The sequence below is a fragment of the Gymnogyps californianus genome, chromosome 1, assembly GCF_018139145.2.
Source record: "Gymnogyps californianus isolate 813 chromosome 1, ASM1813914v2, whole genome shotgun sequence".
In the NCBI taxonomy this organism is placed as follows: Eukaryota; Metazoa; Chordata; class Aves; order Accipitriformes; family Cathartidae; genus Gymnogyps; species Gymnogyps californianus.
This window is the reverse complement of record NC_059471.1, coordinates 129,695,924-129,753,556: the sequence shown is the minus strand read 5'-3', so window position 1 is coordinate 129,753,556 and position 57,633 is coordinate 129,695,924. Positions and strand designations below refer to the sequence as shown.

Genomic DNA, 57,633 nt, shown 5'->3' with positions numbered 1-57,633 from the left:
GTAACCAGGAGTCCGTCACACGACATTCATGAGATGGTGGTACCATCTCCCTGGCTGCATTAGACTTTCAGGTAAGGGCACACCTGTTTCCCAAGTCTCATTGGTGCGCGTTGGTCCTTCTTGCAGAAGAACAAGGCAGGTTTGCTCTTGACTGTGTTCAATGGCAAGAAGGGTAACGAGCGAAGAAGCATTCCCTGTCCAGGCACTATTCTACAGCTGCTTTATTTGAACAACAAAATGAAGAAATTGCTTCAATCTGATCAGACAGAGGACCAAAGACCTTTCCAAAAGCATCAGACATTACTTTCCTTTACAGTTATTGGCAACAGCAGTCATTTCCTTACTCCAGTTTGCTCCAGTCAAAGGCTTTGGGGCTTTCCAAGTCACTCCCGAGAGAAATTTCTCCAGTTCTCACAGGGAAGTTAGGCAGCACCAGCTAGCTGCCTGGCCTGGAGGGCTACTGAAGCCCTGCCCCATCTGCATCCTCCCAGAGACACATATACAGATACATTCTGATCCTGAAATACTTGGCTCCATGATCAAGCTGGCTTATTGTCAGAGAAGTAGGTTGTTAGTGTGTCTTCAAATACGCGATTGAGTTTGTCAATTCAATCAATTTTCCAAGATTGAAAGCTGCAATATGAATAGCCAACTGCTGCCTTCCAGCCCACTCTTCATCTTTCCAGCCCCAGTGCTAGACTCACGTTGATTCACTGATTGTAAGACAAAAGCCCATAGGCTGCAATGGGCCCACTCCTTCTTCATTACATCCACAAATTCCACTGATCTGGATAATCTCTCAATCAAGAAAGAAGGAAATAAACTTGTGAAATCATACCAATAGGCAGTGACATTTCCATACAAGCCTCCAGAGCAACAGCATAATTGTGAAAAGGACAAATTTCTTAGACTAACACAAATTGGAGCACCTAAAGAAAACCAGCAAACACTTCTTTCCATTTTTTATTTAAAATTATGGTAATAAGCTCTACTCTTTGTAGCAGGATGCAACTGTTACTCTTTGCCAAGTTCTATGGAAATTGTGAAATGCCATGTAATATAAGGCAGGCACCAGTATTACAGCCTTAGCATAAACCAAACCTGTGGCCAAGATGTGCAGATCTGATTTAGTTTTGCAGTGCTCTGTGTATTTGCAGAATTGTTAAACAACATCCTGGTATGCTAAAAAAAATACATCTTCATGAAATTGAAAATTCTGTTTCCTGAGCAGTTTTTTTTCCTGTAATCTCAGATTTAGTAATTCCAGGAAATTTTTTATTATATCAGCACACTGTGGTGGTCCCTCATGCAAACAGCGAAAGCCACTCAGTTCCTCTGTGCTTAAAATGCTCTTACCAGTAAAACTATTTTGGTGTGAAGGGTTTTCTTTTTTTTGTTTGTGAACTTAATTACTCAGTAACTACAGTTACATTAGTTCAGAAACTTAAGGTTGGTGCCACTTATTTTACTTCCCAATGGGAGTGATTATAATGGCAATGGGAACACTGTTGCAAAGACTTTCAAACCACATTAGATTTCTTTTAACAGTTCCTTACAGCGTATGATCACGAAGCAGTGTGTGATTCACTCGAGAATGAGTCATGGATAATGAAAGCAAACAAACTTGATTTTATGCACAAATTCTTTTCATTAAAAAAATTGAAAAAAATCACGCTGTCTGCACATTCAAGCAAATGCTGAAAGTGCCCAACTCAGCTGAAAATGTCGTCTCCTCACCCACAAAGCAACAGCTGGCAGAGGCGTACAAGCACTGCAGATGCCCAGTAGTCAAGTGGAAATCTGATCACAGGAAAATTCACTTAGACTGGAAAACTGTTCATTGATACTGAAAACAATGCAGTTGGGGTAGCAGCGCGGGACCTTGGGGAAACCAAGTGTGAGTTAAGCAAATGACGACTATTTAAAACCACTCCCTGTGGTCTTTGCATTCGAGGGAGGGCATGAAATACATGCAGAGCTTAGCTCACTGTACATTAAGGCCTGGCTCCACCCTACTGATGGAATACTTGGTATCACAGCTCCTGTGTTTTCTGTTTGTTGCCTGTGGAGTAGAAACCATGGCTTTATGTTAAGCACCTAGGCTCCTGTATATTGTTCCCAGGATTGACAGAGAAACTGGGTTTAGTTCTCACCCCAACAAAAAGCGATTCAAACTCCTGACTTTCAGAAGAGTGCCCTAACTATGAGATAGTAGGAAGAAAACATTAAAGATTGACTTGGCGACTGAGGAAGGGAAAACATTGGCAAGTCTGATTGGGTACTCAGTCAGGAAAGGAGGAAAACCAATCATTTTCTTGAGTCTTTCATGAGTACTTTATGGACCTTCTACCTGTTATGACTGTGTAAGTATGCACAAGAAGGGAGAATGCATCCTTGCCACATATCCCTGTAGTCTCCCAAAAATAGAGGAGGCTAGGTGAGGGCACCAGCCACCACGCTCAAGTTTCTCTCTCACTTTCTCTGCCCCGTGAAGCCCTAATCATCCTCTACAACGCGGAGCAGCTCGGTAGGAAGAACTTAGCCCTGCTTTGAGTGCGTGTAGGTGACCTCCTGTGGTTCCTTCCACTGTAAAATAATCTTTTTCTAAGTGAAAGTGTCAGTCCCTGCTTTAGACTTCTCTCTGCTAACCCTGAAGATCTCATAACCTACAGGAAAGTTATAGTGTGCAAGGTGGGAGGTGGCATCCTCCCAGCAACAAGGTTCAATCCAAAGTCTCTGACATCTTGGGAGGACATTTTACCTGACAAGAGGAGTAGTCAGCAGCAGAGAACAGCTGCTCCTGCCACCAGGATACGGCAGGAAGATGGCCACATTACATTTCTGGTGTAAACACTGTGACTTTGAGCCTTTACAGGGTAGGGAGCTCCCTTTGACACTTGACAGAGATTGAGAACGGAGGGGAAAAGGGAAGAGAGGGACAGAAAGGCTTGTTGTGGGTTTCTGTCACTGAGCAAAAGGAATTTATGGGATGGGCCTGACTCCATTTGGAAGCCAGTTACATGCCATGTCATTCCAACATAGCTATGGAGAATGGATCAGTATTATTCTGATTTTGTAAGAACTGAATGAGACAACATTGCTCAGCCCAATGTGCGGTGTCATTCTAGTTCATGCTGCAGCCGGCAGTGATGAGGTAAGGGAGCTTACAGCGACTCCTAGAAGGAGGGGAAAAAAAACACTCAGTGTTGGAACATCCTCAGTGTTGATTTTGTAAGGTCCTCTGGTTAGAGATCTCCATGGTTGCCAATTTATTTTTTTTTCTGAACCGCTATGGGCACTGTTGTGTGGGGAGCGGAGCTGAGGTTGCTCCAAGTGGTGGTGAATAGCCTGACACAGCCGCTCAGCAGTGAGCATGTGGGCCGAGCGCACCTGGAGAGAGCCAGCCGAGGGCTGAACCTGCGGTGAGAGCCTTCCCACCCAGCACTAGTGCTGTGCTGGTCTCCCCTGGGACAGGCAGTCAAACTCCTGGGAACTGAGGATGCTTTGAGGCTGTAAGGTCTGCAGCTGGACCTGCCGGCAGCTGGATTCTTCTCAGCTGGGATAACACACTGCAAGAGGGATGCAGGCGGAGGTGGATGAAGTGTCCGCTCGCAGCAACTCACTGCTGTGGGAGGAAAGCTGGCTCACAGCTGCTGCTGGAGTGTTTGGCAGAGCAGCAGTTTTTCAATAGTTGCTGAGTGTTTATGTTTCCCAAACTGTTCTGGTATTTTCCCTTTCTTCCTCAAAAACACTCTGTCAAGAGGCCAGTCACCCACGAAAGGGAATGTAAGTTTGTTTTAGCTTTGTGAATGGGCTTCTGAGCAGTTGGTGTTGAAGGAAATCCCTAGAAGTCAGAGCTGGTTTCTATTTTTCCTTCACTCAGGCAGAAGGGTTATGCCCACAGAGGCCAACCCAGCCTTTGGAGAAACAGGTGAGCATGGCCAGGCTGAGCCTCAAGCCCACCCCTCAAACGGAAATATTGCCAGGTGTCCCCCAAAGAGAACAGTGGGCATTTTGGGGAGCATCGGTGTCAAACACCAGGCTCCAGGGAGTACTAGGTTTAGATGACCATCATTTTCTGATGTGGCGAGCTGCATGTTACCTGCTGGAATTTGTTCTCCCCCTAACCTGTGGGGCTCCCACTCCACAGTAAATTGATTTAATTTCAGCTTTTCAATTAGCAGAGCTGAAAATTCCCTGCTGTAAGAGCAACACAACAATTTCTGCCACCAGCGCTTGCTGGAGTTGCGCCCCATGAACCAGAAACCCCCTTCGCAGCATCACCTCACACCCCAGCTCCTCTCTGGCAGCCGCAACCCACCAAGACACACCGGAGGTGGCCGCGATGTCTGAAATCCCCCTTCCTAACGCAGGCTCGGAGTTTCCAGAGGAACCCCGATTACTCAACAGCCCAAACAGGCCTCCCACCGCCAGGCCCCGCTGGGGCAGGAGGGCGGGGAACGCGGCGGTGGGCGGGCCGGCGGGACGCCTGACGTCGCGGCGAGGCGGGCAGCGGCCGCACTTAGCTTTCGGTTCCTATTTAGGCACGGTTTGGGCGAGCTGTTTGGGAGAGCAGCGATGAAGCTGCCGGCTTGGCTGCAGTGGTTCCTCCTGTTCCTTGTGTCCCTCCTGGGTAAGTCGTGAGGGTAGGCGGCGGGGACCTTTCCAGAGCCCTCCGCTTTTTCCCCTCGCTGCCCGCCCGGCTCCCCTCACCGGTGTCGGGGCGGAGGGAGCGGCGCGCGGGAGCAGGGCGGGCAGCGAGCGTTAACGGCGGCGCTGTGGGGAGCAGGGCACCCCTAACTGTCTCTCCCCAGGCGGCCGGGTGGGCTTGTGCCGCCCTGGGGTGCGGAGCCGGGGAGCGGCGAGGGCGGCGGCTTCGCAGTCGCGGTTCGGGTTTGGCAGCTGCTCCCGTCCGCGGCTCCCTGCCTGGCCGCAGGGAGCCTGGCGTGGCCCCCGCGCCGAGCTCCGCGCCTGTGGCTCTCTGCGCCGTGCTGAAGGGGGCTGTCCCTGGCCGTTTATTTTCTGTCCTTCTGAGTGGTGTAGTAGGCAGAACCAAATAGCTGCCTTCCCCCCGCATTTAACGCTAGAATTTCGTCATATCGTCGATCAGTATGTCTAGGATCCCACCACCACCCCACCACCTCCCCCCCGTTCTTGGTACGGGTAATACTTTTGCCCTGTTTGTCTCCAGCTTGTGTAAACGGGAAGGTTACAGTGGGAAATGGGTGTGATTTTTATGGTACGGTGAGTTAATTTCCTGCCCAAGTGAAGTTATTCTGTGCTGCACAGGAAGCACCTCTGCATGTGAGGAGCCTCGTACTCCCAAAGCACGTTTGCCTCCGGTTCCTGAGGTGTTAAGGAGTTTAGGAAACTAGCTTTTATTGTAAAAATATTCTTGTCATCCCTGTATATGAAAATGCTGTTTATTTTGTATTCTGTGTTACTTCTTGCTCAAGGAAAAATCGTCAAAGTTCTCAATGGTTCTGTTTTGTTGTTTGTTTTTTTTAAATGGGTAGGGCTTTTTTCAGAAGTAAATTATTACTATTAACTTCTGGTGAAATACTAAACAAATGCCTTCTTAATCCAAATTCCACCTGTGTGCCTGAGGAGCATAGCCCTCATGTCCATAGCTGTTGCATAGGGCTATGAACATGAGAAGTATAAACAAAACTCGCTCATTTTTGAAAATGAAGACAGATGTACAAAGTTTCTCATTGTCATCAGAGGTAGCTGCTATTGCTAGATGGGCCAAGCAGCATGGCTTGCCTAATATAGACTTTCTCATCATTCCTCTAATCTACAGGATTTCTAGGTGACTTTTTTTGTTGCTTTGGGAGTTTCCTGGATGTGCCTAAAACAGGACCTATTGCATCCCCTTTTTAAAAAAGAACAGTCTCCTCTTGCTTTTCCTGAAGGCTTTAAGCAGCTGGTTCCTGCTACTCAGTGTTCAGAACAACTCCCTGAGATGTCCTCCTGTACTATTCCAGAAGTCTTCAGCTTGTTTTGTTTAATTAAGATTGTGAGATCCTGTTCTGCAGCCAAGACTGTAAGAGCATTGGGACTAGGTGTGCAAGGAGGACCAGTGGAGAAGCTAGGACTCTACATACTTATGTGAGTCAGTCTGCTGCTGTTCAGCCTTAGATGCAATTTCTTCATCTCACCTGCAGTGCTTTTGCAGATAGTTATAAATGAGTATTAGTAATGCATGATTAATTGAGTTTCCTCTTGTAACTTTTTGTGTGTGTGAAGGCACTTTGTTACGTTACATGAGTTGGCATGATGCTGTTACTCTGAGTATCTGAGTCCAGGTGCTGTAGACTTATCCAGGAAACAAGATTCCAGGTTCTGATCAACATACAGTTGAAAGGGAGAGATGATGGTAATTGGGCAACCGGAGAGGGTAATCGTGGCTGCAAGTATCATAATATTCTCCTTTAATGAAAAAATTAACTAGCTCTGCTTGTCTTTTCCTCTCTATAAGACTTTGATTCTGCCATGGTTGATTAGGGTAGGAGATGAGGAATACAGACTCGTTACTGTTGTTCACTAACTAAATCGGCAAGATTTCACACCATCTTTTTGTTTGTATGCTTGCATTATTGCTATTAAGTGTGTTGTTGCCTATATGTAAATGTTCTTATGTTAATTTTTTCAAGGTAAAATAATCTATCATCTCTGTATGAGAAAATCAAGACCCTGAAAGTCAGACTGATCTGCCCAAGTGCATAAAGTAAATCAGTAGCAGTTTGACTCAGCATGCAAGTTTCTGGCTTTGTGAACACCTGTTGTAAACACCAGGATGCTCTTGGTAGATCTGCATCTTCTGTCAGCCTTCCCCTCCTGAATCCCTGCCTTCCCAGCCTCCCTGCTTCTCCACCCAAATTCAAAGCACTGCATCTATCCCAGTCTCGTGTTGCTGAACATCTGGAAATGGGGGGGAGAGAGAAGCACATAGCATAATCTGTCCTGAAGATGTGCTGCTTCATTCTCCTGTGGAAACCTGTGACACACAGGAGCTGCGGTGTAGCTTTGGCGTCTTCAGAATCCGTACTCGCCACATAGGGATTACTGCTTTTCACAATGACCTGCCAGGTCAGGTTTTTGTCTGATAAAACCTCAGACTTGCAAATACAATGCTTAAAGTGTAAAGGTCACATTGAGGCTGTGAAGGACTTTGATTTTAGACCTATCAAGACTATGCTCCTTCAGTCATTGGAAATTCAAACCAAAACTGCATTCAATTTTGGGATCCTGGAGATTGTATGTGGGTGGAAAAAAAAAGTCAATGTAGTATATGTGGCCCAGTTTGTTGAAGGAACCCACAGGGAGATCTTTGCAGCCTCCCTGTATGAGGTAAATAAATTGTGGGCTACCACACCAGCAGGAGGATTGCCGTACCAGCCACACTGGTGGGGATGTTCTGCCGCACTGCAGACGGCAGCCAAACTTCTAGTGGCTTTAGCAAGGTCAGGTCTTCACCCCAAAAGCAGAGGGGATAAGGGAGGTAAGCCAGGTGAGTGAACTAGAGCACCTAGAAGCATTCTGTATCTGTAGTGAGGCTCATCTGAAAGCCAGGGAACTCTTTCAGTGGTTTGAGCATCAACTCATTTTTAAGCAGTATTGCTGCCTTCTAGTTCTCGCATGTTTTGCTGGGTTTCTTAATGCTTCATTTCCCAATTCCACTTCTTCTATAAAAACTGAGTTAAGGGGAGACAACCTGGTTCACCTAAGAGCAGAAATTACCATATACAATATTGAGCATGGGCTGACAGGAAGATATTTGTTAGCAACTCTCATGTTTTCTTTCTGACTTTTTCTGAAAGTGACCACCACAGAAACCAAACTTACCTTAAATGTGGCTGTTTCCCATTAGGCAGTTTGACAGGTTTGGGCTGGTTTTTGTTTTTGTTTTTAAATTTCCTCTGTTTCTTTCTCTACACAGAGAAATATATGCTCCTTTCTACGTTTTCGTTGATCATAAAAATACCAGGATTGCTCAATGTTTTTTCCTGTGTCTTTCCACTCCATGAGAGGTGTCATGGGAACTACCATCACAAGGCATCGGGATGAATGGGGGAAAATCTGGACTCCTAACAAATTCAGGTTGCTTGTAGAATGTGGTTAGTTCGGTAGGTTACGAATAGAAGTGTTAAACACAGTTTTAAATGTTATGAATGGAAAAATCAGTCAGCTGTGTGAAGCTGACACCCGATTGTGTTGTCCTGTTACCTTACTCTTGAATCTTCCTGAATAAACAGAGGAAGTTCTGAATCTCTCACGGGGGGGAATCCTCTGCCCCCTGCTTAAAAACTCTTGATAAATCTTTGCCTCCAGAGCTGTGGCTGTTATATCATATTAAAAACAAAAAGAAACAAATAAGTTTTTTGCCATTGATATTTAACACTACAGGATGAACACAGAGTGAAAAATGTTACTGATCGTTTCTTGGCTTAATGTGATTGATGGTCTTAGTCCTTAGAAAGCCAGGATCATCTCTGAATTGCATGCACAGACTCCTTTGATCTTGAGAGTTGACAGTGTGGTTAAAGGTTTGTCAAAAAAAAAGATCGTGTATGTGGATTTGTGTTTGGTTTTTTTTAATGGTCCTCCTATCAGTTTACAGCCTCATGAGACCATATTGGCCATGTTCAGGGTGGGGTGGCTGTAGGCTATCTGGGTTTGTAAGAGACATAGGTTGTAGTTCGGAGTACGTTTAAGCTGATGTTGCCACAGGATAAGCACAGTTCCTCTCTATGCCATCTGTTTGTGCTGTTCTTTACAAACAGAACTGCAAAGATGATCTGGCTGAAAATGAACTCGGTTGAAGGAAAAAAGTTATTGAGACAGATTATTTTCTCAGTCCTGTTGATCATATAGCTACATAAAGGCTGTGCTGGTACAGCACAGAAGTGCTGTTTGGATGTTGGGAGTAAGTGGCCAGAGGATTTTAACTGGTTTTTTTCTGGCAATTCAGGGTAGGCTTAAATGCAAGTCAGCTCTGTCCCTAAGCAAAGCCCAGAGATCAAAAAAATCAGTATCCTACTGGACACAGTGATTCTCTCCAATCACCATTGCCAAAATGAGGATTCCCAGTTCTCCCCCTCCCTCACATGCCTCACACTGCCGTGTGGTGGCCTGGGCATTCACTGGATTTAGCTCATTGTGTTAATGGCAATGTAATTTGTCAAAAAACCCTATAAAGTTAATGAATGGTGTTGGCTCAGTCCAGGGAGCATGCCAATGGAGCAGAACCCTGAGACTGCAAAAAGGAGGGCAGAAGCAGGTAGAGGGGAGGGAGAGTGGCATGACCACACCCACCCTCCATGAGTGGGCTCAGGTGTTTTCTTAATTGTCCTGAGCTAATCAATTGTCCGGGGCAGGGGGCACAAGATTTTTAGAATAGGAGTTCTCACATTGTAACCTGCTCCTATGCATGACCTGAAGAAGAGCCTCGTAGGTTATGTTCTTGACAGGAGAACTAGCTGAATCTAGGTTGCCTCAAAGTACAGGCAGTAATAGTCTACTACATAAACCCTTCTGAACCTGGAGTTAAGTGATTAGGTTATCCTAAGTTTGTATATGCAGAGCACGTCATACTACAGCTACAGAACATGCAAGTATGATTTTATGTGCTCTCTTCCCACCAATACCCACCCCATATAGTGCCTCTCCAGCAAAAGAAGATTTGGAAACCATGGTCCTGCAGGAACCCCTCCTCTGTATGGTGAATTCCCTGGAGTACTGCTCTTAGTGGACTTGACTTCCACAGAATAGATGACGTTTCCCCGCTCTAGAACAATATGTAAGAAAGACTCTTGTAAGGCAGGGATCAGTCTTTCTTTGCCTCCTAAAGAATGTCTTGCACTTCCATAGTCTTTTATAGTAAGACAAGTTAAATCAATGATCAGAATAATTGTGACTGAATCATTATTAATAAAGTCATAATGCTGCTCAAAGGTAATTTCTGGGGACTGAAGCTCGAGAGGTAGAAGGACCATACAAAGCTAAAATCCTTGGGTTGTAAGGCTGCATTACTAGCTGAGTGATAGGAATGATGGAGGTGAGTTCAGGTTTGTGCTAGATGGGTAGTAAACAGCAGCATGATAAACTGCATGTGGTTTGCTTAGCAGAAATGAAAACTCTCAACTTAATCCAGGGTGATGATTAGAGCTGCGAGTAGGTGAAGTTTGCTCATAATGTGTGTATCTAGGCTGTTATATCAGAAATTTCCCCTTGCTGTTAATGGAGTGCAACATAACTGAGTATGAGGTGCGAGTGCAGGTTGACCAATGTGTTAGCCAGTGTACCACGGTACTAAAAAGGTAGAGATGTTATGCTAGCTAAAATAACAGTAATTTTGTGAAGTTTTTACTCTTGCTGCTACCTTTAGTGTGGCCCTGGTGACACTGTACACATACCTTTATCTTGGTGTATGAACAGGCAGATTAGAGATGGAATATTTTTGTTGATGTTTGTTTAGTATGAAATGAATAGAATTACCTAGAACTAACCTAAAGCAAGGCTTTGGCAAAAAGAAAACACCCAAATCAAGAAGGTGCCACAAAAATAAGAGCCCACATGTTTACATTCAGAGAAAGGAGTATCCTTTCCAACTTGGAAACACAGCCCAGTGGATACTTCTAACAGGAAGTTTATTTAGAGGCATCTTCTCAGAGTTGCTTTTATATCAAGAGCCAAAGTTTTAAAGGTTAAGAAAATTTGCCAGAGCTGTGCAATCAGTATCCATGTTGAGACATGCACTGCACTTGCCTCAGAGCTTCACTTCCGGATCTTTGAAGAAACAGGCATGAGCTGCAAAATTTTGGATTGGACAGATTCTGTCCTTAATTCAAAGGCTTTCAGGTGCCACCAGGATTTCCAGTGCACTGTTGTGAACTGGATCCTCCTGGCTCACAGGAGAGTCAGAGGTGGCTAGAGATCTGGAAACAAGTTGTGAAGCCCAACCCAGTCACTTGCTCACTCCCCCTCAGCAGGATGGCATAGAGAATCGGGAGGGCAAAAGCAAGAATAACTCATGGGTCGAGATAAAGACAATTTAGTAACTGAAGGGAGGAAGGCAAAGGGGGAGGGGAACCAAGTGATGCAAAGGCAATCACTCACTCCTTCCCACCAGTGAACTTCTTTGAGCAATGGCTACTTTGTAAAAACTCTCCCCCCCTCATTTTTATTGCTGAGCATGACATATGGTAGGGAATATCTCTTCGGTCAGTTGGGGTCAGCTGTCGTGGTTTGTCCCCTCCCAACCTCTTGTCCATCCCCAGCCTACTCCTAGGATTGGGCAGAGTGAGAAAGAGAGAAGGTCTTGATGCTATGCGAGCACTGTTCAGCGCTAGCTAAGACATTGGTGTGTTATCAACACTGTTTTGGTCACAGATCTAAAACACAGCACCATACAGGCTACTGTGAAGAAAATTAACTCCATCCCAAGCAGACCTAGTACACAAGTGCATCGTAGCAGTGACCATGGCAAGTAGTAGGAAGAATAAGACTGGGTGAGTATTCAGAGGACAAGGGGAGTGGAAGAGGCTTGGGCAGGGAGGAGGGAGCTAGAGAGATCTGCAAAGTTCAGCAAATGGAAGAGAGATGTAAGTGAGAACAGGGCAGAGGAACTGAAAATTCTGGCAGATAATTGTAATTATTTTTGTGAAAAAAAAAATCTTTAGAACTAAACTTAGAAAAGTTGTTGGAGATTTATACCTTCCTCTCAATTCTGGTGTCGAAGTCAGCTGGTGTCTGACCCTGGTGGCACCTTTATTCCTGTGGAGCTGATGTTTTGCTCCTTTGTTTTCCCCGTTCCTCAGCTTCTTTCCCTGGAAGTATCTGTGATTGCCTAGTCCTTGTCATAGCCAAGCTTTTCTGCATCTTGCTTGTACCTAAGCTCTGCTGGGATCCACCGGGTCCTGAGAGTGACATACTGAGGCTTTGATAACCCTACCGTAGGCTTCCATGAGCTGTGCAGCGGAGGGTGCTCTTTCTTCCTCCTCTTCAGTCTGTGCCAGTGTGCACGAGGGAATTATAATGCAGCTGGGCCCAAGAGGGTCTGGTCTGCTCAGGACACTAGTGAGAAGTTTTTAGGCTCTTCTTCAGTTGACTGTGCATTTTGTCTTTTTAACACAGGAAAATGTCTTGAACATGTGGTTTGACTAGTGAGTTATTGGAGAAAAGGGAGGCAGAGCGTCTCCATCTCCGACAGCATTTTGGAAGGCTTTACCTCTGTCCTAGGAAGGTTTAGGGCTGTGAACCCAGAGTGGAGAGAGGCAAGCGCCCTCAGTGAAGTGGGTAGAGACGAGGGGTTGGATTTAACATGCAGCTCAATCCTTATAACTTCCTGCTAGCTATTTTAGGAAGTCTGTTCCAGGGCGTGGGTGCGTCCACTGCGCTCCGAGCTAGGCCTGTGCTGCTGGCCAAAGGGACAGTCTTACTCATTTCTTCCCCGGCTCACTTGTTTCTGCTCCATTCTGTGCACAAGCACCAGTGTTCCCACAGTGAGTCACATCTGGGAATTAAAGCCTTGTGTGGGTTTTCTGGTTTGGGTTTGTTTTTTTTTTTTTTGTGAGTGGGGGTGCGTGTCAAGTTAACTTTCAGCAGACTGTACTCTCTGCATGACTATTTCATTGCAGGAACAGGCAGACAAAAACAAAGGAGAGGGAGGAATGGGTAGGTCATCCCCACACTTTTGGTCAGCAGCATGGTTTTAAAATGACTGGGTAACCTTTGCACAGGGATGCCTGTTGTTAGGCCCATGCTGAGGGGTATAACCGAAGGTACAGATTTTGTGGTGGGAAGGGACCCAGGCTTGTTGGTGGGTGCCACCCTGTCCTGGTTTCGGCTGGGATAGAGTTAATTTTCTTCTTAGTAGCTGGTGCAGTGCTGTGTTTTGGATTTAGTAGGAAAATAATGTTGATAACATACTGATGTTTTTAGTTGTTGCTAAGTAGTGTTTATACTAAGTCAAGGATTTTTCAGCTTCTCATGCCCAGCCAGCAAGAAGGCTGGAGGGGCACAAGAAGCTGGGAGGGAACACAGCCAGGACAGCTGATCCAAACTGGCCAAAGGGATATTCCATACCATATGACATCTTGCCCAGTATATAAACTGGGGGGAGTTGGCTGGAAGGGGCGGATAGCTGCTCAGGAGCTAACTGGACATCGGTTGGTGAGTGGTGAGCAATTGTGCATCACTTGTTCTGTATGTTCTAATTCTTTTAGTATTATCATTGTCATTTTATTATCATTATTTTCTTCTTTTCTGTCCTATTAAACTGTCTTTATCTCAGCCCACGAGGTTTGGTGTTTTTTTATTCTGTCCCCCATCCCACTGAGTGGGGGGAGTGAGTGAGCGGCTACATGGTGCTTAGCTGCCGGCTGGGGTTAAACCACCCTTAAGTCCTGCCTTTGCTGGTGTGTAAAGCTCTGTAGATGCAGGCAGCCCCGTATTGTCCAGGAGTAGCAGCGCATACCTCTGTGAACTTGCTGCGGTATGCAAGTGCAAAACTCTGCTTTTGATGTTACGTGTAAGATTTGCAGTCATTCCTGCACAAATCTGATTTTCTCTTGCAACAGCTTGGGACGCTGCTACAGCTTACTGTCATCTGCATTCTCTCTTTCCTGGCCGTAGCTTTTGCCTGTGCTTTTATACTGTGGGTCTAAGTGCTTTCTTACTGGAGTTTGGGAAGCGGGTCGTGTTCGTGGCCTGTGGGGGAATTAGGAGGACTATGAGTGAATAGTCTGATAGTCCTTCTGGACTGAACATCTATTTCAGGGTTCTCTGCAACTGGTGGTTCTGAGGGTTAGGAGGGAATGTAACTCTCTTCTGCTTACAGTTGCTGGGGGAATTCACAATTTAAAAAAAAAAAGCCTGAAAAAGGGGTAGTTGGGAAGTTACAAAAAATAGAACAAAAATCCACTATTTAAAAAGCCCAACTCCTGAGGCAGACAGTTCCTTGCTATAAGCTAATAAGTAAGGACTTTTCCACCCAGCTTCAGCAGGTGGAATTTTAACATCTTAATGGTAATATGGGAGCCTAACTGCTGCTTGTATAGACCTAATACATATATGCATTTCAAATTGGTACTTGAGACCAAAAAATATTATAATGATAGCATTAAAAATAAAAAGGGAATTGGCTTACAGAAGTTGTCCGGAATAACTAAGCCTTACATCAGCTCCAAGAAAAGTAGTGAAGAAAATCAAATCAGGTAGGCAAATATAGTAGTGAAGCATTTATTGCTGATAAATGGAATATTAAGTTCCACTTACTCAGTCTGAACGGAACATGTGGATACCTTTAGCCTGCTTAAATGCTTAAAGAGTCAGAATTATTCAGGTGAATACTAAAACTTGATAGACTGCAATCCAAGCTCTGCGTTCAGAGACACGATTTGGTTAGCATGGAATTCCAGGTTACATGCATTAGCTGAGTCATTGTCAAACATGAGAAAATCTGAAATATTTTCATGTACTGCAAACCAGGCTAAGATTCATGGCTTGCTGTTTGCTGCAGGTCAAATCTGTGCACCCATGCTGTTGTCACCGTTCAGCTGATGCGTGGTAGGCAGAATGCTTGACCGTGGCTCTGAGTTCTGGGTAGGATGAGAAGGCTGCATAGGCAAAGGTATCTGGCTGCTGGAGAAGTGGGAACAGAAGATTGATATAGATGAGATGAGGTGGTGGGTTTGCAAAGAGGCTTTGCTCGCATAATGTTAGCTTCTCTTCATCAGTAACACTTTCGTTATGTGACTTGTTTGAAAGGATGGAACACAGAGACATGGCATAAGAAGGAATTTGGAGTGGGTTGAAGGAGATACAGGAGCAGGTAGTCTGACAGTTTCTGTAGAGGCTACTGGAGGCCCAGCACAGCACTACTTTCTTGTGTGAACTTTATCTTGGAATAATAGGGTAAAATAAGGAGAGAGGGAGAAAGCTGAGAAATATCATTCTTCTAGCCTTTGAAAAAGAGTGTATGAGAAAGTGTTTGACTGTTAGTTCTTCCTCTTTGCTCACAGCAGAGAAGTGAACTGCTGTGGAGTGGGAAATCTGTCTCCGTGTAAAATGAAGTAGAAAAGAGGGGGAAGGGTTCCTTGGAAATTTAGAAAACATACAGTGACACATGCTGTCTTTAGAAGCTCAAAGAAATGTGATGGAGACCTTATGCAACATTTCTGTATGATGCATAATTTCCTTGAAAAAAGGAAGCTGACAGCATTGAGTGGGAGGTTTCTTCACGTTTTCATTACAGTAGTGAAGCAGGGAAGTAAAAGTGTCTGATCCCTGGTTTTAGGCGGGAGGAGATGACGGTTATCCTGAACCTTTTCCCTGTCTTGCTTCTGGGAGCCCTGAGTGTCCTCGGGCAGGAACTCTTCAGCTCCTTGCTGCCAAGCCTTCGTTTCACCAGCCAGCAAGAAGAGAGTGCACCAAAGAGGGCAGTGCTCCCCCAAGCCAAGCAGAAGCTGTGGAGGGGAAACGTGTTTTCTCTTCAGCTCTGCTTTTCTCTAGTCTCATTTCTGGGCTTGAAGAAGAAACAATCTTACCCTCATAACTCCAGCCTAGCTCTTACGACTAACTGAAAGAGGGCAAAGATGTGGAGAGTTTACATGCATCAACACCCAGGCTTAGGAAGTTATTAGTGGTTGGCTGAGGAGTGGTGGCTGTGCTTGCTCACGTTCTTAGTCCCCAGCCAATGTCTGCTTTCTGCCCAGAAGACAGTCATGTTACCTTGCTCTTGTCAATAGCCACTGTGGCTTGGCTTATGCATGCTGACGTTAAGCCACCACAGCTTGGTTCTGTCTGTGAGCCAATGTTACCGAGAGGTAGAATTTCACAGTGGGTAGACCAGGGAGTTTTTCTCCATGCTAGGAATACTATAGGTCCCTAGGCAGTGAGAGATGACTTCCTGAGGAAAATGCACTCCTAGAAATTGTCTTTATGAAACAAAAGTCTCTAACAAGACTCCAAGCTTCATCAGATCAAAACAGTGTTTGATCTTGCCCAGCATCCTGCTGTGGTCTCCAAACACAAATGGTGGAGCTCCTGGGTTCTTCTCTTTTCTGGAAATCATTAATTGAGATGGGTGGAAAGAGATGCTAATACTGGAGCAGCGGGAGCAAGTGAGATGTTTAAATCTGTCTGAACAGGATAGGAGACAAAGAAAGGCAGGTGGGTTGTGTTGAAAAGATGTGAGAGTGATAGCTGAGCACTCTCTACCCTGTTTACTTTTCCAGTTCCTGTGCCTGGAAAAGGCCACTGCATAAGTGCAGACAACAAGAAGCAGAAACTGTAATGGCATGAGAAGAGTACTTTCATGGGTAAATCGCAAACGAATTGGATAGTCCATGAGAAGGCATGGAGAAGACCTTCTGTGTGTGCAGTTCTGTACCCAAGCACACAGAAATGTGTTTCCCATTGCTTGCCTTCAGTCTCCTGTCTGAGAAAGTCTTTGTTTCTATGGTGTGGCACCAGGCAGAAGAGCAGGACACTTAGTATGCTGACGAGCATTGTTCTTTGCCGATGGGGAACCTAATCTTTGGCTGACCTCCCGACTGCTTTCCTATGGAAAGGAGATAGGATGTGGAGGAAGATGGGCTATTGTTTGTTTTCTGGACTTATATACAGTGAAGGGAAGTGACTTCTTGTTTTGATGTGATAAAGCTGTAATAACCACATTGTTTTATGAACAGTAGTAAGTTTTCATACAATGATGACGTGAGAAGCAAGGGAAGCACAGAATGATATAAGGATTGGCGGGTTCTTGACTCGATGCCATTTAGGAATCAAAAAAAAAAAATCAAAACCAAAACAAACCCAAAGTAGTAGCTGTCACTTGGGAGCAGTTGGCTTGAGGAGTAGACTTCTGAAATATTTCTTTCACCATGCACAGTTACTGTTTAAAGGGAAGTTTTCCATGGTATATATTGAGAATTTTGCCTTAATGCGAGACTCATATCTTAATCATGTCCTTCCTTCAATTTAGTAGTAAAAAGTTAGCAGCTACCATGGACTGGAATCGAGTTCTTAATGCAAGTGTAACTTGAACTCAGTATTGACATGTTTTTGTCTATGTCTACATACATGCCTGCCATGGCAGTAGACTTGTGATTTTTTTTTTTTCTTTTTTTAAAAGCTATTCGGAGCTGTTCGGAAGTAGGAGGTGATTGCTGAAGACTGAAGGAGGGACACAGAGATGCTAATGGTTTACAATATCCCTTCCCCACAACAGAATTTTGTCTCATCTGTTAGATCAGTAGATTTTTTTATTTCCACATATAGCTGTTTTTAATAAAAACTAGGGAAAATCTCTTATCCCCCTTCTTTGTTGTTGTTTGTTTATTTATATTGAATGTTTGGGCCTTTTTTAGCAGAATATGATTGATTCAAAACTGGTAGCAGTTAAGGTTTCTGGACAGCTCCCACTTCTTCCTTGCAGCTCTGCTAGATCTCAGAGGCTGGGATGCTATTTCACATGCGTTGGCTGTGAAATGAACTTGCTTAAGTGACATTTCCAAAGGAAATCTATAGTATCCCCATGATTTCAGAGCAGGCGCTTTGAACAGAGTAGCAGTTTTGTCAGAAGTGTGCTTTTTACTAACTCTGTGAATATTCCTGCTGGAAAAATTGCAGATTATTTGCTCAGCAGGAGCTTCAGTCTGGGCATTCTGCAACAAGATGCTGAGATAGATTTTGCTGGTGATAACAATTCTTCATTTCATCTTTTTTGCCAGACCACAGGCAGGAGGCCTAATTCAAGTGAACAGAGGGAAAGTACTGAGGATAGAGGAATTTAGGATAGGGAAGATGATCAGCACAATGATTCTACCTGGGACCAGAATGTGGAAATTGGATCCCTTTGTGGTGCCTGTCACATGTTTGTGCAGACAGGCTGGGTTTGGGTAATTCTTAACTGACACATGCCTTACTTCGCAACATTGTGATGTGCTTTTAACCTAAATTTGGATGTATCTGATAGTGCATACAGCAATAGTCAAGCAAAAGTTTATAAAACAATCGTTAAAGCAACTTGTTTTTCTTTTTTCCCCTGTAGCACACATCCGCTGTGAGGACTTGTTTGGCATCTTGGGAGAAAATTTTACTTTTCCAGTAAAAACAGACCAAAAAATAGTGGAAATTATTTGGACGAAAAACAAGGATAAAGTGGCTGAATGGGAAGGGCAAACCAAACCGACATATTTTACTTCTCTCCAGAACAGAAGCTTGCTTAACGAGGAGGATGGGTCCTTGACTATATTTAACTTGGAAAACAATGATGCTGGCACATATGTGTTAGACTACTTGGATTCTGTGGAAAAAAGTTATATCTTAACCTTCGTACTTGCTGTGTTAGGTAAGTAGTGGAAGAACTGCATAAAGAATTTGCACCACTTTATTCACTTTAAGAAGGCTAGAAAGGGGATTGTTTATTTGTCAGGGAAGCAAGCAGAAACAGAGGGGGGCTGTTCTTTGGCTCTATTGTTAAGTTGCTTAGGCACTTTAAACAAATTTTCAAAGGTGGCATCTAATTTGTGTGCCCATCATTACTCACCTTGGAATGACTTCTAGAATGTGTGTGGATGGCACACTGTGTACTCTCAGGTAGGTAACCAAACTCTTTAAGCAAGCTGACCAAGTTATCCCAGGCAGTATGTATCTACTAAAGATGCTCATGCAGGCATATTATATGTGCTGGAATATCTGTGGCATCATCCTGTGCAGATCTACGCAGCTTCACTAGTAGTCTTTGGGAAATATATTTGACCAGTGTGTATTTGACAGTCCTATTGACAGTGAACCACAAGGCACTGAAGAACCACAAACAGGGCCACGTTTAGACATACGTTTCTTTCTCACACACATGCGTGTGCACACCTTGCATGTACACTTTATCTATACACTCTCCTGCTGCTTTTGTTGCTCCAGCCCTTGTCCTGTGCTAAAATTCAAGGCAATGTATAACCACAGTAATACAGAATGTTTTCTCTCCTTTTAGCTCCCCCTTCAGAACCTGAAATAAGTTGCAACGTCAGTGGTGATAAACTTGTGTTAAAATGTACAGCAGATTTCCAGAAGCCTCTGACTTACACTTGGAAGTTCAGTAGCATACCAAACACTCGTCAGACCCAGGAAGTTTTCATCCCTAAGAGTGTTGATGCTTCTGAGAAAGCTACATGTTTCATTAAATTCTCTCAAACGGAAAAGAGCTCTGAAATCTCTGTGACTCAATGCTTTCCAGATGAAAAAGGTAATGAATGGGTCAGGTTGTATATGCAAGTCTGAGAGGCTAGGTTGGGAAGTAGCATGGACTTGACTGTAAGGTTTCTACTGACTTGTCAGGAAGCTGAATTTAAAGAGTAAAAAGCATCAGAAGTCATTTGTCTGCTGAAAGTGTGTTTAAGGTTGGTGAAAGGTATGAGGCTGACAGTTTTTGATCCCCCCTGGAAAGACACTTTTTGCAGGGATCTCAACAGAATGAAACCTTCAGCTGTGACTTGAAATGAGTAATAATAGAGGCAGACGCACTTAGAAGGTCTCTTCTGAACCTTCTGTCCTTGTGTAATTAATGCTAATGACTATTATGCTCTTTGTACTGCTTCCCATGAACTGGAATGAAACTATTCAGTTGTTTCAAGTAGTCATCTAGCAGCTATTAGATAAACTAATTTCTCATCTAGCATGTGCATGAGTCAATGAGCATACTTCTTTTCCTCTTTGACAGACAGATATAAAAAGGAGAAAAGAGAGTTTTCCTGCTATTGCTTATTGCTTTGGGACAGCCTCAGCTGAGCTTCAGGTCAACTTGAGGCTTTCTTTTTTATTTTTTTAAACATAGGATGAGAACACATTTGGAACCATCTGGTTTGTAGGATATGTAAGGCAGTTCCTAACTGACAAAATTTCCCACTTCTGTGCAAAAGTAATTTTCATGGTTTACCAGTATAGAATTCTTCCTCCTTCACTGGAATTATGTGTTAGAGACTTGTTAGAGATGAGGCATGTGGTGGGTTGACCTTGGCTGGTTGCCAGGTGCCCGTCAAGCTGCTCTATCGCTCCTCCTCAGTGGGACGGGGGGAGAAAATACGACAAAAGCCTTGTGGGTTGAGATAAGGGCAGGAAGATCACTCAGCAATTACCCTCATGGGCAAAACAGACATGCCTTGAGGAACATTAATTTATTGTCAATCAAAATCAGAGTAGGATAATGAGAAACAAGAACAAATATGAAACACCTTCCCCCCACACCTCCCTTCTTCCCAGGCTCAACTTCACTCCCGATTTCTCTACCTCCTCCCCCCAAGCAACACAGGGCGATAGGGATTGGGGGTTGCAGTCAGTTCATTATGCAGTCTCTCTGCTGCTCCTTCTTCATCACACTCTTGCCCTGCTCCAGTGTGGGCTCCCACCCACAGGAGACAGTCCTTCACAAACTTCTCCAATGTGGTTCCTTTCCATGGGCTGCAGTTCTTCACAAACTGCTCCAGTGTAGGTCCTTTCCATGTGTCCTTTCCACAGGGTGCAGTCCTTCAGGAACAGGCTGCTCCAGTGTGGGTCCCCCACAGGATCCTGGGTCTTGCCAGCAAACCTGCTCCAGCATGAGCTCTTCTCCATGGGGTCACAGGTCCTGCCAGGAGCCTGCTCCAGCACAGGCTTTCCATGGGGTCACAGCCTCCTTCAGGCACATCCCACCTGCTCTGGTGTGGGCTCCTCCACAGGCTGCAGGTGGATATCTGCTCCATGTGGGCCTCCATGGGCTGCAGGGGTACAACCTGCATCACCATGGTCTTTACCATGAGCTGCAGGGGAATCTCTGCTCCAGTGCCTGGAGCACCTCCTCCCCCTTCTTCACTGACGTTGGTGTCTACATAGTTGTTTCCCTCGCATATTCTCACTCCTCTCTCTCAGCTGCTATTGTGCAGCAGTGTTTTACCCCTTCTTAAATATGTTATTGCAGAGGTGCTACCAACATCACTGATGGGCTCAGCTTTGGCCAGCGGCGGGTCCGTCTTGGAGCTGGCCAGAACTGGCTCCATCCAACATGGGGGCAGCTTCTGGCATCTTGTCACCGAAGCCACCCCTGCAGCTTCTGTTCTACCAAAACCTTGCCATGCACACACAAAATAAGATGTGCTGAAATTTCATTTGGCTGAGATCTGGCTCGGCCTTTCATAGGCCAAAAAAATGGAATAGCCATTACCTTTCAAGTGGTGAAGTGCCTTCCCTGAACTAAGGTACTTACCATGTAACTTTCCTGGAGCTGGCTTAGGGTTTTGCTAATAACTGACTCTGGTGCATTAATTTCTTGAGGTTACTTTTTTAAAAACAAATAGCTATAAACCAGTCAAGGTTGTATTTCTACTGAAGTAGTGTATCACACAGTTGCTTTTTAACTAACCAATCTTTTTTTTTTTTTTTTAAAGGAGACAGCTATCACAAAAGAAACAGAGGTGGTCTTATTGCGGCTTTTGTTCTCTTAATTCTAGTTGTAGGAATACTAGCATTCCTACGCAGAAGAGGTACGTATAGCATTCCCTAATTGAGCTTAACATGCTTCAAGATTACACTGATCTAAGGTTCTGTAGAATGTGTGAAAGTTTCTGACCATGGAATGTATTGTGAATACAGTAGTACAAACAAGTACCACTTAGGCAAAGGCTAATAGATTTGAAGGAAATAAATACTGAACTTTCTTGCACTTGGACACTGGGCTCTGTATACTGGGAAACACTGTAGTTTATATTTGCATGTTTCTCCCTCAGACTGAGTGTTTCATTTACTGTGTGTTTCTACTTATCAAGTATCTGTGGCTTCTCCCATTCCTACCTGAGGGTGCTTTCACTGCCTTCGAGAGCATCATGAAGCTGCCCTCAAGATCAGATTTATCGTTGGGACAGGCTCGTTCCAGAGCCTGTCCCAAACCTTATGCTGAGTCTAATCTGACAACTCAGTGTGCTCAACTAATACATAGGGACTTCTGTGCCTCTTGTCAGCCTGTATTGCCATCATCTTGGAATTGCAGATTTGTTTCTTGATCCATCCCTACACTGAATTTGAGTATCTTTTTTGTAAATCTGACAGCTTATTCAGAAATGGTAATTGTAGGCTATCACTGTGTATCTCTTGCTGCCACCTCTTTAGGTTAATATGTCAGATCGTATTCTCGCTTGAAAAAGAGGTGCACACCATCTCTTCTCTTTGTGTTTGAGAGAGTCCCAACCAGGAATAATTGCCTCATCCTAACGGTGCTCTACATGGAAAATTCCTGTTGGCTTCCAGGTGCGGTCACCACTTGGGGGTAGCTGCAGGGTGAAGAGCATGGGATGCGTCTCCTATCTGGGAAGGACTGGTTGATGATATTCTGGAGGGAGGTTCTGATCAGAGCATACCTAGATGTATATTTCATGTGGATGTTATGCTTTGCTGATCGTTCTCCATTTAGTTTCTGTTGGCATGGAATCATAAAATAAACTAGGTGGGAAGGAATCTCTGGAGGTTTCATCCAACTTGCTGCTGAAAGCAGAACCAACTTCAAAGCTAGATCAGGTTGGTCAGGGCCTTGTCCAGTCAAACTTTGAATAATTCCAAGGATGGAAGTTCCCCAGCCTCTTTCAGCATGTGTTCAAGTGCTGAATCACCCTTGGGGGGAAGGATATTTTCCTTATTTCTGTTAGGGATTTCCCTTTTGTAACTTGCAGCCATTGCCTCCTGTCTCTTTGTTCTGTACTTCTGAGAGGAGTTTCCTTTGTTCTCTATGTAAGTTAGTTGTAGACTGCAATTAGCCATCCCCTTAGCCTTCTTTTTCTTTAGGCTGAACAAACCCAATTCTCTCAGCACCTCCTTGCACAGCTCCTGCCCCCTAAACATCTTGGTGGACACTTGCTGGACTAGCTTCAGAATGTCAGTGTTTTTTCATGAATTGGGAGCCTAAAACTAGACACAGTACTCCACGTGTGGTGTCACAAATACTGAATAGAGGGGAAGAATTATTTCTGTCAATGGGCTGACTACACTTCTGCTAACACAGCCCAGTATCTGGTAGGCTTCTATTGCAAGGGCACGTTTCTGTTTAATGTTCAACTTGTCGTCCACCAGGGCTTCCAGGTTCTCTTCTGCAGAGCTGTTTTCTAGCCAGGCAGAGCTCAGCCTGTACTGTTCCATGGGGTGATTTCAAGAGGTGCAGGACTTTGCATTTGCCTTTGAACATCACATCTTTTCTGCCAGCACATTCCTCCAGATTGTTGAAGTCCCTCTGAGTGGTAGCCCTGCCTTCCAGCGTATCCCCTACTCTCCCCAGTTTGATGTAATCTGCAAACTTTCTGAAGGTGCCTTCTGTGCCCTTGTCCATGCTGATGATGTTGAACAACACTGTGCTTGGTATCAACACACAAAGAATGTCACTCAATAACGGGCCATCGGTTAGACTCAAAACAATTCAGCTACTTCCCTTGAAACAGCGAAGGTTTGACCATGCTAGAAAATAAACTTGTTATACCTTGGTAGGATAAGCACTGCATGGGTATAATCAAACAGAAGATGTGATTTGCTGATTTAAGTACAAGACTCAGAAGCATAAATTGCTAAGCTCTGCAATTTGTGGTCTAGGCTTATAAATTTTTTTCTCTGTGGCAGTATAGTCTTTCATTGGAGAGGTAAAGGAGTAAGTCTTCTTTCAGGCCTTAGTTGTTTTATGGAGTGTAGTTGTTTTTTCCAGGTCATTAATACATACTTTCTAAAATAAATAAATTTCATTATAGGAGAACATCAGCTACTTTGCCCTGTGGACAGCCAAGAACAGCCTAACTCAGGTAAGAAACCTGTATTAGGGTATAAATGTTTCTAAACATATGCTGTTTGTTGGAGCAAGGAGTCTGGTCTGCTCTTTCCTTTTTTTTGCAGGGTCTAAGCTTTTGAGTTGATTTTCAGTGTGTGCACATGCAGCCTCAAAGTCTCAATTGAGGCCCAATATTGGGTAATCATAGGGACCTGCACTTAGTGGATATATTAGTGGGGCTGGCAGAATTCCTGACAGTGAATGGCCTGAGATTTGCCTGGTCAGCAGCTCTCTTTGGAGGTGAATTCTGCTTCTGACAATGGAAAATGAGGGCTGGCCTCAGGATGAGGGCTGGAAAAGCGCATACTATAGGGCAACCTGTCTGTTGGAGAACTTACTCTTTACCTGTCTGGTTAGGGCTGGTTTCCGTGCTGAAATGAGGTTAATATTTCTCCTATCTCTTTTAATCTTACCTGCCTGTCCCATTTATATGAACTTCTTTCAGAAAATTGGTTGATTATTTTTCTAAACCTAGTATTCATATGAAGTGCTTAGGGCTGGGCATGAATGTAATACATTGCTCATTCCCAGTGTCCCCCGTGGAAATTTCTTGCTGGCCTATCTTGGAAATGGGCCAGCTGGCCTTTTTCTCTGTGCGTTGAATTTGACTTGGAAAGCTGGTGGTTCCAGTGGGTGGGGGTTGATGCTGTGCATGTAGCACTAGGTTTAGTGATGACTCTTGAAGGTATTATCACATCACTGTGGCAGAAGTTTGCTGTTAGTTTACCTTGGTCATATCTTGAAAATCCATCCAAGGACTGGTGAAGACAGGCACATTGCTAGTCTGGTGTGCAGAACTCTGGTCTTTGCTTTTGGTGCATGACTCTGGTGCATGCTTAGATCCTGTGGGTCAAGTTGCAATTGTCTCCTTTCTTTCTCTAACACCTTTCAGTTGTTTCAGGAAAAAATCTGTTAGCAGCACCTTTTGATTCACTCTTACTCCATTTTGCAGGCCTGTCTTCTCCTTGTAACAGTCAAGATGAGGGAAGGAGACAGTCAGTGGAGGAACTTCTCACCTCTTTCCATTAGTTACCAGTCTGCTTCCCACCCATGATTTCTTTACATGATGCCCTTCTGCAGGCAGTACAGATTCTCAGGTTGTCTGCGTTCCTGTCTTCCTGTCCAGATCTCCACTTGTGCTTCTGCTGTCCATTCTAATCCAGCATTGTTTGTTTGGTGGTGGTGTTTTTTTGTGTGGGGTTGTTTTTTTATTTCTTTAATTTGAAGCAAGATTGCTCAGTTCTCTGGCTTCTGGGTCTGTGTGTTGGGGTGTGGGAATCACTGTATACAGTGAGCAGCTAAGGAAGGTGACAACTCCTTTAGTCTGTGCTCATTTCACAAGGGTGAATGAGGCTAATGTGTTCCAGCTTTAACATGTGTGTGTCTTGTTGCCTGGACCACTGTGGTCTGTTCATACAAACCAAACTAAATCAGTCCCTAGGCAGTCAAGCAGATTAGGGAGAGCAGGGGAAGACTTTAAAAAAATACTTTGTTGTGGTGGTCACCAGACCACATAGTGTTTCAGCGGGGAATGGCCAAAGCTCCCGCCATCAGGTTCAAGCTCAGTGCCCTGTTGGAGTGTTCTGGTGTTGAACTAGCAGTGGCTTCATGTGGGATACTCAGTCTGGTATCTTACATGAGTTGCTGGAGTTAGTGTAAGGCTGGAGGAGGATGTTTCTTGAATTGCAAACTACTGTCACCTCTGCAGAGGTTTTCTGTATGTTAATTGAATTTATGTTGTTCTTTAAGTTCTGAAGCTTCTTAATGTTTTTATGGGTTTGGAGGTTATAAAATGTGATGAGGTCCTTGGTGATGGGCCTGGAAATGATACCACAGGTAGGGAGGCAGTGCTATGAAAGCAGGGTTTGGAGTTTTTTTGTTGTTGGGTTTGTTTGGGTTTTTTATCTCTTTCTACCCCCCAGCATATCAAAGTCTTATGAGCTTTTTAGCAGGATTTTGGATAAAGAACTTCATTTTTCTTCTGATATTTTCATACATTTGTTAAAGCTGTGGTTCTAGCCCATGGTTCAGAGATCACTAAAGTCTAGAGACTACGGATGGATTTGAAGGTGAAAAAAGGAGAAGGAAGGGAAGAAAAAAAAAAAGAACAAAACCCCCTCCTTTTGGTACTGCACTTAAATTTACTTTAGAATGGCCCATGTTTCTCTTAGAGATTCTTTAAGGTCTGCAAAGAGAAAGGATTTAAAGTCACAGTGTTAGTGCAACACATAGATGAAGTAAAAAAAGAGATGTGGATTCTCTTCTCAGCCGTCTCTGGCTTTTTATGGCAAATCTGCACGGCTTTATCACCTTAAGTAAACCCACTTTAGAAAGATTTTGTAAAGCTGTAGGCATAAGCATAGATAATGTTAGTTACGGTGTGGGACCTTAAGTGGTTGCTGGAGGGAAGTTGAAGTTCAAATTAATTGTGAGTCCTTCAATGAAGTGGCATAACATACTAGTTCTCAGGAGTATCTGGTCAAAGTGTTATAATGAAACTGTCACTTTAAGGCTGAGTTGCATATTTTGCAGACTATTGTACTACCTCCATACACATTTCTAAAAAGGATTTCTGTTTGCTCACAGCTGCATCTTCACAAGCTGTTGATTACGAGAATAAAAAGCCTGAAGCAGGTAACAAGTGAGATGGTGCCCTAAACCAGGGGAACATGAAGGGGGGAATTTAATTTTGCACACGGCCTTTCGCAGTCCAAAACGTATTAGCATGTTCTCAGTGCAGAGATTACCATTCCCCTGTTGGCCTAGAAAGACCTGTTGCCTTAGGAATACTAAATGTTGATGGGTAGATCACTAGATGAGAAGTCAAAAAGACCTGGATCCTTGTGTTTGTTTGAACAGCACTGAGCAAATACTTTCTTGGAGCTTCAGCCTCCCCCTTGATATGATGAGAATGATGCTGCATGCTGTGTTTGCAAATCACTTCACCATCTGTGCAAAGAACTATGCATGTATGAGGGAACTGCTTTTTATAGTAAATAAGCAAATTACCCTTTTGTCTACTGTTGCCTTTTATTTGCATGCAAAAGAGTGCAAGGATATTTTTATAGTATGTCATCATGGGTAGGTGATCTTTGCTTTCTGCTGGAAAGAAACCCTCAAGCAGGACCTAAGATAATAAAATGCTGCGGCTTCAAAGTCTTGTTTGTATTGATGGCAAATAAATCTGAGCCTCAACACACCAATTTAGAAATAGGATGCTTACAAGCTTGCAAAATGCTAATTTGGGAGATACAGCAGGCTTCTTTCCTTAGAGAAGCACCATTTCTGGATGTGGTATCTTCCACTTGCTTTGTGCTCTAGAAAAGTCTTTTGACTGCATTCATCAGGCAGCTAAGCAAAGCCCCGGTTTTGTTTTCTTAGTACAGCCAGTGTAAATTTCAAGGAAATTCTGGGACTCATATTTTTTCTAGAAGTTCTTTTTACTCCAGAGGGATAGTGAAATATGAACATTATAGTTCAAGTCAGAAATTTTTTTCCCCCAGGCTGTTGCACTGATGATTCATTCACTCACTAACTCTTCCAACATTTTCCACAAGTAGCTGATAATAAGGGGTTGGAGAAGGCAGAAGTTTTTCCTGATTAAGGGAAAAATTGTTAATGATGACAATAAGGAAAAGGAAACCCAGAAGCCCCTGGGTTTTGCTGCTTATTCTTCCTGCATGAATTGTAATGGGTGTAGAATAGCTTTCCTCATCTGAAGAAACAGGGGTTGTGTAGCTGATGGTGAAGGTGTAGTGCACTGTGGGATTGTCTTATCACTTGTGTAACTATTTCCACATACATAGACATGGATATAGGAGAAGGAGGCTTATCTTATGCCTGTCTTATGGAAGAAAGGAGGGAAACATACAGTTCAGGCAAAAGAGAATCAGGTCCATAAATAAAGATTGTCTGGACACTAGAGGAACAAAATAAAATACTTTATTTTGTTGCAGTATAGAGTGGGAATGTCAGGAAGGGGAGTCAGTGCACCTTTGCGCAGTACACCCTGCAGCACCTAGGTAGCATGCAATCACTGCTGTATGGATGGGAAAGAGAAGGCAAGGCTATAATATTCTCTGAAATGCCTGTACAAAGCAATTTTAAATAGGGCTTCTGCTGGTAGCACAGCAGTGCGTAACAATTGCAGAGGAGAAGGTGTGCTGCTGAGCTCTGGGCAGCACAGAGCAATGATCTCTGGTGTGGGGAAGAAGCAATGGAGTGTGCTCCTGAGGGACTGTAGCTCTTCTCTGATCTCTTTTCAGACAAAGAATTGAACAAGGAGGACAGTGCCCTGAAAGACGAGCAGACAGTTAACAATGACGTAAATCAGGAAGGTAAGTGCCTCTTCTATGGAGCAGTCAGTGCTAATGACCCAGTGGGCAAACTGGCCAGGATCCCTTGGAGTTGAAGGCTCAGAGCGACTTCTGTGTAATGCTTCTCAATGGAGGTATTGGGGGGGATTGTGCCATGAATGCTGAATACCTGTCCTCTGTGAAGGAGTTTCAGGAGCAGAGTTAACCAGCTTTTAGGCTGTAAGTTAAGGGCAGAGCGAGTCTTGCGTTGTTTACCACCCTTGGAAATAACCCCAGCAGAAGATATGGACTTGAAGGATGTGTGTTTTGGAAATCACTGGGGTTTAAAAAAAAAAAAAAAATAAAAATAAATAATCCCAGTCAGAGTGAGATGAGAATACTGGTCAAGTAGCAGTCCCTGCTGAAGTGCTGGCTTCTGGTGTTCTGGTTAACGCTGCCTGCTGGGAGATCTATGCAAGGGAGCCTCCAGTCCCCCAGCGTGTGCACATGAAACACTTAAGTGAGGAGCAAGAATTGATGTGACGAAGAGGAAGCTTTGCCAAGAGAAAGCTTGGTTTGGAGAGATTGCTGCTCTGTGGAATGGAGTCAGGCTGTCCTTCGTTGCCTCTGGTGGAAGACAGTACTCTGTGTGTGTGTCTGTCTGTCTTTAACCTCCCTGACATCTGCTGGAAAGGCAACGCAGCAATTCAAGCAGTCAGGAAGATTTCTGGGCAGCGTCAGGGACAACTTCTTCACACAGGCTACCGGATGTGCCAGCAAGGGCTTACGTGCAGCTCTATCTGCTGCTCGCTAACATAGGAGGACTGGATGCGGATGTGGGCACGAATGGCTGCCTTGGCTGTAGTGACCAAGAAACAGCTCCAGATCCTGAGAGGAGTGAGGGAGGTAAGCACCAGAGTACAGGCCCTGCGCTTTTGGAGAGCAAATTTCCACTTATTCAGGAAGATGGTAGGCAGGATAACACGGGAGACAGTTCCGAAGAGTAAAGGAGCTCAAGGGAGCCATCAGGCCTTTAAGGAGGACTTTCTCCAAGCATGAGCACAGGCCATCCTGATGGTCAGGAAAACAGGCAGGCAAATCAGAAGATCAGCTTGGAGGTTGTCGGGGAGCTCCTGACAGGGCTCCAGTGCAAAAATTGCTTATACTAGATGTGGAGGCAGGGGCAGGCTACAATAGAGGAATTTAGGAACACTGCCTGGACAGGTAAGCATGGTGTCAGGAAAGCCAAGGCTCAGGGAGGCTTGAAACCACTATGGGATGACCAGGACAATGAGCAGCTTCTGCTCCTAGGTTATCTGTAAAAGAATAAATGAGGAAAATGTGGGCCTGTTGCTGAACAGGGGATTGATTTAGTGATATCTGATATCAAAGAAGTATAGGCTAGATGAGCAGACAGTGATGTGGACGGAAAACTGGCTGAATGGCTGAGATCAGAGGGTTGTGATCACTGGTATGAATTCTAGTTGGAGGCCAGTATCTAGTAGTGTACCCCAGGGGTCAATACTGGGTCCAGTCCTCTTTGACGTCTTCATTAACGATCTGAATGATGGGGCAGAGTATGCCTTCAGCAAGTTTGCTGATACAAAACTGGGAGGAGTGGCTGACACACTGAAGGAATGTGTTGCCATCCAGAGGGAACTTGACAGGCTGGAGAAATGTGCTGGCAGGAACCTCGTGCAGTTCAACAAATTTTTCTGGAGAAACCTTGGCCCAAACCAGTCCATGGGATCTGATACAAGGGTTGCTACAAGAGCTGGCAGATGTCATTGTGAGGATGTTCTTTATCACCTTCAAAAGTCATGTTGGGGAAGATCTGTGACAACTGGAAGAAGGGAAACATTGCAGCTATCTTCCAAAAAGGCTAATAGATCCATCTGTGGAACTACAGATCAGTCAGGCTCACTTTCATCCCTGGGAGAATCATGGGGCAAGTCTTCTTGGAATGTGTTTCTGGTCACAGAAGAAAGATGGTGACTGGGAGTAAGTGTAAATTGCAGTTGACCAAGTTGAGAACCTTTCTTGGATGAAATAACTAGGTCTGCAGATGAGGGGACAACAATGGGTGTCATATACCTTGACTTTGGCAAGGCTTTTTATGCAGTGTCCCTCAGCATTGTTGGAGTCCTAAGTTGGGATGTCCTAGTCTGGATGAATGTCTGTCTACATGGGTAGAAAACCTGCTAGCTTGTCAAGCCTGCAGGTAGTGGTTAATGGGTTGTACTCCACATGGATGCCAGTGGCAAGTGGAGTACTGCAGAGGTCTACTCTTTTTTGGTGACCTTGACAAGGGAGAGAAAACAGTGTCATTGAGTTTATAGATGACAGCAAAATGTGGAGTGCAGTCAATCAGTATGAGGGCAGGATTGTTGTTCAGAGGGAGCTGGAGGGATAGAGGCCTGCGTGAACCTCATGAGATTCTGCAGGGGCCATGCAGGGTCCTGCACCTGGATGGACCAACACCCTGCACTGGTGCAGGCTGGGGACTGACTGGCAGGGGAGCAGCTCTGCTGAAAGGTACCTGGGAGTCTTTATGGACAGGACACTATCAGTCAGCAATGCTCCCTGGCAGCAAAGAAGGCTGATAGCATCCTAGGCTGTTTTAAGGAGTGTTTAAGCCAGTGGATTAAAGGAAGTGGTTATTTTCCATTACTTGGCATTTGTTAGGTGACGTGTAGAGTATTACATCTAGTTTGTGGCCCACCCACTGCTGGAAAAGTGCTGATAAATTTGAGCAAGTTCAGCAGAGTGCCACCAACGTGGTCAGGGTCTTGGAGCACAATTCCTCTGAGGAGAGGCTGAAGAAACTGGGCTTGTTTAACCCCAGAGAAGAGTAGGCTTTCAGGGTACCTAACAGCAGCTGCCAATACCTATGGGGATATCAGTAGGAAGGCTGAGCCAGGATGTTTACTGAGGTGTATTAGCGGGATATCAAGGTGATGGTCCTGAGTTGAAGCAGGGGAGATTCTGTGTGGATAAGAGGAAAAAGATTTCTGCCTCTAAGTGTAACTAATCACTAGGACAGGCTGCATGGAGTCATCGTAGAGTTTCTACCCTTTTGTTGTGGTTTCGGCTAGGATAAGTTAATTTTCTTCCTAGTAGCTGGTGTAGTGCAGTGTTTTGGATTTAGTAGGAAAATAGTGTTGATAACACACTGTTGGGTTTTTTTTTAGTTGTTGCTAAGTGGTGTTTAAGTCAAGGATTTTTCAGCTTCTCATGCTCAGCCAGCAAGAAGGCTGGAGGGGCACAAGAAGCTGGGAGGAGACACAGCCAGGACAGCTGACCCAAACTGGCCAAAGGAATATTCCATACCATATGACATCATGCCCAGTATATAAACTGGGGGGAGTTGGCTGGGAGGGGCGGATCGCTGCTCACGCATCGGTCAGCAGGTGGTGAGCAACTGCATTGTGTATCACTTGTTTTGTATATTCTAATTCTTTTAGTATTATTATTGTCACTATTTTTCCTTCTTTTTCTGTCCTATTAAACTGTCTTTATCTCAACACATGAGGTTTGGGGTTTTTTCTGATTCTCTCCCCCATCCCACTGAGGGGGGGAGTGAGTGAGTGAGTGGCTGCATGGTGCTTAGTTGCTGGCTGGGGTTAAACCACGACACCTTGGAGGTTTTTAAGACCTGACTGGAGAAAGTCCAGAGCAACCTGTCTAGAACTGAATGTTGACCTTTCATTGAGGAGGCTGTTGTGTTAGACCTCCTGGTTTCCCTCCCGGAGTGAACCTGAGTGATTCTGTGTGTCTTGTGAATTGTTGCTGGTGACTCATCTCTAGCAATGACTGATACCACTGTGAAGTTAAGCAGTGAGATACACTCCGGAGGACTGTAGCTTTCCTGTGATCTCTTGTTTCAGAACACTCTGCCATGCAGCACAGCAGCCTGACATCAAAGTGTGCAGTTGACCATGGTGTAACCGAGGGAGGTGAGTGCCTGTTCTCTGGTGGGGAGCTGTCCTGGGGGAAAGGTGTTGGCTTTCTGGTGTTAGCTGATGATGTTGGCAACATGTTGAGTTGTAGCTAGTAACTCACTCTTATGCGATAGCCAGTACCTTGAAGCTGAGCAAGGCAGGGGACTGTAGTTGTCTTCTGATCTCTCTTCAGACACCTTTAAGGAGAACAGCAGCTTGCTGGCCAAGCATGCAGATGACCATGGCATAAATGAAAGAGGTAAGTGCCTGTGCTATGGAGCGGTCTTTGTTCGTTGTGACTTTTGCCTAACGCTTCTTGATGTGAAGTTACGGGTGACACCATGGGTGCCGAGTGCCTTCTGTGCTTGGCCTTTGTAGGGTCTGGAAGGGATCATGAGGACAGTGCAGAGTCAGGTATGGAGGAGAGACGGGGAGGTGGTGTATGATAGCCCCATGGTGGCGAGGGATGTTGGTCAGGGCTATTATTGATGCCAAACAAATGGCCCAGCTCTCAGTCAGATTACTCTTGATCCATCTGGGCCAGAGAAGGGGAGTGTTGTGAGCTCCAGGACTGTGAGTATTGCCTGTTTGTCCTTGCAGAAGTGACCCAGGATGCAGAAGGTGGAAATGGGGAGCACCTGAGCAACTCTCTGAGCTGCAGTAAAGAAGGTATGTGAGGGTGAAGCTCCCTGTGTCTTGGGAGAGTGTGCAGATTGGCACAGAGGGTGGGATTGGCAGTGCTGGGCCAGGCTGTGTATGACCCTGACCCCTTTTTGCTCAAGTAGAAAACAGAGTGAGAATTATTAGGAGGGAAGGGGCATGTGTGTGGTGGGCATGTGTGTGTGATGTGTGCTAGGGAATCAGATGTTTGTGGTGGAAGTGTTCAGTAAGACCGGCTGATTTAGCCAGTTTAAAACTGCAGGATTAGATGTTACTAACATTCATTAATAACACACCTCTTGCTCATGCTCCCACTTTTACTTTATTCCATGCCTTAACAAGTGATAAAGGCTTACAGTGGCTGAGGTGTCAGTAAGGCAGTATGTTTTTGTGCCAGTAGATTTCTGAACTGCAATTCTACCTTGTTGATTATGAATGCTGTTGAACATCATATCAAAGTAGAGAGATATTGTGTAACACTGAAGGTTTTTTAATTGCTTAGGTGTGCAGCTGTGTTCTCTTTGGTCACAAAGAATGCAGAGTTTACTTAATTTGTGTTTTTTCTTGTTGTTTGTTGTTTTTTAAACCTACATGAACATTGTGGGAAAGCTCTTCTGAATAAACAGATCAGTGGGCCTGAGGGCTGACACATGGAATGAGAAAACTGATTATTACCTTGTATGGGAGAACAGTTGATCAACACTACATCTTATGGATATTAGTGAAATTCAGGCTGCAAAGACATGCTGTTTTGCAAAAACTGTTTCATATTCCATGAATTAGTTAGAACCTTTACTCAGTCATCAGTTCTGTATGCTGCATTTACTATGGCGGCATAATAGGCCTCCATTTACATATCTCCAAAGCTGTTTTGCCCTCTCAGTCTGTTTTCTATGGTATGTGTGCAGACCAGAGCATCTGTGAGGTCACACAGCTGCTTCTTGGAGTACATCAACATGGAGAATATCAAAACTCAGATTAGTCCTGTCCCAAATCTGATAACAGCAGAATATAAGGGCTATCCTTAAACTGCACAGGCAAGGGCTTACATTGGTCTATCATCCATCCAGACCAAAATACTGTTGCTCTAGAAATTTTCTAGAGTAGAGAAAGCCTATGGAATGGTAACTGGTTTCACTCTTGTTACTAATTAGTTTCACACTGATTCCCAAGAAGTGTTAAAGATCATAGGTTTGGAGCTGAGATCATTGACCTTCAGTTTATAGTGAAAAGTCTTACTGAGACATCTAAATCTGGCAAAGAACACAAAGTCAAACCCTCACCAACAGAGCAATTACTACACTCTTTGGCTTCCAGAGCACCTGGTAGTATTGCAGAAAATCCTGCTGAACTCTTATCTGTAGAAAATCCAAAGTTCCTATCCATGAAACAGGAAGGTTCTAGGCAGAATAGTTGAAGCCATAGTGTAGTGCTGTATCTCAAAGTCTTTGGTCTTCATGACAGCCAGGTGGTAGAGGCAGAAGTCACTTCCCCAACCTAGCAGATTCAATGGCAGCATGGAGAAGTGAAATCAGCTGCCATCAATAGTCATGAATTTATTGATTCCCAAGCATGACCTCCTTAGAAAGAATTTCCCTGGAGTTGTGTAAGATTTTTCAGAAGTAAAACTGTAGGTAAATATGTAATAAAACTTTCTCACTGCTGGTGTGTCCGCAAAGCTTACACAGATTAAGATGATACTGAGAACCATTGCTGAACTTTGAATCCATCTAATGAGGGCAATCAGCTTATCTGGGTTTGAGAGACTTGCTGTAATTTACCATAGTTCAAGCATGCTTTACTCTGACTCTAGGGAGCTCTGTCTTTCCTGTGGATGGGTGAAAATTGTTCCATGTAGACTATAATTTGTAGGATGGCCTGAGCCAATCTGGCCGCTTACTGTCACTAAAAGTGGAGGTCTTGCTCTTTGGACGAGCTCTTATATTCATCACACCCCTCTGAGCCAGTTTAACTACCTCATGTAGCAGGAAACTGACCCAGCAGAAAAATTTGGGTGGTCTTCTGTTGGACTAATAGGTTAAATCTGATCGTAAAGGGCTTCGATAAGCACTGGGCTGACATACTGGAGGCGATGGGATGCTGGTCAGCAGTGGATTCAAAAGAAGGAAGGGCAGGAGACAGGGAGAGGGGTTGGGGGGGCAACTGCAGTAATAGCAGGACAGGCTGAGATGTGCATGTGAAATGTGTTGCATGAAGCTGTTACTTTCTCACATTGTAAACCTTTGCTGTGCTTTGAGCATGCTGTAGAACAGCTGTAGTTTAACTGAGAGTGAGCCTGGTGGTAGAAGGCATGAGCTGGTTTCCCAGAGTTGAAGCCTTTGACAGTGCTGGCTGTTCTACAAAGAATGTAGCTAGTTTAAAAGTACTTGATAGATAAAACATCTGTGAAGAAAGAAAATTTTGGAGGGATGTGAAATTAGGTCAGCTATAGCAAACAAACTGGGTGAGGGAAGAAAGGAATGGATGGAAGAAATTGTTTTGCTATTTGTGAAATGAAAGGGGTGACCTCCTCACAGTCTACAACTTCCTCAAGGGGGGCAGTGGAGGGGGAGGGGGCACTGATCTCCTCTCTCTGGTGACCAGCGATAGGACACGAGGAAATGGAATGAAGCTGCGTCGGGGGAAGTTCGGACTGGACATTAGGAAAAGGCTCTTCACTGAGAGGGTGGTCAGTCACTGGAGCAGGCTCCCCAGGGAAGTGGTTATGGCATCAAGCCTGTCAGAGTTCAAGATGCATCTGGACGACGCTCTTAGTCATATGGTCTAGTTTTAGGTAGTCCTGAGAGGAGCAGGGAGGTGGACTCTATGATCCTTATGGGTCCCTTCCAACTTGAGATATTCTATGAAAGGTTTTGTTTCCAAATTTATTAACTGAGTCACCATAAACTTCTTGTTTTGAAATTTTATCTGACTTAAATGTTTAAAAATAAAATTTAAAAGAGCTTTTAGCAAATGTGTACTATAAGCCAGTGTGTAGCAAAGCATTTTTGTTTGGTAAGAAATGATATTTGCAGATTGACTGAAAACAATTTTCCTTTCCTCAAAAGAAAAGGAAAAATGTTGTTTTGTCTGTCATATAGCCCTTAGTTAAGTGGTGTATCTATGGGCATTTCATACTGGTTTCTGCTTTTGTGTTGTAGATCAGTGGTCTCCAAACTTCTTTGATTGTTCACCCCATCAGTAAGATATTTTGAACATACACACCCAATTTATGTGCATTTATTTATAAATTATATACATGTGCTACTGTACTCAAGTATTATGTACATTATAAAATGTGCACAACAATAGAAATTAAAAAAGGGTGAGATAAGGATGAAGTAAACAGTATTTTAATTTTTAGATTTTATTAATGGTGCAAAAATATTTTCTTCCTGCACCACAAGGGATTGCCTTACACACACCCCACTTTGGAGACCACTGGTGCAGATAATCCATTTAAAGATTCTCAAAATGCACAGGAATGTGGAAGCTAGTGGCACCTTACTGCTGCAGTTTTCTGTTCTGCCAGGTTTTGATTCTTCTGTTGAATTACCAGCCAAGCAATCACATTCAGATATTTGCTGAAGACAATGTTGAAAAGGGGGGGGAAGAGATCTCCGAACATGAGAAAACATGGATGAGTGGAAGGGTGGGAGGGAGTTCGGACTGAGTATAAGAAACCTGACTCTGATGCAGATGAAACTGCCAATGAAACTGTCATGAAACAAGGAAACAGGCTTGAAACAGGGCCGTATAGCTGGAGAGGAAGCTGTGGTATCTTGTAATAACTGAGTCAGATCCTGTTAGTTGCCAAGGAGTAATACTGAAGACCAAATGAAGTAAGCCAGTGTATTATTCGTGGCTTACATGACATGCTGCTTTGCAAGGGCTACTTACTTGGCTAAACTGTGCTCCTACATCATGCTTAAAGGTTTAGGAACTGAAATAGTTATGTGGTTACATCACGTCAAGCCATCAGATGTAGTTGTGCTTTCTTTCGTGCTGTTTGCAAGTTGCGTGGGGACAGAACTTTCTGCATGTTCTGTGGGGAGTGTGAAACCTGGTGCTTATTACCACAGCTATAAAATGAGTGGAGAACACTAATTTCATGTTCGGGCACTCTCACTGCGTAGACACAAGCAAATAGCAGCGCCCCTCAGGCTGGCTTCTTGATCACGTTCTTTAGTCTTGTCATCAAGCTGGCATAAGTCAGTCATAGGTAAAGCAGTGAACCTGCTTGGATTTTAAGGACACAAATCATAAAAATACTTCAGGCCTATCCAGGAACCTTGTGAGAACCAGACTAGGGACATCTTTCTTTTTCTTATTGTCTACAGAGATGGGTACCATGTGTCACCATATGCTGCTCTCCTAGACTGTCTCCTGGCATCTTATCCTAGGTTGGAGTGATCCTGAGCTAGAGACTAGTGGAAGGGAGGGGTAGTGCTATCAAAATAGGAGCAAAGACTGAATGACACAGTGCCTTGGCACATCCGGTTGGTTTCCCTTGTACTGTTTCTCTGTGTGCACCAAGACGGAAACACTAATGTAAGTGGGCCTTGTGTATGCTTTATTGGAAATCAGCCTGGTTAGAGGTTGATGCATGTTGCATGCAGTGAGTTAGGTTGGGCACATAGTCTTGAACTTGCTGGATTCTAACTTCCTGCACTGTAACTTCCCTTTGCCTTCAGTTTCCTTGCTTGTCAAATAAGAGCTCTATTTGCAGTCCTCAAAAGAGAAAAGTTCAAAAGCACCTGGCATTACTATGTGGAAGAAATAGCAGCAGCATCACATGCATGTGTGGTGCACAGCTGATACTAAGATTGTAGACCTGAACCTTTGCATAAAAGTGGTGTCTTAAGTGCCTAGTTATGCGATCCAAAGTCATGGAGTCAGAACAGCCCCACAGATTACCAGCTGTTTAACAGGTGGCTGGCAGTAAGGGATAAATGTTCTTAACCTTATCCAGTTGCAGAGGAATGTGTCTAACCATAAACAGATAATCTGGGTAAAACAGCTAGTGGCTGTCAGATACCACGGGTCGTGTAGCTGCTGTAATTGGTTGTTTTGGATCATGTGACAATGTCTTAACTCATCTTCATGCTTAATTAGTATTTAAAGCCTACAGTATTCTTGTATAACTAGTTCACTTTCTAGAAGAGAAGACATAACTTACCTGTGTGCTTTTCTTTTTCTTCAGATCTTAAATCATAAGCAAATAATTGCTTTGTGGACCAAACAACAATGGAAAAGAAGTGGTAGAATTCAACAGTGAAGGAGCTGCTATCTTTTCTCTTGGAGGTTTTCCATGAGCACTGAAGTCATCCATAAAGAACTGCTTTGAAGACTAGCTGAGCTGTTTCCAGTGCCTGTTTTTCTTTTCTCAGAAGGGACAGCCTTCTTTTCTAGTGTCACTGCATGAAGATAAATAGGCTGAATCATGGACAAAATCTTTGGTATTGTTCTGTATTTGGTTTTAACAAACAGTGCTCTACTAACACAAAATGTAAGAGCTAAGGCCTTTTTTTATAATTGATATTTAGAGATTAACAAAGTCATATCCATTTGCATGAATGTGGATAAATTGAAAACTAATAAGCTTTCTATGCAACTTTGGATCCATACGTTTTTACAGTCAGAAGGAAGACTGCTCATCCTTCAGCAGTTTCAGATGGATGGAAGTTTGCATTTGCTAGTCTCAGTTCTCCAGCAGAAAGTCAGTGCTACAGACAAATATTCTCCAAGATAGCTGTCTCCTGGAGTTGGCAGAAGACTGGCAAACTGATCATCTCCTGATGGTGGCTGACTTTGTGATAAAGCTACAATTCAGTTTTTTGTTGCATTGGAACAAAGCCGCTGCTATTAGCAGTGGTTTGGTTTTTTGTTAGAACTTTTGATATTTTTTTGCACTTCTGGTGTTCTTTTTTTATGTCTTAGCTTCTGCTTCACATTATTCTAAGAGAATGTCAACCTACCCATTTCTAAAGAATAATATGTTTTTAGGTTGCTTGTGACTGAAGAGAAAACTTGAAAACTGAGGTCATTTATACACTGAGTCTCGAAAAGAATACCATATATTAATGTTTTCAGAACGTCAAGCTATGGAGCTTGTATGTTTTGTGACTTCTGCATGCTGGTTGTTTATGAAAGCTGAAAGCCATTTCAGTTGATTTGGAAGTTGGTACATGTAAAGAATCATGAAGGTTTGACGATAACCAGAGATCAGAAACTCCCACTTCATCTTCCTTCTTGTTTCACCTTATGCCCCTTGTTCCCCCACCAGGCACTACTATGAAGAACATGTCTCCATCTTCTTGATGATCAGCTTGTAGGTACGGGAAGGCTGCTGTTAGGTACCCTCCCAAAGCCTATGCTTCTCAAGGCTTGAACAAGTACAGTGCCTTCAGCTTCTCCTCAGAGTACAAGTGCACTGACCATCTTGGTAGCTCTCCACTGAACTCGCTCCAATTTTATTGATGTCTGTCTTCTTGAAGGGGTCCAACACTGGATGAAGTATTCTAAATGCAGTCTAATGTGTGCTGAGTAGAGGGGGATAATCACTACCCTCAATCTACTGGCTAAGCTCCTGTTAATACAGTCCAGGATGCTGTTGGCCGCCTTTGCTGCCAGGGGACACTGTTGGCTCATGTTCAGCTTGCTGCTTACTGAGATCCCCCTGCTTCTTTAATTTCAACCTGTCTAGGTCTCTCTGACCGCCCAGCCATTTAGCATGTTGACTGATTCTCCCTAATTTGGTGTCATCTGCAAACTTGACAAGACTGCACTTTATCTCCCTGATGGAGATGTGAAATGGGACCAGTTCCTGCATAGACCTCTGTAGTACTCCACTTGTCTCAGCCATCCAGGTAGAGTACGACCTGTTAGCCACTACCATCTAAGCCCAGTCATCCAACCAGTTCTTTACCTGTCTATAGAATCACAGAATGGTTTGGATTGGAAGGGCCCTTTAAAGATTATCTAGTGCAACCCCCCTGCAGTGGGCAAGGACATCTTTCACTAGATCAGGTTGCTCAAAGCCCTGTCCAACCTGACCTTGAACACTCCCAATGAGGGGGCGTCCACAACTTCTGTGGGCAACCTGTTCCAGTGTCTCACCACCCTCATTGTAGAAAATGTCATCCTTATGTCCAACCTAAATCTACCCTCTTTCAGTTTAAAACTGTTGCCCCTTGGTTGCCCCCTGTCCTGTCACTACAGGGCTTGGTAAAAAGTCTTTCCCTGTCTTTCTTATAAGAGTCCCCTTTAAGTATTGAAAGGCTGCAGTAAGGTGTCCCTAGAGCCTTCTCTTCTCCAGGCTGAACAACCCCAACTCTCTCAGCCTTTCTTCATAGGAGAGCTGTTCCATCCCTCTGATCATCTTCATGGCTCTCCTCTGGACCCACTCTAACAGGTCCACGTCTTTCTTGTGGTGGGGACAAGACTCCAGGTGGAGTCTCACGAGCAGAGTCAAGGGAGATAATCGCGTCCCTTGACCTGCTGGCCACACTTCTTTTGATGCAGCCCAGGATACAATTGGGTTTCTGGGCTACAAATGCACATTGCCAGCTCATATCTAATTTTTTGTCCACCAGTATATCCAAGTCCTTTTCCACAGGGCTGCTCTCAATCCATTCATCCCCCACCCTGTATTGATATTAGGGATTGCCCTGACCCATATGCAAGACCTTGCGCTTGGCCTTGTTCAACTTTGTAAGGTGCGTGTGGGCTCACTTTTCAAGCCTGTCAAGGTCCTTCTGGGTGGTATCCCTTTCCTCAAGTGTACCAACAGCACAACTCAGCTTGGTGTCATCTGCAGCTTGGTGAGGGTGCACTCAATCCCACTATGTCATTGATGAAGATATTAAATAGTATTGGTCCCCGTGTGGACCCTTGAGAGACACCACTCATTGCTGGCTTCCACTTGGACATTGAGCCATTGACTGTAATTATTTGGATGTGGCCATCCAGCCAATTCCTCATCCACCTAGTTCACCCATTCAAGCCACAATGTTCTAACTTGGATACAGAAATATTGTGGGACATGGTGTCAAAAACCTTGCTAAAGACAAGGTATAAAAACTGCTTTCCTCTCATCTATAAATCTAGTTATTTCATCATTATAGAAGGCAGTTGGGTTGGTTAGGCATGATTTACCCTTAGTTAAATGTATGCTGACTGTTCCTAACCACTTTCTCCTTCAAGAGCACAGAAATGTGTCCCAAGAGGACCAGCTCCATGATTCTCCCAGGGACAAAAGTGAGACTGACCACCCTGTAGATCCCCAGGTTGACCTTTTAGTGCTTTTTAAATATGGATGCACCTTTTCTAGTTTTTCTAGTCTAGTCAGGGACTTCCTCAATCTCCATGACCTTTTAAAGGTGATAGCACTCAGTGACATCAGCCAGCTCTCCTAGCACCTCTGAATACATCTAATCGACTCCCATGGACTGATGTGGATCAAGTTTTCTCAAGTAATCCCTGACTTCTTGTAGTTTTTCTTGAGCCCTTTGACTAAGCACAGAGCCCATGAGACCTTGTTAATGAAGACTGTGGCAAGGACATCAAGTAAGCCTTCTCTGTCTGATATCCTTAAATCACCCACCCCAATTCAGGAACAGGCCTGTATTTTTCCTCCTTTATTCCTTTACAGTTAATGTAGCAGCAGATGCAGCTCTTGTTGCCCTTGATGTCCTTTGCAAGTCTAAATATAGCTGAGCCTTGGCTTTCCTGACACCATGCTTACCTGTCCAGGCAGTGTTCCTAAATTCCTCTATTGTAGCCTGCCCCTGCCTCCACATCTAGTATAAGCAATTTTTGCACTGGAGCCCTGTCAGGAGCTCCCTGACAACCTCCAAGCTGATCTTCTGATTTGCCTGCCTGTTTTCCTGACCATCAGGATGGCCTGTGCTCATGCTTGGAGAAAGTCCTCCTTAAAGGCCTGATGGCTCCCTTGAGCTCCTTTACTCTTCGGAACTGTCTCCCGTGTTATCCTGCCTACCATCTTCCTGAATAAGCGGAAATTTGCTCTCCAAAAGCGCAGGGCCTGTACTCTGGTGCTTACCTCCCTCACTCCTCTCAGGATCTGGAGCTGTTTCTTGGTCACTACAGCCAAGGCAGCCATTCGTGCCCACATCCGCATCCAGTCCTCCTCTGTTAGCGAGCAGCAGATAGAGCCGCACGTAAGCCCTTGCTGGCACATCCGGTAGCCTGTGTGAAGAAGTTGTCCCTGACGCTGCCCAGAAATCTTCCTGACTGCTTGAATTGCTGCGTTGCCTTTCCAGCAGATGTCAGAAGTTCCCTCATATGTGCCAGACTCTGTGAGTCAGAGACTTCCTTGAGCTGTTTAGAGAAGGCTTTACCTCCTTCCTTACTCTGATCTGGTGGCTTGTAGCGTGCTCCAACCATGTCATCATCCCTACTGGCCTCTTCTGGGATCACAGCCCACAAGCTCTCAGCCAGCCTGTCACCTGCTCTGTATCAGAGCTGCGTACATTCAAGCCATTCTTTCACAGAGAGGGCAGCCTTTCTTCTCCTCCTCCCTCCATGACTTTCCTGTAGAGCTTCTACACATCCACCGCAGTGCTCCAGTCATGCAAGCTGGGTCACCATGTCTCAGTTATTCCAACAATGTTGTAGTTCTGTGAGCTTGTGGAGAACTGTAATTCTTCCTGCTTGCTTTCCATGCTGTGTGCATTTGTGCATGTACCTTCGTGCCTCCTTCTGCCAATTTTTTTTTTGCTTCTAAAGTCTATTTTGTTCCTGTCACCCTGTACCCTTTACTTTCAACCCCTATCCACTACTACTTAACTGTGGGTTGTGATCTCCCTTCCCATCATTCCTACTTCAGAGCTTTCCTCATGAGGTTGGCCAGCCTGTTGACAAAGATTTTTACATTAGACAGCTCCATAGGGCATTTAAGCTACTCCTGTGTGCTTTTTCTGGTAGTGAAACCTAACTAACGGTTACTAACAGTATGAAAAGGATCACAGGTAACTTATGGCCATACCCTGTTCTGTTGTAGAAAGTGGAGACCGTACAGAAAACTTGAGATCTTTCCTTATTGCTACACATACCATTTAGATGTTTACTTCCACTCACACAATTTCTTCTGCTGTTTGCAGCTGCACTGCAGGAGTATTCAACAGGATCTTTTGTTAGAGGTAGACTACCTTACCTCTACTGCTGTCTGTAAATTTTTGCTCATAACTTATTAAAAAAAAACTTGTTAAGATGTAAAAAACTTTGCCATATCTTTTTGTAATGTATACCTACACTTCTTATTTAACTGTGAAAGTAATCTTTAACCTGAAGTGATTTATTTTATGTATGTATTTTTAAGTCACAGCTCCTGAGCCAAATGTCCTTCTCCATTGCACCTTCAATGGGTTTATCAGGATGATGCTGTCTACTTCTTAGTAACTTTTTAACAAGTTTCTACTCAAAGATGTCCTTTGTCATGTGTATTGTGGTAAGGGTAAAACTGTAGCTTGTTTTCCTGCTTGGACAAAGTCTTGCTTTCTGCTATTAATATGAGAAATAATGGTCAAAAAAAAATGATTGTTTGGAGGAACTGGCTGAAATTGTTCCCAGAAACTATACCAGTTAATCTAATACACTGCATTCATCCTGTGCAATTTAATACTAAACAGCATGTAAAAGTTTCACATAGGGTGTGGTTTTGAAGATTCCTTGACACCTGATATCACTGACTTTGTTTCCAAAGCAAGAAGCAACAGCCTTCAAAAATAGTAAGCAGTTGTGGTTCATTAACCACAGTTGCCGGAAGTCTTCAGCATAATTCATGGCATTTCGGAGCTTTGTCAGAAGTCAAAAACCCCACTTACATGGCAGGCTGATGTAAGACCAAGAACTACAAGCTCTATAGTGTCTCTCTGCCTGCTTTAACCCACTCACTTTGCACAGTGTCTGCTGTGCATGAGAAACTTCTACCCACTAGTAGAAGTATAGACTTTGCAGTTTTCAAAGCAAGAATAAAGCTCAGGGCTTTTTTAATTGGTATTGTTGTTTTCTTTGGTTTTTATGATGGGTAGATTCTCCTGCCCCCATAGGGGTGTGAAGCCAGGCATTTGGGAGAATAAATTGACCTGACTTCCTGACAGTTTTGGTGACAGCATTTGCAGTGCTGTTCTCCATGTCCCGCTCTCCAAATGTCTCCTGCACAATAACTGAAGAAGAATAAACATTTTTTCTGTGAAAAATTTGTGTCCAATCTTATCTTGCAGTGAATGCAAAAATAGGCAGTTTTCAATAGCAAAGAGTAGAAGCTGACTCAAGATGCAGTTACTTCTGACTTGTGTACACACAACTTGAGTCCAGGAAATGCTGACTGTATTCCAGGAAGCAAGCCTGCCCTCTGACACCCCAGAGTCCCAGCTCGTGCTGATGTTGAGACCTGATTGTTGCTAGTAACAGAAACTCACAGTGAGCAGAAGCTGCTGCTAAGTACTTGTGCTCACAAGACATATCCCAATTGATTCCTTGGTCCTGACTCTCCTTTTCTTTATACTGGCTTTAACCTATGGAAGCAGTGCCTGCAGGAGATGTTGCTCCTCAGTTATCCCAGAATAAATGAGATCAGAGCTCGAGTGCTGGCGTAGAACTGATTTTATGGATTTTGGGCATCAAACAAACCACAGTTGTCAAGGCAGCTTTGTGTTGTGCTGACATGCACGGGCTAGCTTTTGGTTGTTTGCAAACACCATGTCCTGGATCTAGCTGTGCTGGTTGAAAAGATATACTGTCTTCCCTTTATCATTGGCTGTGCAGTTGTTGGGATCAATATCTAATAGATTACAGTGTGAAAGCAGTCATGTGAGTTGAAAGAGCTTTCATTGGTGCCCAAGAGCTAATTTCATATGGAGCTCCACAGGTAGAGTTGTGAGGACTGGCTTCCAGGAGCAGGATTGCAGCAAAGGCTAGGGACAGCAGGAACACCAACAGGTGGCACGGTTGTATTTTGAGCAGACTTGTATCTATGCCTTAAAACCAGGGGCTGATAACACCTGGCAGACTGTAAGGAGGTGATGCACACCTTATGTGGCACACTGCTGCTGGAACACAAGTTTGTAATGCTCTTCAAGCCGTAGCAGGTTAATTTACTAACACCCAAAGCAGCAAGGGGGAGGTGAGCTTGTGTGCTCCCACTGTCTCTGGGTGCAGTTTGAACTGTGGCGTAGGTAGAAGGACATGCAACGTTTCTATGGACCCTAATGAGCATGTGAACAAAATTCTGAGGAGCTTTGCCTTAGGGTTGACCTCAAGGGGACTTTCCTCCTTGAAAGGTGGTGAGTAGAGTTGACAGTGTGGCATCATGTGGGCCGCTGTGGCTTAATTAGCGTAGTCATGGAAGAAATCAGTGTATCCTATGCCCGAGGATGTATCTAAGTTTCTATTTTGTCAAGTTTTGTATGACCCATGTATAACCCTTGAGTCAAAACTTGGGTCTAATGCAGCTTCTGCTTCATCCCTGTTGGATATCTGAGGATGGGCCCGTGAGTCCCAAAATTTGTCAATTTTTTCTAGCAGTTAGACAAACTGTGCCTCTCTACTGAGAAAAATTCATCCCTAACCTTATAAATCTCAAGTTTCTTTCCCATTTAGGCTGTGTTTTCCTCTTCTATCGTATCTAGTCATGCTTGTTTGGCATTCCTCTTCATTGGGGGATTCAGTGCTCTTTGAGTATGCATTTTTGATCCTTGTTCGGTTCCCAGGGGAGAGGGGGGAGAAGAGAGTGGAGAGTTGGACCAGGAAGATGGAACAGAGGGGAACTGAGCGATGAATGGTAGGTGGAGGTAAGTGCAAATAAGGTCCAGAAATTCTGTGTACAGTACTGCAAAACAGACTGTTTTTTAGGGCTCCAAGGGTAAACTCATCCCAGAATCACCTCTTGCAATGCTTGCCTTATGCTGCAGTAGGCTGCATCTTGCAGTCCTGGCAACAGAGGAGCCATGCTTTTCCATTGATATCAGCATTTCCCTGCTAGTTCTGGTTGAGAATTACATATTCAGAGGTTTCACTTCCAGTTGCAAGTTCTCAGTTGTAAGTGAATTTTAAGCTAACCTAAATAATTTAACTAAACTAACCAAGGAAAGTCCTTGGTGGTGATCGTGTCTGTCACTCAAGCCAGAGGACTGTCCCAGGGAGACAACATTTGAAAAAGAAGCGAGAAGCTTTAGGTGCCAGAGTGGCAGCCTGAAGCTCTGTGTGTCTGGGTGGTGTTGCTCTGCTGGGGCAGGACTTGCTCCAGGGCAGAACCCAGCAGCATAGGGGATTATTCCCAGGTTTCCTCTGCTGTGTGGAAAGTTTTCTAAGGAAGGCCGTTGATTTGGAGGGAGGGAAAAAGGCTCCTGAAGAAGAATCACCTATGGATTAGCTGTTTTGCATTAAGAGCTGTAGGAGGCAGGTTGCTGCCCACTTATTCAGACAAAGGGCATTTGGTGAGTGTGGGGGTGGCTTACCCTGTGGGATGGTTTGTGGCAGATGTTTCCAAGGGCCAATCGTTTTTTTTTTTTTAAGAGGAATTAGAAATTGGCTAAGACACATGATGTTTTATATTATCTTTAGAACATCAGAAAGAGGGGCCTGGACCCTTCAGGGAAATGATCTCAGCAGTATCATCATGATTTAGGGTAATGCAAGGCCAGCAGGCAGGCTAGGCCGAAGTTTGGATTTCAGAGGAAGAAAACTATAAGGAACTGGCTGTGGGACTTCAAGGTTGAAGGCCTTTATGGCTGAGGGCCAGCCCATGGGGGTGGGGGACTTGTTCCTTGTAAAAAGATGTTGTGACCCAGGGATGCTGCGGATCACATTTCCCATTACACGTAGACTGCTGGTGTCCTGTACTTGTGTGCTGGGCTGTGAGGACCCTTCTACTTCCCATCTCCACCGCTTTTCTTTTCCCCCTCAACAGCAGGAGGAGAAAAACTTTACCAGGGCAGCAGAATTTTACCACTGAGGAGTGGAGCGGGTTCCACGCAGTTTTATTGCTCAATGTCCTTGCACGGTTGCTAAATTACGTCTGCTCTGAAGCGTGCCAGCGTCCTGAGAAAAGTTTCGCTGGCTTCCAGTGGATGTGGACCTGGTTGGTTCCTGTGGCCAGCCTAGCAGGGAAAAAGGTCGTGGGAAATAATACCTAATTTGGGACTCCTGTTACATGATCCCCATATATGTCAGTGCATGGAATGCAGCCAGACTATTTACTGTTCTTTGGCTCCGTCATGGCTCTGAATCATGAGTTTTGCTCAACAGCACCGGTTAAATATGAAAGTCCTCTGGTTCAACACTGCAGTATATCAACCAGAACTCATTTAATACGCTTTTTCTAATCACTATGGTGTCACAGTGGTAACAAGTATATGGTGAATTGAAACATTGCAGTAATAAGTAATGTGCTCCATATTAATAATTTTTTATCATCTGGTTGTTTTTCAATTCTCTGTTTCTGGAGCCAAATAAATTATGACAGAAGTTCATTGTAGTGGCAAAATCAAACACTGAAAGATCAGAGAATGCTGAATTCAACATTTTCTGCACAATCTTCCCTTATTCCCCCTGTACTTAATGCATTCTGAAAATAGACTGGTATTTTCAGCAGATTCCTGTCGCTGGTAGTAAATGGATCCTGCTTCAACATTTCATTTGATTTTTTTTGCATTAACTTTGTGTAGCCCCTGGCGTTCTCTCTTAGGCATAATCCAAGATGTACTTTAAATAATTCACTTTCTTTCAGATGTTTTTGAGTTACGACGTTCACACCATAGCATCTGACCATTTCACAAACAAATTTTCTTCCCTCTAAGACAGATGGTGGTACGGTCCCCTTTTTACAGGTGGGCAAACCGTGAGATTACAGTGAGATTACGACCAAGATGTGTTCACTGATTAGGGAGCATACATGACTAGGTCTTGGCTTTCCTGCATGCTTGTGTAGTGTTGGGGCCTTCATATGGTTAAGGTAGAGCTCTGTTCACCTTCAGTTCCAGCTACAAGCTACTAGCCAGATCTTTTGTTGCACACATGGGGAAACAGGGAATGCACAAACAGCTTCAGCATGGCAATACATGTATGAATTCTGTTTGGGTGAAACTCCGTGTGTTTAGGCAGCAGAGAAGATGGGCTTCCCTGTGCTCTTGTCCTCCCCTTCTGCTAGAAAGAGTAACAGGGCATTCAGGAGAACAGTTGTTTATAAATGAGCTGTACAAGCTGGTGCTTTGACTTGTTCAGTAAAGACCAATGATGTCTGGAAATCTTGTGCTTCATGTGTGTGCAAATGTTTATGTTCTGTATATGTGCATGAATGTGTGTGCCTCTGTGTATTGTGCACTGCTCGTACGGGGAGGGAAGTATGCTGAAGAGGTAAATTATTAGCCTCTTAGTGCACTGGAGCTTTTAGAGTAGAAAGGGTTTAAGTTACTACTGTATTCGCCAGTAGATCAGCGCTTGTGTGGGGCTGTGAACTGTTTGGGGTCCATTTTCTCTAGATGTAGCAGTCCCCACTGAATTGTGCTGGAGTGGATGTGGGGAGAGGGGTGCTTTCATCTGCTGCAATAGTAGGATGGTTAAAATCTGTGCAGCTACTGGCCCAACACAGACATTTGGCCAGTGTCTACATTAAATATGTGTTCAACTGAATGTTTTGGTTTATGTACAGCATGGGGGAGCTCAAACAGCAGTACAGATAGCATCCAGTTCTTCAGAAAGGCATTTAACAGCCTTACAGTTGTTTTTCTCTGCCTGCCCACCTCCCACCTACATCTGCCCTATTTATGCTGAGGATGTAAAATGTCAGCCTGACAGTTCAAGTGTGGCAAAATAGCAAACAAATGTGAATAATGGGAAGTCTCTAGCTGAGGCTGCCTAACATGGCACCACCTGCCATCAGTGAGAAAACACGGGTCTGTGAGTGTCCAAGAAAGAGTTTGCTGTACTGTTTCAGGCCCTGGAAGACCCATGAAGATGGATGCATCCCTTTGCCATTACCAGGCTCATCCATTTAAACTCCAAGGCTTTAGAAGCAGGGCTCTAAGTGCGTGTTTGTGTGTGTGTATGGATAGGTGTCTGTTGTTACCTAGAAGAGCTGTAAGCTCAGGGGGACATAATCCCAATCTTCTGCTAGAATTCTATTTTCTCTCATACTGTAAATTCAGGAATTACATGATACGCAGCCTATTTTCTTTTGTTCATATCTACATTGTCTCCAGATCCTCAGGCTGAGGACAAAGACCAGTACAATGCATCATTATAAATCTGTGGAGGTGGCATAACCGACCTACATTATATCTCTGAGGATTATTTCTTTGGGATTTAATCTTTTTTGTATTCATAATTTTGTGAGCATCCAAGACACTGCCTCTGTGACGAGAGTTGTTTCACCCACAGCATCATTTCTCTCTCCCAGCACATCATAAGGGCAGTAAAAGGACAGCAATTTTAGCACCCATTCCACCCAGTTTGCATAACAGTGACATTATTGGCCTTTTGAGCATGTTTCTGTATGTAAAAGGTATGTAAAATGTCAGAGCTTTCAAAAGCTTGAGATGCCTTACGTTCTTAGCATCTGACATTAGACAGGTTAAGGAGCTTGCTAGGATGACACTGTCCAGAATCAGCTTTCACAGGGAATTGCATTATTGAAAATGCATCAGTTATACCAAAGTAATAAAGTCATCTATTACCTTGGGATTGGCTTAAAAATCATAAAATCTTAAAGAGTAAAGAAAGATGAGAAACTGGTAGGTAGATATAAATCTATATATCGATAGAAATAAATACCAGACTGATTCACAAAACTGGGACATCTTGTTTGCAGTGGGTGGGAACTTGGACGCCAGCTCTTCAGCAGAAACACGGCGGAGCTGGACATGCAGCTCTTCGCCAGAAATGTTTTCCTGAACTTGACTGCAAGTTCATCCCCTGTGGAAATATTTCCAAGTGCTTCTGGTATGACCGGCCAGCAGGCACCGCTCTAGCATCAGCTATTGCTTGGCTTGCAGTGGCATCTGTTTGGCAAAGGGCTCCTCACAGTCCCTTCCAGCTCCCTTTTACAGGGGAATGGTGTGGCTATAGCTCAAGGCACCAGTTTGGCCTGGAAAGCTCAGGCATGGCCCGAAGGGGCTGTGAGCTGGGCAGTGAGTGTATTTACCTGCTTCCTGACACAGGGAAGGGGTTGCCACAAGATTTGCGCTTGGTTACTGCAGGCAGTTCTTGGACTTGTCCTGGGTTTCAGATATAGCAATGAATTGTTACTGGCAGGTAGCTGGTCAGGAGGGAGGTAATTTTAACGGATTATTATTTAATGCTCTGTGCTTGGAGGTTTCTGGAGGAGCTACCTGAGCGGATTTTCAAAGAACTGGGAAAATAGATTTCCTAAGGAAAGGCTTTTGCTTACTGAATTGGATTTTAGCCCTCGGAGTGCCCAGTGACTTGCAACCAAGTGCCCTTGTGCAAACACAGTTTGCATACCCCTCAGCCACATCCAGACATGACCTGTTCTAATGCGCTTCTTTCAGTACAGCTGCAAATCCCCCTCCCCCTTTCCCCCACCCTCTGATCATACAGGTTTAGATCCCAGACTATTAAAGCAGTGCAAAGCCTGCATATTGCAGACTAGCTGTAATTAAATCTCCCAGCTGCAGAAGTAGTTTAAACAGGTACAGCTGCAACTGACTGAAATTTTTCTTTACTGCTGTCTGGGCTTAGACCAGAACAGGGGTCTCGCTGCCTCCCTGGAACAGGTAGGGGAGGGAGCTGTAGGAAGAGGGCAGAGAAGGGACAGCTTTGTCAGCTAGAAACCTATTGAGTGACCTCTTTGCTCTCTGGACTGAAGTGGGACCATTTCCTCTGTGCGCTGACATTTGCTCCAGCCCTGTCCTTCAGCCGCTTTCTTCACCTCCGCTTCACTTCGTAATTGCCTTTTGTATTGTTGGTTTACCCCACCCATCCCCATGCTCCTTCCCTTCAGCGTCTCCTCTCCAGGGATTCCTCTGCATGAACCTGGCCAACACAGGAGGCACAAAAAGAACAGTCATTGCTCTGCTTTTGTTGCCCAGTCCTTCCCACTCCTGTAGGTTGGGTCTGTCTTATTTGAGATCTCATGCCACTTACATGCCACACTCAAACAGCTTCTGTTTGAGAAGAAGAAAAACGTATGAGGATCCTTTTCTTTTTTCCTTTTCTTCTTCCCATGCAGATCTCCTGGGGTACTCAGAGTTTGACCTCTGTGGGTTCTCACACCCTGGCTGGAGCTGCAGGAGAGTCAACTCTTAAACAGCACATCATTTCTTACTGATATTTTGTGCATCATTGTGTTACCGTGTTTATGCAGTTGTTGCTTGCAAACAGCACTTTGTGACTTTGGCTCGATTTCCCCTCTCCTCTCCTCTGCCCCACGTCTTTCATTTGTTCCTAGTTTTGTCATGATCTAGGCTAGACAGATTGGAGACTTTTAGGCTCCCGAAGGCCTGCATTTCTAACGTAAGAAAACAAGTGGAAAAACACTTAATCTTTTTCCCTTGGACTGAAATCCTACAGGCTCCTTAATCTATTACAAAGGCACATAAAGGGCATAAGCAGCATTTATTTTCCTTTGACGGACATCTTTAAGGGGGGCGGGGGGTGGAGGAAACACAATTCAGTTGAGAAAAGAAGAAACCAAGAGGTAGGATTCCTGATTTCTGCTCTCGGAAATCTTTGGCCACTTGTGGGCTGTCTCACTCGGAACTTGTAACTTAAATTTGGTGTCAAAGTTTATCGAACTGTTAAAGAATAGCTGTTGCTACATTTTCTCAGGCTCTTGCCTGCAGGAGGTGATTATGGAAAAGGTAACATTTCCCTTAACGGCTGAGCTGCAGTCGATTTAATTTGCAATTTGTTACGAAATAGTAGGTATTGTTTTACCTTCCTTCATCCCCAGGCTGGGGGAACGGGCACAGTGAGTTCCAGAGATAAATGGCGAGCCAAATAATTACAGGCCTGGCTCCTAGGGGTGGCTTGAAGATTAATGGCTGTTTGTACAGCACTTTGAGATCCTAAGCTGAAATGTGCTTTTAACTCCAGGGCACTGCGGACTGGAGGTGATGGGTACGCCTGGGCTGTGGTAGAGGTCAGCACTGGGGGGATATCAGATCTTTTGAAGCAGAGAAGCAGCTCCAGGGATGTGGCCAGCCAGGCACAGGGAGGGAGGTTTATGTTAGATCTGGGAAATGCTCCTATGTAGGACGAGAAGGTGGGAGGGAGAGCCTGTCCCTTCAGGCTCGTTGCTTTTAAGTAGATGTGGCTGCATGGAAGAGAGACCTGAGGAATAATACATCCAGCGAATGCTTCTGTATCCATCTTTCTGGTCTTTCTATCAATCAGCAGTGTCCCAGCTGGTAAGAAGAAGTCAGTGCTCAGCTGTCATGGATATAAGAAGAAAACAGCTTGAGTTGCCTTCTGATGCCAGCCAGAGCCTCCTTGGTCTTTTCCCCTCGGGAACCCATGGGTGACCTCCATAGGTTGCATTAAGCCAGAGCACTGCATTTCAAGTGTTTTGGAGCTAATATGCTGCAGGCAACCACAATTCGTCTAGGCTGGGACACTCACTGTCATTATCACATGCAAGGAAACTTTTCTGTCAGGTGCCTGCACAGTATCGGAGTCCCAGCCTGGCTTTTACAGCCCTAGAAGGAAGTGCTGAGTGCATTGCTTTCTAATCTTGCCGGGGAGATTTTCAGAGGGGAGGCTGTGCTGTGGGAAGCAGTGTAAGATACGGATGGATCCAGCCAGCTTGCGCTTGTTTGAGTCCACAAGCAGCCACCAAGGGCCAGGCACTCGGGGAAAGTTCTCCTTGTCCCGTGGGAGGAGCATGTGTGTTTGGAAAGATCCTTGAGCGCAGCAGCCGCGGGTGAAGCCGGAGGGGATAATTTCTACCTGGGTCTCAGGAGTCCCTCCGGGTGGTGCAGGGAGCAGTTCAATGCTCCCAGCATGTCCTAAGCAGCAGCTGGTGGTGCTATGTGACAAGGCTCTCCAGGCTCCAAGGTACAGGGACTCCTGGGGGACTGGCTCTGTTAGCAACAGCAGTGACCATGGGGAAATGGGACAGGTCAGGTTATGGCTGGGGAGTCTGCACTGTACAGATGCAGTGAGTCCATCCCAAATCCTTTGCTACTCATCTCGTACTGTGGGGGAAGGAAGAACAGCTTATATCCTCTCTGCAGCACAAGGTTTCAGGAGAACATCCAGCACCTCTGAGCTACAGAACATCCTCCTTTCTTTTGTTGTCTTCCTGTAAGAGGCATGTTTTAACCTTCTGTCAGTTTAGTGCTCAGCCCACCACACAGCAGCAGCATACATATGGCCCTTCACCTGGTAGGACTGCGTTCCTTGTGCTGAATGTCCTCTGCTTAGTATCTTCAACCCCCCTTTTGGGTTTGGAGATGTCATTGATCCATGCCAGTTCCTATCTTGCTGAATCAGTACTCTCTGCAGCATGTCCAACAGCTTCCTGCTAAAAAGTCTTTTAAAATGGCTAGTGGTAGTCAGGGACCTCACCAGTGTCAGTATTGTCCATCTAGTTGGGGAGAATTTGCTGGGGAACAGACCTGTCATCTGATCTTTGTCAACTCTTTTTTTTTTCTCTTTGAAGCTTTGACTCCTGGTTATGGGTAATGCGGATAAAAGTGTCCATCCCCACCACCCCTGCCTCTGGAGAGCAGCACGCTGAAGAGGAATGAAAGGGCCATGGGAATGCTAAGCATCGTTTTATTATTATGACCTTTAAGGGGACAGTGGGAGGATGGAGGAGGAACACAAGGAAGACACTAAGACAAGACCACACAAACAGCGCTTAAGGGGGGAGAGCAAACCCAAAGGGACTTCAAGAGACAAACAGATGGGAGGGGAGGAAGAGAGATGGAAACAGGAGACTGAGCAAGACTGGCAAGGAATGGCAGAGCCACCTTCTTCCAGTTTATCCAGGGAGCGGCAGGAGCAGACCTGGGGCGCTCTGTCCATGAGAAAACAGCCTTCTGTGCACCATTCTCCCATTTTCCTGAAATCTCTGCTTTTGCTCCTCCAGGCAACCATTAATCTAATATTAAGCCCCTTAACCTCTCTAATTGTTCCCTTTCAGTGTCAGCTGGTTTCCTATTAACCTTTCAATCTCTCAGTAATGCAGTTACTTCTGACTCCAGCCAGCCCCAGCTCTAAAGCTTTACCTCCGGCAGTGAATTTTCCAAGCTTTCACTTTTTTTCTCTTTCTTTTCTGTAATGATTATTACTGTTGTTAAGGAGCCAGTTTGAACCAGCCTCTAAGTGCACAGGGCTGAACGAGTTGGAGTCTATAAATAGCCCTTCACTAACCTTGCGCCTTATTTCATTAAGTTGATTGGCTTCCCTCTCTCCACTTCATTGCATCTCTGTCTCTCTCTCCCCTCTCCATTATCAATGCTGGTTCTTTTGTTGCTATCTGAGACACCTGCTTGTTGATAGCAGGGTTGATCAGTCCTAGGCTTTTCTCTCCTGAACAAAATAGCATTGTTGATGGGGAAGCATCTCTAGAGTTTCATAACAGAGGGAAAGCAGAGGGTGAGGCAGGCCTGAAACAGCAAGTCAGAAAATGTCCACATCGTGCAATAGGAAATTGCATAGCTGAGCACCAGTCACAGGGACACAGTTTGCTGCCTATAGGCTGGGTTTTTCCTGTGACGCTCAATGCGATTATACTTGAATGTAGTCTCCTGTGCAAATCCCGTTGTGCAATATCGAAGTCAAGGCGTCTGCCCAAGGACAAATGGCGCTGCAGTTCAAATTGAGAGTGCTGGCCTAAAGCAGACATACAGATCCCAGAACGCAATGTGAACTGTCTGCTGCATCTGAGACAGGTCCTCTGGTGACTTTGACATTAATTGATATAGTGCTGTTGCTTGACCCTGTAACCTGGCAGAGCATACTCTGCTTCACTGGCCATCGTCAAGTCGCAGCTCAACAATGTCTTCGTGCTGTGCCTCCTCTAACAACTCACCTGCTCCTTGTAGTGCTGATGCAGTTCCTGAGCTCTGCTCAACCCTGGTACCTCTCCCCAGGGCCTGCAAACTGCTCCTTTTTTTGTAAAATACAATGAATGTTTGCAGTAAAGACTGAGTGGAGCAGTTGCATGAGGTGACCTGAAATCTCTGGAGTCAGTGTGAATCACAGCTCAACATTACAGGGCTGGGTCTGAGCAGCACTTGCAAACTGCTTGCGTGCAGTGATGTAGTGGGGCAAAGCATGTGCTGGTGCTTCACAAGTACTAGGGGTGCTATTGCAGTACCATAACAGGTTTTGTTTGATGGACCCAGCAACAGCAATGGCTTCCACAGGTGGGGAAGCACCATCTCATTGCAGAAGAGCTGGGATCAGGGATCCAATCATGCCTCTGTTTTGCTGCATGCTGAGGGGCAAGTTCTTTCCCCATGGAGCCTCATTTTTCCCTGAAGAAAGAAGAGAGACACTCGGAGGAAATTTTTCCAGTCAATGCTTAGGCTGACATTTACAGCCTTTTGCTTCAGCTTGGAAGAAGAATTTATGTATCTAAAAGCTCCTCTATTTTTTCTAGCTGTATCATTTGTCTAACACCAGCTGTTACCTTTCCCTGAGAGTCCTGCCTCAAAGTAAACAGCAACTTACCAAAATAATAGGAGGTATTCTCTTCTGCTCTCTGTGCAGCTCTGTGTGTCCCTACTTGCCCACTTACTCTATTCCTTGTTGTTGGAGGGCAGCACCGAGCCTTTGTCTTATTTTCTGGCAAATGACCTTGGTCTGCAACAGGGCAGGAAAGACAAATAGTGAAGAAATGAGAGCTGGTAATACTGTGGTTAAAGGAGAAGGTTAAATTCTGGTGGCTTCTTTGTCAACCACCGCGTTTGACAGGGGGAAATGTTTGTAAAAGCGCTGCGTGCGTGGAAAGCCCCCCCCCCCAGCCAGGGCAGGTGGCAGCTGGCACTCACACCTATCTAATAATACAGGTTCTCCAGAATGGTCACACGCTCACTTTCCATCACTCACAGCCTCCTTGCCTTCTTGTTTATCCTTTTAAATCCTCAGGCCCTGCCTTTGCTCCCGTGCCTTTTGGGTGCCCAGGACCCACCGGGACGAAGGAGGCCCCCCGGGTGCTGCAGCGGGGCCCCAAGGTGGTCACTGGGGCAGTGCCTCTCTCCTGCCTGCCCCTCAGCCCTCCCCGCTACCATTTTGGCTGCCATTAACTATGGAGGGAGCTCAGGAAACTCTTCACGTCATGACTCTGGGAGCCTCATGGTGAGCGGGCTGGCGGCTGAGCCAGGCCCCGGCCGTGCTTACAAAGGGCTGGGTTCAAGCCTGGGATGTTCCCCCTCATTTGTGGGGGAAAGGGAGGCCCAGAGGCCTCTCTGGTCCCCACTGAACTGTGGGGCAGCAGAGGAGGATTGGGTGCTGCTTTCCCTTCCTGGGCCTGCCAACGGGTGCCATGTCAGGGCAGGCACCATCTTGGGGTGCTCCCCTTGGTCCTGAGATGGCACATCAGTGGGGTCTCCGGGGCTCAGCAGGGAGGGGGGTCTCCACGAGCTTTGTGGTCTGCCCATGAAGAAGGGCAGCCATTTTGCAGACCCCACCAGTGAGGGAAGGCCCTGTGGGGACCGCTGTTGTGGCTGTGGATGGGGTGAAGCCCCTGAGGCCAGTCAGCGCCCCCCTAACAGAGCCCCAGCGGAGCGAGGGGCGCAGCCTGGCCCCAGAGGAGGACTTGGGGGCTGAGTCGAGCTGGGTACCACTCTGAGAGCAGGGTTTAGCTCCTCAAGCACCTATGCCGAAGGCAGGAGAGGAAGAAAACTCCCCCAGGTTACACCAGGAGGTGCCCACTGTAGATGCAAATGAGCGCTTACTTTAGCATAGCTTGTTTCCTCTCCACCTTTACTCCCCCAGGAGGAGGAGGAGGAGGTGCGGTGGCAGAGGGAAGGGTCAGGGAGTGTGGCTGGTACCGCTTCCCCCCATGCTGCTCCCATGCCGGCAGGGTTTGGGGGCTGCTCAGGGCCCCTGCAAAACTTCCTGGCCCTCCTGCCCTTTGCGGAGGGTCCCATGCTGCCTATGGGAAAGTCATAGCCCATGGACACCCCATTTGACCCACTGATGAGCATGCTGCCCTTCTCCAGTGGGCACCGTGCTGTCCCTAGCTGCCGAGAGAGGGGAGCAGGGCTGACCGGCGCCGGCAAGGCCTGGTGGGACGGTGGCATGTGGTTGCAGAGTGACATGGACTGCCTTGACGTCTCAGTGTCCTGCCTGCCGAAAACACTGCCTTGCAGTGAAGGTAATCTGGAGTCCTGGGTCAGTGGAGCAGAACAAGTGTTCAGAGAGGAAGCCGATGGGAGATGTAACTCAAAGCAAAGCTACCCCTGCTTTTTTGATCTGCATTACGACAGGCGAATGGTATCAGACCCTCCCTTAGCTACACCCCATTTTCCCTGGCTTCTGTGGTCTGTCCCATCTACTCCCCTTCCCTGGGAAGCTTCCTAAATATTTACCCCAGTGATCAATCATATGACCCCACTGTGGCAATGTGATACGGCTTTAGCTGTCCTAATCAGCTTAGCTTGGGCCCCTGACCCCTGTCATCTTATTTTAGGAAAAAACTTTACACAGTGCCTGGTGAGGGCTGTTCAGTCCAGAGGATTTAAATCCAAAGTGAAAAATAGCAACACAGACTTTTGCTTTTTGATTTTGTAGCCAGAATTCAGTTTATCATTACAGCTTCTGATTCGTCATTCCTCTAGGAGGAGTTGAGCTTTGAATAATACACATAGGTTTCAATTGCATGGTAAAATATTTGACTCTTTTGACTCTTAACAAAAAAATAGCCCAAATACTAAATGTTGAGTGCTTTGGCTGAAGCACTTCA

At 45.0% G+C, this 57,633-nt stretch overlaps 1 protein-coding gene across 1 annotated transcript; it reads left to right on the top strand.

Annotated features, from left to right (window-relative positions):
• Nucleotides 1–4,578: 4,578 nt before the first annotated feature.
• CD58 (CD58 molecule) lies at nucleotides 4,579–43,748 on the top strand. The gene is made up of 10 exons (XM_050893944.1): nucleotides 4,579–4,633; nucleotides 18,059–18,358; nucleotides 19,001–19,252; nucleotides 21,426–21,521; nucleotides 23,760–23,810; nucleotides 28,102–28,173; nucleotides 32,019–32,087; nucleotides 32,266–32,331; nucleotides 32,673–32,741; nucleotides 37,936–43,748. Exons 1-10 carry the CDS (start codon nucleotides 4,579–4,581, stop codon nucleotides 37,947–37,949), a joined length of 1,044 nt encoding a protein of 347 aa, XP_050749901.1. The 3' UTR covers nucleotides 37,950–43,748.
• Nucleotides 43,749–57,633: the final 13,885 nt, after the last annotated feature.

Bases quoted from the DNA above. Each gene is read 5' to 3' on its own strand.
- CD58 (XM_050893944.1), top strand. From the start codon at position 4,579: ATGAAGCTGCCGGCTTGGCTGCAGTGGTTCCTCCTGTTCCTTGTGTCC. The intron at 4,634-18,058 runs GTAAGTCGTGAG...TTTCCCCTGTAG, and splicing joins GTTCCTTGTGTCCCTCCTGG to CACACATCCGCTGTGAGGAC. The intron at 19,253-21,425 runs GTAATGAATGGG...TTTTTTTTAAAG, and splicing joins ATGCTTTCCAGATGAAAAAG to GAGACAGCTATCACAAAAGA.